Source organism: Lactuca serriola, chromosome 1 (assembly GCF_051521515.1).
Source record: "Lactuca serriola cultivar US96UC23 chromosome 1, Lser_US96UC23_V15, whole genome shotgun sequence".
Lineage (NCBI taxonomy): Eukaryota > Viridiplantae > Streptophyta > Magnoliopsida > Asterales > Asteraceae > Lactuca > Lactuca serriola.
The window spans coordinates 155893481-155965569 of NC_136408.1; the positions used below are offsets into that span (position 1 = coordinate 155893481).

The 72089-nt window shown below is 37.9% G+C and overlaps 1 protein-coding gene and 2 long non-coding RNA genes across 23 annotated transcripts; 2 read left to right on the forward strand and 1 right to left on the reverse strand.

Annotated features, from left to right (window-relative positions):
* The first annotated feature begins 10893 nt into the window (after positions 1 to 10893).
* On the forward strand, positions 10894 to 13748 carry LOC145100185 (uncharacterized). Of its 18 annotated transcripts, XR_013704905.1 has the most exons (9): positions 10894 to 11020; positions 11142 to 11288; positions 11348 to 11433; positions 11565 to 11701; positions 12226 to 12385; positions 12881 to 13116; positions 13198 to 13281; positions 13373 to 13584; positions 13676 to 13748. XR_013704905.1 is itself a non-coding variant. In XM_079037555.1 (6 exons), exons 2-5 carry the CDS (start codon positions 11335 to 11337, stop codon positions 13234 to 13236), a joined length of 390 nt encoding a protein of 129 aa, XP_078893681.1. In that variant the 5' UTR covers positions 10894 to 11020; positions 11142 to 11334; the 3' UTR covers positions 13237 to 13281; positions 13373 to 13548. The 18 variants fall into 18 exon arrangements, 1 of the variants encoding a protein (XP_078893681.1); XR_013704913.1 differs by having other exon boundaries at positions 11142 to 11527; positions 11595 to 11701; XR_013704895.1 differs by having other exon boundaries at positions 11142 to 11433.
* Positions 13749 to 19462: 5714 nt separating this feature from the next.
* LOC145100249 (uncharacterized) lies at positions 19463 to 21588 on the reverse strand. 3 transcript variants are annotated; one of them, XR_013704932.1, is made up of 4 exons: positions 20907 to 21587; positions 20379 to 20737; positions 20241 to 20299; positions 19463 to 19686 (listed from the first exon to the last, which is right to left on the reverse strand). It is a non-coding gene; the product is annotated as an uncharacterized LOC145100249 (long non-coding RNA). The 3 variants fall into 3 exon arrangements; XR_013704934.1 differs by having other exon boundaries at positions 19463 to 19644; positions 20241 to 20737; positions 20907 to 21588; XR_013704929.1 differs by having other exon boundaries at positions 20241 to 20737; positions 20907 to 21588.
* Positions 21589 to 27020: 5432 nt separating this feature from the next.
* Positions 27021 to 28682, forward strand: LOC145071697 (uncharacterized). 2 transcript variants are annotated; one of them, XR_013690715.1, is made up of 4 exons: positions 27021 to 27678; positions 27911 to 28102; positions 28187 to 28349; positions 28439 to 28682. It is a non-coding gene; the product is annotated as an uncharacterized LOC145071697 (long non-coding RNA). The 2 variants fall into 2 exon arrangements; XR_013690709.1 differs by having other exon boundaries at positions 27023 to 28102.
* Positions 28683 to 72089: the final 43407 nt, after the last annotated feature.

Here is a 72089-nt window from a genome sequence, read left to right on the forward strand (position 1 = left end):
TGTCCATATTAGATATGTTCATAGGGATGCCTGAAGTTCGAACCTACTCAGAAACTTATACGGTATGCGAAACTTTGGGTAGTATGACTACAATCTGCTCAGGAGTGGATACCTTCGGAGGATCACATAGATTAGTGGTTATGTCTACATTAGATGTTTTAACAGAGCCACTAGAATTTCCAATAAGCTCGAAATTCGACTTGATTGGAGAATTCCTCTTTGGTGATGGAACACCCATATCTGTATCTCAAATTGGCGATTCTGGAACAACATCTTCCGACGAATCTTCAACCACCTTCCTTTTCCTATTCTTAGAAATTTTCTTTGCCAAATCCTTCACAATTCTCTTTTTCGAAGCAGGAGACACATGAATTTGTACATCACGAATAGCAACTCCTTGTCAAAGGATCTGATGTTTGCTAGTGAACTTCGGCGAAAAACTACTAGACCTTTCTGGTGAATGAGGCGGTCTATGAGCCATTTTCTTCGGTCTTTTCAAAATCCCAGATTTCGAAGGTAATACTTCTATTTCAGGTTGAGAAGATTCTTCATGAACTGGCTTAGGAACAACCTTCGGAGGTGAAACCTTTATTAGGTATATATTTTGATGTATTATTAGGTTTGAGACTATTGTTGAGCTTCATACAAATCCAGCCCATTGTTCGTAGAGTTTTACTTTCACGTGGCCTAACATAAACTTTGCTGCAGGTTTGAGAAAAAATGTACCATTAGAAGGTTTCGCAAAGCTGAAGACCATCATATGGTCCCAATTCATTTAAACCGATCTAAAAGGTAAACAAAACAACTACCTTCGTTTCATTTAGATGTGGTTGTATATGATAGTGTATTTTTACAATTTTTTTCATATACCCTAGCTAAAAATTAAGATTACATGAATTGTAACACCGAAAATTCAAAGCAGAAATTTTTTTTTTTTGTATAAAACATAATATCATTAATATTCATAAAACACTCCTTTTTCTTGTTCTCATAAAACAACCATTGAACTGTTAACATATCAGCACAAAGTTCCCAAGATCAACATATAAAAAAACTCCAACGTGTGTGTACGGATCAAGCCGGCGCCTTCCCGCGGTCGTCACTAGTACCTGAAACAAATAACATCAACACTGTAAGCACGAAGCTTAGTGAGTTCCCCAAAATACCACATATAACACATATTAGCCACTCGAGGCTGTAACTCTTGTGGGTCCGTGCACCCACGCCCTGTGAACCCTCAGGTTCTAGCTCTGATAAACATGCACCACATAAAATCACATAGAAATCATGCAGTACTACACATAACATACAACATACAAATACTCTGTCACATAACTCTGGTTACCTACTCAAGGTAAAGTATAGTGAGAAAACTCACCTCGTGTGTCTCTGTAACTCGAAACCCTGAAATCACTAAACACTCGATCCGCCGAGCTGAAGTTCACCTATAGCACAACACATCCCTAATTAACACTCTCTCAACCTAGAGTTGATCACACTATAACAATTAATCTTGGTCAACGCTGGTCAACGGTCAACTTTGACCGGACTCGGCGAGTGCACTATGGCGACTCGGCGAGTCCGTGCGCATGCACCAACTTCCCTGAAATCCTTCCTCGACACGTCGAGTATTTCTCCCCCAACTCGGCGAGCTCCACCTGGCACGAGTTGTGGGGCCACCACGACTCGACTCGCCGAGTCCCAAGAGCAACTCGGCGAGTTCCATTTTGAACTCAGTCCCCTGACTCTCCCAGACTCACCGAGTCATTTCCCCAACTCGACAAGTCCACTCACTAAGCAGTTGACGGGCAACCTTCATCCGACTCGCCGAGTCTGTTCTTCGGACTCGGCGAGTCCATGCCATGCACGAACTCAAAACGACTTCTGAGGTCAGATCTGTCCCACAAATTCATAGATCTGGCCTCCCCAAGCATGATAATCACGTAAAGTTTGAATCTTGACGCACATACAACATCTACATGGTCCAAAATGGTGATTTAACCCCAAAAGTGGCATTCCAAGCTCAAGACTCCCAAAATGACTCATAAAGCTCCGAGGGTTAAGGTCTCTGGACCTCTTTGGGTCCAGATCCAAGACACAAACTCGAAAAGGGACCAACTACTCCACTCAATCAACCTCTAAAAGGGTTAGAAAACCCTAACACTAAGAATATCACCAAAAAGGGAAGAAGGTCCGAGAATAATACCTCAATACAGTCTCTATGAGCTCAAGGATCACGAAAATCGCACCTCCTTCAGCCTCCTCTTGCCTTGAACACTTCCTCCTTGCAACAACACCCACAAAAGGTCAAGATTAGCCTCTCCTTCCTCACAAACGCTCTAGATCTCTTTAGGGTCTCTCTCTGGGGTTGGGTGAGTGCAAAGTCGGCCATAAGGCCCTTTAAATAGGCCACAAGTCCGGAGACTTAGGGTTTCTCAACACAGCGCAGACTCGCCGAGTCCATGCCATGGACTCGCCGAGTCCAAGCGCGCAGCTTCGCTCCAACCCGCGTCCCTACTCGGCGAGTCTGAGCCCTGACTCGCCGAGTCCCTCTTATAAATGAACACAATTAAAATCATTTTATACCTGGTAAAAATCCGGATGTTACAACTCTCCCCCACTAGGATTGGACTTCGCCCTCGAAGTTCCGCTCTAAAACAGCTCCGGATGCTGCTCCCGCATCATATCCTCCGGTTCCCAGGTCATCTCTGATCCCTTCCGATGTTGCCACTGGACCAATACCAGAGGTACCTCCTTGTTCCTCAAAATCTTGATCTTCCGATCCCTAATAGCCACTGGTCTCTCCGCATAATTCAGGCTTGCATCGACCTGAATATCCTCAAGTGGATCCACTGCCGACTCATCGGCTATACATTTCCTCAACTGCGATACATGAAAAGTGTTGTGAATTTGCCCCAACTCTGCTGGCAACTCCAGCCGATAGGCTACCCGGCCTACCCTGTCAATCACACGAAACGGGCCTATAAACCGGGGCCCCAATTTGCCCCTCTTCCTGAATCGGATCACCCCTTTCCAAGGGGAGACCTTCAGGAGAACAAAGTCGCCGACTTGAAATTCCAACTCTGACCGGCGCCTATCCGCGTAACTCTTCTGTCGGCTCTGAGCGGTCAATAACCTCTGCCTGACCAACTGTATCTGCTCTGACGTCTGATTCACAATCTCTGTACTGCCCATTACTCTTTGCCCAACCTCTCCCCAGCATATGGGAGTCCGACACCTCCTACCATATAACAGCTCAAAGGGCGGCATACCAATGCTCGAATGATAGCTGTTATTGTAGGAAAACTCCGCTAGAGGCAAATACGAGTCCCAGCTACCCCCAAAATCCAATACACAAGCTCGAAGCATGTCCTCGAGTGTCTGTATAGTCCGCTCACTCTGGCCGTCAGTCTGGGGGTGGTACGCGGTACTAAAATGCAGCTTAGTACCCAATTCCTCATGAAATTTCTTCCAGAAACGGGAAGTGAACCGCACATCGCGGTCTGAAACAATCGAGACCGGCACCCCATGCCGAGATACAACCTCCCTCACATAAACTTCCGCTAATTTCTCCGCCGAAGAGCTCTCACTGATGGCAAGAAAGTGAGCGCTCTTTGTCAACCTATCCACAATCACCCAAATCGCATCCACTCCCCTGGCAGTCCTTGGCAATTTGGTGATAAAGTCCATAGTGATCTGTTCCCACTTCCACTCGGGAACCTCCAATGGCTGCAACTTGCCATGCGGTCTCTGGTGTTCGGCTTTTACCCTTCGACAGGTCAAACACCTCTCGACAAACCATGCTACATCCCTCTTCATACAGGGCCACCAATATTCCTTCCTTAGATCCAAATACATCTTCGTGGCCCCGGGGTGGATCGAAAATTTCGATCTATGAGCCTCCTCCATCAATGTAGCACGTGTACCGCCCACAAACGGTACCCAGATCCTGCCCTGATAAGTCATGAGACCTCGACTATCCGATACAAACTCAGAAACCAACCCAACAACCCTCTCTCTCTTCTGCATCTCCGGGCGCACGGCCTCGGCCTGAGCCCCACGAATGGCGTCCAGCACTGGAGTCATCACGGTCAATCTCAAACATACATCTCGCAGGGGAGTGCTCTCCGCCCTGCGGCTCAACGCGTCGGCTACCACATTAGCCTTGCCCGGGTGGTACAAGATCTCGCAATCATAGTCCTTGACCACATCTAACCATCTCCTCTGCCGCATATTCAGGTTGGGCTGATCCATCAAATACTTCAAACTCTTATGATCCGTGTAAATCGTGCAACGAACCCCATACAGGTAGTGTCGCCAAATCTTGAGTGCGAACACCACTGCCCCCAGCTCCAAATCATGAGTGGGGTACCTCGTCTCGTGAGGTTTCAACTGCCTCGATGCGTAAGCTATCACATGACCCTTCTGCATTAATACCGCCCCCAACCCTAGGATCGATGCATCACAGAATACCACAAAGCCTTCCATACCTTCCGGAAGGGCTAATACTGGGGCTTCACACAACCTTTGGCGAAGCGTCTCAAAGGAAGTCTGCTGCTCGGGACCCCATGCAAATGTCACGCCTTTCCGGGTCAACCTGGTGAGGGGAACCGCAATCTTGGAGAAATCCTTAATAAATCTCCGATAATACCCTGCCAATCCGAGAAAACTCCGTATCTCAGAAGGTGATCTCGGTACCTCCCACCTCATCACTGCGTCAACCTTGGCCGGGTCGACCAATATCCCCTTCTGGTTAACGAGGTGTCCCAGAAACTGGACCTCCCGTAACCAGAAATCGCACTTGGAGAACTTTGCGTAAAGCTTCTCCGCTCTCAAAACCCCAAGCACCTCCCTCAGATGCTCCTCGTGCTGCTCACTAGATCTCGAATATACCAGAATATCATCAATGAAAACAATCACCGACCGATCCAACATCGGCCGACATACCCTGTTCATGAGGTCCATGAACACCGCCGGGGCATTAGTGAGCCCGAAAGGCATCACCACAAACTCATAGTGCCCGTAACGTGTCCTGAATGCTGTCTTTTGGACGTCCTCTTCCCGCACCCTCACTTGATGATAGCCCGACCTCAAATCAATCTTGGAGAACCAAGATGCTCCCTGTAGCTGATCGAATAAATCGTCGATCCTCGGCAGCGGGTAACGGTTCTTGACCGTCAGCTTATTCAGCTCCCGGTAATCAATACACATGCGATGCGAGCCATCCTTCTTTTTCACAAACAAGATGGGTGCTCCCCACGGCGAGCTACTCGGCCGAATAAACCCTTTCCCCAGCAACTCCTGAAGTTACGAGGATAACTCCTGCATCTCTGGGGGCGCAAGGCGATACGGCACCTTAGCAATAGGTGCGGCCCCCGGAACCAAATCGATGCCAAACTCCACTTGCCTCGCGGGAGGCACTCCTGGTAACTCGTCGGGAAATACATCTGGAAACTCCCGCACCACCGGAACTTCATCCACAGAGCTCGGTCTCTCCGAAATCACTCGCGTATCCATCACATACGCTACATAACCCTTACAGCCCCGCTGCAAACACTGTCTCGCTCTAGCAGCCGAACAAAAGGCTGATCCAGAACGTGTACCCTCGCCGTACACTGAAAGAACTCCCCCACTAGGATCGCGTATAGTCACCAACTGTCGCTCGCAATCGATAACCGCACCGTATCGGCTCAACCAATCCATGCCCACTATAACACAAACATCACCCATCGCAATCGGAATCAGGTCGATCGGGAACTCGACCCCGAATATCTCCAATACACATCCCCGAAAAACCTCTGTAGCACAAATCACCCTGTCGGCGGCTATGGAAACTCGCAGAGGCCGACTCAATACTCCACGACTAACACTGATATGCTGACTAAAAGTCAGGGATACAAAAGATCGACTCGCACCCGAGTCAAATAACACTAAAGCAGGTACAGAATTCACCAGGAAGGTACCTAAGCATAGCACGATATAAGCATAATATCTCAACACCATAAATAAATAATGAAAAGGAACATACCAGCCACGACGTCGGGTGCAGCGCGGACCTCTTCCGCAGTCAACTGGAAGGCTCTCCCCCGAGCCCTCGGTGCCTCGACCTTCATGGGTCGACTCTCCGCAGCAGCAGCTCTGATGGCGGCGGGAGCAGTCCCCTGGGATGCCCCGCGCAACAGCGGACACTCCGCCTTCCGGTGTCCGGTCTGATTGCAGTGGAAGCACACTGCAAATCCCTTGGGGCAGTCCTTAGCCATGTGCCCCTCCTTGCCACATTTGTAGCAAGACCCTGCCCGACAGGCGCCATCGTGACCCTTGCCGCACTTTCCGCAAGTGCGGCTCCTCCGACTCTCGGTTCGGGGATCAGCGGGCTTGGCCCGCTTGGCTGCCGGCTGGAACTGTGCCGGTCGCCGATCCCTCCCCTGAGACTCTGCCTCCTCCCTGGCCTGGGTCTCAAGCTCAATCTCCCTCTTCCGGGCATTTGCCTGAAGCTCGGCAAATGTCCGGTACGAGGAGTTCGCAGCGAACTCCCGAATATCCCTCCTCAAAATGCTCAAGTAGCGGCTCATACGTGCCTGCTCAGTGGACACGTGCTCAGGGCAGAACATCGCCCTCTCGTGGAACATCCTCGTGATCGCTGTAACAGACTCAGTACCCTGCTTGAGGGTCAGAAACTCCTGTGCTAAACGCTCCCTCTCCACCTGGGGAACGTACTCATCCCGAAACATAGTGGTGAACCTCTCCCAGGTCACCGCAGAAAGCTCAGCAGGCGAATAATGCGCTGTCACAAACTTCCACCAGTCCTTCGCTCCCAAGCGAAGCTGGTTCAGCGCGAACCGTACCTTCAAATGCTCAGGAGACGAGCAAGTGAAGAAACACCCCTCAATATCAGATATCCACCTCATAGCTGCCACCGGATCCTGAGTACCATCAAACTCTGGTGGCTTTGTGTTGCTGAACTCACGGAACAGCAACGCATCCCCACCCTGCGACCTCGCAGCAGCAATCGCTGCGGTAGCCGCTGCAGCAGCAGCCTCAGAAAGAGCGGCATAACGCTCATCAAACGTCTCAATCAAGGTGGTCTTTATAGACCCAAACATCTCCGGTATCTCTGCCCTGATGGCCGCAGCCACCTCCTCCTGAATGATCCGGCGGATCTCCTCCTCACTAGTACCACTGCTCTCGGGCATCAAACGTGTCCTCACCATGATCTACCTCTGAAATACGACATACGATAAATTAGAATCCACACGAGTATGCTCATACTCGACAACTCTTTTCTCCTTGATTCTTGGCATTCCAAAGATTCTGACTTGGGCTGCACACTGCTCCGGTGCTTCCAGTAGTACGGGCCCAATACTACTGTCCGCACCGCACCAGAATACACTCCAAGTCCTTCTCTTTGGATCCCAGGGCTCAAGTACTCTATCATGCATAGACTACTCTCTAATAGATTTCTCATAAGTCCCTTGCTGCTACCTACTCACTCTCATGCATCTCATAGCAGCTCACCTCTCTCTAGGCTAAGGCATCACACATCAGGCCATTCTAGTCCTAATAGCAATACCTAGCCTACTCTAGCATGCGGATACATCATATCAATGTCAATATCACATAATATATACAAAGGTATTTTGGGAAATCACCGTTCGGGCGCTGACTGATCGTACACACATCTCTTGCTCTGCGTTTTTCAAAAATCTTTTACTTTTTGAAATTACATCTCAAATCCTCAGTTTGAGTTCAAATACGCCCGAAGGTGTACTCGAATCCCTCAAACCAAGGCTCTGATACCAATTTGTAACACCGAAAATTCAAAGCAGAAATTTTTTTTTTTTGTATAAAACATAATATCATTAATATTCATAAAACACTCCTTTTTCTTGTTCTCATAAAACAACCATTGAACTGTTAACATATCAGCACAAAGTTCCCAAGATCAACATATAAAAAAACTCCAACGTGTGTGTACGGATCAAGCCGGCGCCTTCCCGCGGTCGTCACTAGTACCTGAAACAAATAACATCAACACTGTAAGCACGAAGCTTAGTGAGTTCCCCAAAATACCACATATAACACATATTAGCCACTCGAGGCTGTAACTCTTGTGGGTCCGTGCACCCACGCCCTGTGAACCCTCAGGTTCTAGCTCTGATAAACATGCACCACATAAAATCACATAGAAATCATGCAGTACTACACATAACATACAACATACAAATACTCTGTCACATAACTCTGGTTACCTACTCAAGGTAAAGTATAGTGAGAAAACTCACCTCGTGTGTCTCTGTAACTCGAAACCCTGAAATCACTAAACACTCGATCCGCCGAGCTGAAGTTCACCTATAGCACAACACATCCCTAATTAACACTCTCTCAACCTAGAGTTGATCACACTATAACAATTAATCTTGGTCAACGCTGGTCAACGGTCAACTTTGACCGGACTCGGCGAGTGCACTATGGCGACTCGGCGAGTCCGTGCGCATGCACCAACTTCCCTGAAATCCTTCCTCGACACGTCGAGTATTTCTCCCCCAACTCGGCGAGCTCCACCTGGCACGAGTTGTGGGGCCACCACGACTCGACTCGCCGAGTCCCAAGAGCAACTCGGCGAGTTCCATTTTGAACTCAGTCCCCTGACTCTCCCAGACTCACCGAGTCATTTCCCCAACTCGACAAGTCCACTCACTAAGCAGTTGACGGGCAACCTTCATCCGACTCGCCGAGTCTGTTCTTCGGACTCGGCGAGTCCATGCCATGCACGAACTCAAAACGACTTCTGAGGTCAGATCTGTCCCACAAATTCATAGATCTGGCCTCCCCAAGCATGATAATCACGTAAAGTTTGAATCTTGACGCACATACAACATCTACATGGTCCAAAATGGTGATTTAACCCCAAAAGTGGCATTCCAAGCTCAAGACTCCCAAAATGACTCATAAAGCTCCGAGGGTTAAGGTCTCTGGACCTCTTTGGGTCCAGATCCAAGACACAAACTCGAAAAGGGACCAACTACTCCACTCAATCAACCTCTAAAAGGGTTAGAAAACCCTAACACTAAGAATATCACCAAAAAGGGAAGAAGGTCCGAGAATAATACCTCAATACAGTCTCTATGAGCTCAAGGATCACGAAAATCGCACCTCCTTCAGCCTCCTCTTGCCTTGAACACTTCCTCCTTGCAACAACACCCACAAAAGGTCAAGATTAGCCTCTCCTTCCTCACAAACGCTCTAGATCTCTTTAGGGTCTCTCTCTGGGGTTGGGTGAGTGCAAAGTCGGCCATAAGGCCCTTTAAATAGGCCACAAGTCCGGAGACTTAGGGTTTCTCAACACAGCGCAGACTCGCCGAGTCCATGCCATGGACTCGCCGAGTCCAAGCGCGCAGCTTCGCTCCAACCCGCGTCCCTACTCGGCGAGTCTGAGCCCTGACTCGCCGAGTCCCTCTTATAAATGAACACAATTAAAATCATTTTATACCTGGTAAAAATCCGGATGTTACATGAATGTTTGTTTCTAAATTCGTTTTTCTTTCTCAAAGACAAAGGAGAGTGCGGGGAACCAATAACTACTCAAAGCTAAAGAGGTAAAGGAGTGTCTGAAACCCATGAAAAGCAAAAAGGATTTCAACGAAAAACGGCCTCTATAGCCTAGGTGCTGAAAGATTTGACCATTGACATAATTCTTTGTTGTTGTGATCGGAAACAAGAATTATGTTTAATGAGGTTGTAGATATGTTGTGATAAATGGGTTAGATGATCAGATCTTCAAATATTATACTGATCATGGTAGGCAAGATATGCTTGGTAAGGTTATTTCTCCTACCAATTCATGTTGATGGCCCCTTCGGTTCTTCTGTAAGCTAGATTGGTTTGCTTATTTGTTTTTTCGGTTGTGTGAGTATTCATTTTCTTTATCTCGACTAATACCGGCATCGTGTCTGTGTTTATGTATGCTCCTTTTGTATCAATCACATGAGATAAAATCTATCAAAGTTGTTTGGAGGAAAATGATGATACGATAACTGAGATGGTATTTCGTGTGCATTCCGGACCATTCCGAAAACAAAAAAGGTTTTTTTTTTTTTTTTTCTTTTGGATATGGGCTTTTTAAATTAAATTAGAGGTTTTTATGCTAAATATGATAAGAGATTTTGAAAATATATTATTTCTTTACGGGATTGTTAATATGTTTTCCTTAATTTTGTTATTTGTTACCATTATTTTATTACTATCCAATATATAGAATATATAACTGTTAATATGCTTTTCTATGTTATTATTATTATTATTAATTTACTATTTGGGAAACAGTAGACCATTTTTTCGTCTACAGTTTCGTAATGTAAAATGAAAAAAAAAATCCTTATATACTAAAATCAAAACAGTAGGTAAATGGGCGAAACAGTAAGCCATTTTAACCACATACGATTTTGATGACTATTTTGTAATAAGGCCTAAATTTTGGCTAAAAGGTGATAAGTCATTAATGAATTTAGTTAGATTAGTAATTTCCCTTTTTTTAGTATGGATAAAGTTTGACGTATTAATGTTTTTTGAACCAAATATAAATTAAACCTAATAAATATAGTTAAAAGTAAGTTTATTAAAAGATAAAATGTATTACATTAAATTCTATTTTATCTCATTCATAAATTTTACTCATTAATATATATATATATATATATATATATATATATATATATATATATATATATATATATATAAAAAGTTGTGATAGATTTCAACTGAAATTCTATCCAACTATGGTCCCTCTAATTCTGTTACCAATTTTCTCTCCGTTTTAATTTAATTAAAGGGGTTTTTTGTAAAAATTTTCAACCGCTTTCAACGTGTCCAACGCTTGATCCTTTATTCGTATACTCGGATCTACGTGGCAATTAATGGATATTTCTCTTTCTTTCCTTAACTTCTTTCTCTTCCGTATCTCCTTCTTTTTTCTTTCTGCTCCCTGCTTTCTTTCATCCACATCCGTCTTTCTCTCTTTAAGGTAAATTTTCACATACGTTCATCTTATTTTTCTTTTTTTCTGGTATAATTGGTTTATAACTTCGGTCGTCTCATCCCTGCTACTCCAAACCACCATTGATTTATCCTCTTTACTTCAACAGGGAAACAACAACGTGGTCGGATCCTTGGTGGTATATCTACTTATCGACTTAGTTTAATCCCTCCGCTCCTTCTCGATGTTTCCTCCACCGCATCTCCCTATTTGCTCTACCTTCCACTGATTGTCGTCACGGGAGTAACTTCAGATGGTAGTGTTTTGTTTATTTCAATCGCGCTTCCCTCTACGTATTCACTATGTTTTCTGCAGATAATTTGGGGGTTTTTTTCTGGCAACAAGGGAATTTGCTTGATGGTTGTAAGAGGATTAATCTATTGCAGAGTACAAACACGCAGGTCGACTTCCACGTTCTGCAACCACCGCCATTTCTCACCCTCCCTTTATATAGTCGATCTAACCCACATACCTTATTTGATTTGAATCCATCAGGTATAAATTTATAATTTGATTTGATTTTTGGTTCCAGGTTTTATAGAGACTTCATGTAGCAATTCAGGTACTGCACAATTTGATGAGGATCAAGAAGTTGAAATCTTGGGATAAAGTACAAGCTGCACCCGATCGGTCCGTGGTCTGGGACAAGCTGAGATCAAGCTCATTTGAGTAAGCAATTCAAGTTTTATTTTTCAACTAATTAAAAAAAAAAACATTAGATTGTTACTTCTATCATAATTAATCAAATTCCATCAATGGAATTGGGAATTGAAGGATTTGGAACCTAAATGAATTAAATTATGTCATGCATTTGGTTGGGGGAAATGGAATGGAATTCATGTGTCTGTTTGTGTTTTTTTTTTTAGGTTTGATAGGTCATTTAGGTATTTTTATTAAGGAAGAAATACTAAGATCTAAGTGCGATAGGTTTTACGATGGAATTTTGAAACCCATTGGCCATGGAATTTTGTGAATTCCTATGGAATTTAATTTTGTACCTGATCACAACCAAACACAGGATTGGAATGGAATTGAATTTCAATTCAACTGTAACTTTGCTTTGCTATCTCTTCTAGGGATCTTAGTTTCACAATACAAGTTTAAAAGATGCAAAGTTCTTAAAAAGATGTCCTTTTGTTTATTAGGACAACACAAGTAATTATTGTTCATCTTTCTCTTTTACTATGTAACAGATATACAGCTTCAACAAATTTAGACAAGTGTCACTGCTGGGAGGTTAGATATGTCAAATGACACAATAAGGCATACAGTTTATCCATCTATTAGATCAATTGAGCCTGAAAATAACGTTAAGTCATTTTCTCAAAAAACACATGCTCATTACAGTAGCAGGTTTTAATTTTTACCACTTGCTTCTTTCCTAAATATCAAAAATCCATTTTTAAGTCTTTTTTAGTTCCATGATGTTAATTTGGCATATAATGATATTAGATTTGTTAAGCTGTATATTTTATACATTTAAATAATAACTAAATTATTTATGGGAACATTCACAACTCAAAGGCTTCATAGTGAATTTCTGGTTTCCATTTGTGAGGACTTTGAAGCCGTCAATTGATTGTGAAATAATTGTTTGATTGTTACAAGATTTATCTTTATTATTGTTCTTTTTAAATAATCATACTTTCAAAAACAAGCAATTACAGCAGCCTACTATCATTTTAGGACTTTTTGAAACTCCGGAATTTGGAAATCTAACATCCACATCATACTTTCTTTTGACTTAAACTTGATTTTGATAAGGATGCTGCTATTTATTTGGCTCAATCAAGATGTTTGAATTTGTTAATATAATTTGAATTATTGATTGACGATGATCGATTTCAGTAAGGAATAATGCCAATGGACAGGAAGTCAAAGTTTCTTGAATCAGAGTATGCATGAGATGGTGATTAACTTCTACATATGTTCTCAACTCAAGTGATGTATTTGTTCCAGCAATCTCAGGGTTATTTTTATGCACTGTTCGGGGCCGGATCCTTGGTGGTGTATCTACTCATTGACTTAGTTTAATCCCTCCACTTCTTTTTCAATGTTTCCTTCACCAATGGTTGATGCTTTCAGTTACCAATTTATTCTAATTTCTTTACTTTCATATTATGATTCACTTTGTTGTTTTTAAAATTTTTGGTTTCTTCTTCCAGGTTTCTCATTTCATGGAATTCAACAGAAGGGGAAAATAATACGATTTCTTTGTTTTCTCTTTCCTTCCTTTCCAATTTCTCATGGTATGGTTTTTTCTACTTTTCTTATACTTATTTTTTATTTGTATTTGATTTCTTCCTACCATCGCCTCCAAATGTTTTCACTCTTTTTCAGATGGTGTTTGTTGAAGCTGATCTGTTTGGGTTGGCGTATCGGGAATGTTTACCAACTGAAGTGGGGAGGAGGATTCGAAATTTAATAAATTGATTGTTTGGAGTTGTTTACCTCTGTATAAATTTAACTTTGGTGATATTTTGTATATATTTTATAAGGTATGCTATTTTTTTTCAGATTCCAAAGGAAACCGGGTAATAGATTAACGTGTTGTATGTGTTCTTCTTTTTCTGTGATCAATTTCCTTTCCTGCTCATAATCACTATCATAAATGTTGATTATGTTGATGGTGTGTTCATACAGGTTGTTACTGCGTATGATTGGAAAATATGATGTGCACAATTAAATATATATATATAGATTACAATGATTTTCAGATGGTGTTTGTTGAAGCCGATCTGTTTCGGCTGGCGTATCGGGGATTTTTACTCATTCAATCTTAATAGAGAAGGAATTTATAACCTGCTATTTGTAATTTGTTGTTGTTTTGAAGTTTTTGGAATTTCTTTTACATTATTAATGGAATATATTTCCTCTTTAGAGACGCACATCAAGTGCTCGACAAAATGTCTGATACAAACACCACTGCAAAATATGTGACTCCAAATAGGGGTTCGTTGTTGGAGCAATCATCTTATGTACAACCAAGTGGAAACCCTCGCGTCTGTTGTGAAGAAGTACTATTTATTTACTTACTTCCACCTATAATCTTCGATGTTGTATACAAGTGTTGGAGAGAGATTGAGATTGATGGCCCTCTTCCAGGCTTCAATTTTATTCCTAGCAAGCAACTTCACGACCTTCTTTCTTTTTGATAATTTTCGTTTCTCTTTGATGGTGTTGGATTTGATCTCAATTTTTCATCTTATTATTATGATTTCCTTTTGGATCATCTTGAAATTGATACTTGGATTTGATCTCAATTTTTCATCTTATTATTATGATTTCCTTTTGGATCATCTTGAAATTGATACTTGGATTTGATCTCAATTTTTCATCTTATTATTATGATTTCCTTTTGGATCATCTTGAAATTGATACTTGGATTTGATCTCAATTTTTCATCTTATTATTATGATTTCCTTTTGGATCATCTTGAAATTGATACTTGAAAGATGACAACCCACGTGGGTCTGCTGGTTGACTATACAATTCCAGAGATCTCATCACAAAAGTAACAAGAAAAAACTATTTTTTTCAAACTCCTATAGTCCTATTGAATGCTAAGGTTTTTTTTATAACAATTGCACACGTTCTTGCTAAATTGTGATGTTTCCTGCACTTTCCCATTATCCGAGATGTTTGGTCTGACTTATTTTTTATACATTACATAAATTTATATAAAATTCATTCAGGTTAATAGGAAACTTAAATGTTTAAATGACTCACTCTAACACACACTACATATTTTTTTTTATAAAGGCTCATAAAAATATGGTTGGATGGGAACAATCCTTGTAATTAAGGTTTCCCCTGTATCAGCAGAACAATTGGAGAGTTGTTCCATTACACAGATAAACCTGAAACTTTTTATGTGCTTAACCAAAGTCAACAACTTGACATGTTAAATAGAATAATTAGTTTTTACTGTTTTGGTCTAATAATTAGTGACCGAATAAATTGTGGTGTTTATGTATTTACACCCGAAATCTTTACTGCAATTCAAGGTGTTTTTGCACAACGAAAAGACAAAGATTAGTTAAAACTTATAAAAAACTACAATATAAATTATTATGTTTTTAAACTTATAAAAAACTACAATATAAATTATTATGTTTTTTTACATGAATTCTGTTGTTTTATTGCCTTGCAGCTAATCTGAGACGTCAATCCAGCTTTGACGCCGTACAGTCAGCAACAAGGTACTTCTTTTTTAATTTTTTAATATTTTTTTATTGTTTTTCATTTTTTTTAATTAATGACACAATTAAGTAATTTTATAGAGGAGAAGTTTGGTTTCAAACCCCAGTTCAAACAGGAGTAAATTATGCTATAGCATGACCAACTTTAGCTTCATAATAAACCAACCGAATTGATATTTCTCTTTTGTTTGGAACCCACATCCTGTTCGTACAAATCCATTGAACCAATGTTCGAATTTGAACAAATAAAAAGTCTCATGTGGATTAGGGTTTATTAAAAGGTTAGGAGGGTTTCAACCTTTTGATTTATTTATTTTTTTAAACAGGGGAACATTGGATCCATTGAAGAAACAGGTATATGATGCACTGTTTCTTCATTGTTTTCTTCAACTGAAATACTTTTTTTTTTTTTTCAGATTTGTATTATTTTATGGTAAATTTTCCAGATTACTTCTCAAAAGTGTTGGTATAGCTCAAAGGGTTCTTATAAATCCTAGCCAAAGTACCGAAATGATATATTGGAGATGGGTATCATCATCCAAAACTATATAAACACATTTCAGATTAATATTTATAATTGTATCTTTTTACATCTGATGTGTTCTCTAATATATTTTACTTTTGTTAATTTATATCTGTTACTACTAGATGTTGCTCTCCAAATTACGAAATTACCCTTGCTTGGTTAAGCTCGCTTGTTACGAAATGAGATGATGAGTGGTCATGGTTATTGGTAAATGGAATAATAATAGATTGTTTCTCTTTACTGGCTTTCATTGTTTTTTTAAAATGGATTACTTTGCTTTCATTGTTTTGTACCCTCATGTTAGTACCGAGGGCCATATTGTTTAAATGAGTGTCCATAATACATTTTCTCTTCAATTCTTAAACTACCCACTGGAATTTGGATTGTAGATTGCATTCTACTTTCATTTAAAACTACCTGGATATTAGATTGTATTTTCATTGTTTTTGAAAATCTATTCAAATATAGCATTGTACTTCTTTTGGTAGCATGATCTATCATTACATTTCTGTTCATCCGATTGATGGAAAATTACACAGAATAGCAACATCTTTAATTCGGATACCAATTTATGCAATGTACTTCATTATTTGTCTCACAAAACGAACACATTCCGCCCCGCGCAACGCACGGGTAACCCCTCTAGTTATAAGTAAAGTTTCTTAAAATTATACTTGTTTTGTGCAAACAAATGGAGCCCTATGCACCAGAAAGGAAAACATATTTTTATTTTTGGCTTTAATCAGTCAATATTCTCCCCTTTTTGAGGATAATATAGATGCCTTGTCCTAACTTTCCTTCGGGGGCCTTCTAAATGGATTATAGATCTGATAATAATATTAGCAATTTTTTAATCTACCCTAATAAATAAGAATAATTTTGACACATGTCATTCTCTCATTCAATTGACCACATGTCATTTTTTTATAATTTTGAGATATATTTATTTTCCACTTGTTATTTATTTTATTTTTCATTTTAGTATTTAGTATATCATTAATTTAATTTCCATAAATTAAATCTACCATAATGACTATTAACTTCAAATTTGAAATTTGAAATTTTAATTTCAATTTCAATTTCAAATATGGTTACAGTTTAAACATTTATTTTGACATATTGTTACAATTAACACGTTTAGTATACAAGTATGACAACTAAACACATAATTTTAATTTATTAGTTTTTCACGTGTTTTTTTCTCATAATTTTCACTTATTTTATATTTCAAATTCAAAAAAAAAACTTATCGTTCCTATTTAAAATTTTGTTTTAATCAATCCGTATAATATACGGGTCTCACAACTAGTTTGTTATAATACAATTTCAAAACAAAGAATAATTAAAGACCATTAAGAAGTATATCATTTAACAAATAGTTGGGTATTTCTGCACATATGGTACATCCATTTCCTTCATCTATACAGTAAACAATTACAATAATATCCCAAAATATAACACATTTTTCTCTTTCATAATTGGTCAAAATCCATGATCAGTGAAAAACGTAGACTTCCCCCAACGTCATCAAATTGGGGTCAAATAAAGAGTCGTAATCTCAACCCTTTTGACCATTTTATGGTAACTGCAAGGGCTGATGCCTATTTTTTTTTTGACTTCATTTATGTTTCATGCACTTTCAACTTTCAAATTCATAGGCGTTAAACTAATCTACCAATAGTGTTTAGTATCACGGAATCATGAAAGGAATGAAATGGTTTATTCTATGAAATGAATGGAATTGACCAATCCTGATGGAATGTGTGTCCCTCCATTTTGTTTAGTTGTGGAAAATCAAACCATAACTACTATATACTTACTCATTAGAGTTTAAAATTTTAATTTTTTTTTCATCACACAGTATATATATAATATCAGTAAAATTAATGATAATCCATCCATTATTGAAAGTATATTGTTTGTACTAAAAATAACTTACAATGTTGTAATAAGAAATGAAATTAGGATGCTATAATAAATAAATAAATTCAAAGTGTATTGTTAAACTTTCAAAAACAAAAATGAAATTATTTAGTATTGAACCATATGCAGTCATACTTTGTATTGTGATAACTAATTCTTTTGTAATGTTTTGATAAAGCTTTTAAATTCTTCCTAAGGTTGTTATATACGAATGCCTTTTTTGTTTATGGTGTTGTCGTTTACACAATGGGGCTCTATTTCTCCTTTCATAGGTGATATGTCAATAATTTTTTTATATTTATGATTTTTTAGAAAAATTTCCCCGTATTTTTAAATCAGTTTCTATTATTTTGTCAGAAGGTTGTAGTAGGGAACTACCAACATCGCAAGAAAGAAACATGATGAAGTTTCAAGTGCTTCACACCCACTACAAGAAAAATGACTTACAGTCACACCAAAAAAATGTGACCATATGCGTATAGTGACATTTTATTTTTTTACTAAAAGTGTGACGGAAGGTGACGCCATCGTATAGGTGTTATGGTCACTTTAAAATGTAGTGTCCGTATGATATGAAAAAGTGTGGCCGTATTATAAATGTGTGGCTATTAGGAAGAGAATTTTGTTGCTAAAATCAATCATTTTATCCAATATTGTGGTGTTAAACTTTTGGTAGACACATTTATTTTGTAACTGTAGTGACTATATATCACCAACTTGCGACATGCATGTTGTTTCAGTGTGACGTTTTACTAATAAATAGTCACACAATTTAAAGTTTATTAAGACTATTGGGTATCTTTTGCAGACATGTAATTACGGTGAACATGACCATATTCGCTAAATGGTCACATGTACTTAATTTCATATGTGGCGATTTGCTAATAATTAGTCACAAAAAGAAGCAATTTTGGTGACTATTGCATATCATATAGAGACACAATTAAGTGAAACATGATCATAAGTATTATAAAGACACACATTTTGTTAAAATTACGGATTTAATATTAGTTTACGACCATATTTGTTTTATTTTTCATGACCGATGTTATCATTTAGACATATAAAATGTTGTAACTATGACTATTTTATATTATTTCGACATAGAGAATCAATTACAAAATAATTGTAACTGATTTATAGACACAAAGTTGTTGCAAGTGTGACCAATATTCCAATTATTACCATAAAAATTGGTTATTAGTATAAACTATTTTATCATTTAGACACGAAAACGTTGTTGAATGTGACTATTGTTGCCATTAGTGTTCTGTCAAGACACATAATATAGATAAACATGACTACTATCTTCCATATGGTCATATTATTTGCATATTTATAAGTGGTTATTTTATTTTCTGACAAAAAAAATATTATCTAAGCATGACCATACATGAATTTTTTAGTCACATTGTTATTGAATTTAGTGAAATGTGATATTTATTTGTCACATCACTTTTTTTACGTTGTTATTATTTAATTCATCGTCACAAAAACTTTATATTTCGATATTATTAATAAATGAAATCCAAACCCACACAATAAATTCGTAATTAAAATACCCAAAAATAAAAAATTATACTAGTTGCAAGTATTAAAATATGGTAAATAGAGCAAAAACATCATAAACCAAAACTTGGATTATAATCATATGAAGAGAAGTATTACATTGATAGAGTATATAATAATAGATATTATAAACCATTATGAACATTAAAATAAGCTTTATAAAGATATGGATGGCAATGATAAACATAATCTCAGATTTAATTTGCTCAGTGAAAATAAAGATGTTTCTTAACGATGGATTCAAATTCTTACTTGCACCTCCAACCAAAATTATTTTGCTCATAAATAATCAACAAACTACATCATCAGATTTAATCTTCTTATTGCTAGATGCATCATAATCGTTCCAGTTTCTAATCAATCTTCTTGTCATAGTCATTCCTGCACTTGCACTTACAACAGACGAAACACGTGTTCTTGGTGATCATACAAGCCTTGTAATAAAAAAATAGTAATCAAACACGAGAATTAACAAGATTCACAAGTGAAAACAAATACAAATTTTTTTTGAGCATATACATGACTTTTTCCTATGTCATTTCTTCTTGTAATCAGAAGCAAAATACCAAGTTTAGACAAACCCTAAAAACTCCAAACACTTGAACAAACATTATATTATTTTTCCAACTATCACAGATAATCATAATCAACAAAGCTTTAATAATTGTATGATCACAGGACATCATTATTTTAATCCTCAATGCTCAAAAAATTAAGAATCACAATCAAATTTTGGTTATTACCCTAAGTTGATTGCTTAGAATTACTAGTAATAACTTTAAAAGCAAATCCAAACAGCCCTAAATTGATAAGTTTAGGGAAAAACATGAGAGCAACATTTTTTAGATAAAATCTAAAAACATGTATGCCAATTTAGAATTTTGGTTGAAAGCAAATTTGATGTGCAAAAACCACATATATAGAATAAATAAATGCCATAGCTTTACTTATAATAGAAAAACATGTATAGAAGAAGAAAACTACTTACAAAGAGGCCGATGAGGAGTGGTGGTCTCAAAGAAACGCATCTAATTCCAAATGTAGAAACTGCAAAAAAAAATCATCAAAATTAATGATATAGGACAGAAATCAAGAGTTTGAAGGATAGAAAATATAAGGTACTTGCAATGATAAGCCTTCCACGAGTAGATGACAACTGCAACTCATATTCTGATCTATTACCAAAAGGGCATTTATGTCTTTTTGCATAGTAATGAAGTAATATAAAGTAATGAGTACTGACCTTGACTTGCTTAATGAAAGAAACAACATTCAACATTCCACTTCTTGATAATCAGACCAAATTAAAGAGTTATAAGAAGAGATTTAGGGATTTAAAACATAATAGGAAGATATAAATCATAATTAGAAGAGATATATCTCTGCATCTACAGTATTGACACTTCCCTTATGCATGATTTAGATCTTTAGCAAGCTCATATGTAATCAATACCAATCGAATGTAGTGATTGCATGTAATCAAACCTGAAAACAAAAAGAAATTCCTCAACATTTTTATATCCCCTTCTTAATTACAATTGAGAACAAATTTGTGGAAAGACTTATCAAAAACGTCATAGAAGATCAACTCCTAACTTATCAACAAGAGTATCACCTAATCAGCAATCTCAAATAAAACATGTTTAGGGCTTACCTTTACACTCGATTATAGGCTTCTAAGCTCTTGTATCGTTGAGATGAAGACCCAAAAAAACCGAGAAAACACCAATGGGGATATGGGGCTATTTCGTGAGAAACTCACCGAAAAATGTTCTCATAGGAGACGGAAGGAGCCTAATGGCATCGATCCTGGAATTCTTAATTCCATCTAAACTCGATTCGTGATCCGACTTGGCACCTTCTCCAGATCGACGGTTTTATATTGTTTTCTCCACAAAATCGTCAGTACCTTGATTATGAAGAGAAGTTGTTCATACTATTTTCAAGCAGCCAATAGAGGATGAAGAAGGGTTAGGGGAAACACGATCGACGATATGGGCTAAGGCGCGATGTGGAGGAGCCAGGGTGGAGGGACGGATAGGTAACGATGACCCCATGAGAGAAAAACGAAAGAACGAACCCTAGTGGTTTAGATTATGTTGGGGGTAATGGGAATTTGGAAACCTGAGCGGGATGTGAGTTGGTTTTCAATATTCAGGATTGACATCTTCGATTGTCGATAGCAGACGTTTAGATCGATGGTGCAATGGAGAACGCGATTGGAATTTCCGATATCCCTCATGGCCTAAGTGTTTCAACATTGAAGATAATAGATATTAGGTTTAAAGAGGAGGGAATTACTAAATCTAAAAATTTTCACGTAGAGGGGATCTGAAACTTTTGGAATGGAAGAATGAGGGAATAAACCAAAAATGAAATTTTAATATTTCTATAAAAATTGCAAATAAATGATTTTTTCTTTTTTATTTTTTCTATTTTTTTTAGAAAGATAACTTTCTTATCTAGGGTTTCCGGACCGGTTTTAATTTTTTCATAAAATTACAAATAATTTTTTTTCATTGATAATATTATCTATTGTTTTTATTATTTAAAAAATAATATCTATGTTTTTATTTCTATCATGAAATTAAAATCTAATATATATAATTATTTTGTTATAAGTTTTTTATCCATATGTATGTGTGTAAGTGTAAACGAGTCTGGTTGAGGTCAAGCCATATCCATAAGTCATAAGCCCTAATTTATAATTCCGAGACATAAGCCCTAAATCCTAAGCATAAGCCATAAGCCCTACTCTATAAGCCTTAATCCTTAAGCTCTAAGTCATAAGCCATAAGCCATAAGCCATAAGGACTAAGGACTAAGCTAACTATAAGTCATAAGCTCTACACCTTAAGCTTTAAGCAATATGAGTTTATCCATAAGCTATAATCGCTATTTTGTAAGCCTTAAACCATAACCCATAAGGATTATGGTATGTGGTTTAAGAATTATGGCTTATGACTTAAGATTTATGCTTTATAGTTTATTGCTTAAGTATTGTATCTTTTGGATTATAGCTTGAGATGTATGGATTATGGCTTATGATATAAGTCATAATCTATAAGCCATATGTCATAAACTTTAAGCCCTAATCCATAAACTATAAGCCATAAGCCTTAACTCCTAAGCTATAAGCTGTCAAACATATATCATAAGATATTTTCATACAAAATAGGCCTGAAGCCCCAAGTCATATGGCATAAGCCATAATCCTTAAGCCTTAAGCCCTTCGCCCTTACTCACAATCCATACACCTAAGATGTCACACCCCGAAAACCGAAGGCGGAAACATTTCCGGGGTTGACTCCACGTTGAGTATCAAATCCAATGCACATAGTAAGTAAAGTAAAACAACCATTACATTACATATAGAAAAGTTTACATTTGTTTCAAAAGTAAGTTGTACAGTTGTGATACATAGTATATATAAACAAAACGAGACAAGTCTTCTGTGCACACCGTCTTCGAACAATAGGATCTTCACCTGAGAATACAAGCGGTTTGAAAATCAGCATAACGCTGGTGAGTTCATAAGCGATTTTGTTTTGTGAAAAATGTACAAGTTTCCTTTTCGTTTTCTGAAAATGTTACACACACCAAGAAAATCCCATATTTTATTAAAAGGTTGGTTATTGATTCCCAAAACGTAATGTAAAGTTGTACACTGAAAACATGTTTACTCTTATGAAATGTAAGTTATCTGGTTTGTTACACTTTTCTGGTTATGTACAAATGTTCCTAGGAAAATCCCATATTTTCCTGAATGTTGGTTACCAAATGTGAAAGATGTATTCTGAAAACCTGGTTATCTTATGAAATGTATTAGTTTTAACATGTATATAAAACTAATATTTACTAAGTAAGTTGATTACTTTATTCATTATTACTATAAAGTAAATTTCTGTTATCCTAATTGCGAGTTCCATAACCATACAATAGACTAGATATGGCAATAAGTAGTCCACATCACCTTATGACTTTCGTCACCCTTGAACCATTTCGGTTCGGCTGTAGCTAGCAGCCAGGTGTGGGGTAGTCATCCCCGTATAGATCTATACACTCAAGTCACGCTCCCTATCTAAGAGATTCTGGTTACGGGGGCGGTCCTCCACTCGCGTATCTCTGTGGAGTGTTTGCCGAGGACGTGTCTCCAATTATATAGGACTAACAAATTTACTAGTAATAATACGATAATCCTCCACTCGCGTATCTCTGTGGAGTGTTACCGAGGACAAAACAGTGTATAAAGTTTTACGTTCAAAGGTTCTAAAGTTATGCTTTTTAACTGATAAAAAAAATATGGAAACCATTTGTGAAATAATAAACATAACAGCTTATAACTAATTTCAAAAATAATTTATATGATTACCGTGCAAGTTTCAAACGGTTATTGGTTGTGATTATAAGTATTAAAAGCATATAAGTTTTGAAACATACACATGTAAAACAAGTGTTAAGTACAAGTAATCCCTTGTACTTTGCTTGTATTCCCCCCTGAAAACATTGAAAAACCATTGAAAAAGGGTAGGGGTATGAACTCACCAGACGAGAAGACGCAACTGTTTCGGACACTAAACGTTGGTTCGGGGATTGATTACACGCGAGGTTCCTATGTAATATGAAATAATATCCAAATGTATCTAATTAGATTTAAAATACTAATTAGATGGAATATTACACTCCAATGAGCTAAAACACTTCAGAACGAGTGTTTGGAGTGACCCGGGTGACATCTACGGACGTGTAATGATGCGTGGGACTTGGGAATTGAGTTTACTCTTCAAGAGTAAACTCCTTAGGGAGTTTTCGGCCACATACAACATACATACATGAGTTCACGGCCGTGAACTCATGTTTGGGTATTTTGGAGTGCTAAATGGCTTGATTACTCATGGGAAATGATGGAATGGATTTTTCTAAAGCCTAGGAACGGATTGAAATTGCATGAATATCATTTATCGGAGTTCACGGCAGTAAACATGGAGTTTACGGCCATAAACTCCCTCCATGCTCAAAACTTAATTCATTTGGTGAGGCTAGGACAATCACATGTGATTCCAACTATTTTTCCAAGCCTTGGTATGAGTTTTGGGCATCATTTGACACATTTTATGAGTTTATGGCCCTGGAACTATTTCTTGGGAAGCTTTGGCCATAAACTCCTAAATGAAGGGTGTTTTCATGTTTAAGGTCCCCAAACTATTTTTAGATGATTCTAGGATTTATTCCAAGGCTATTAGTGTAGTTATATGGCTTTTAAACATGTTTAAATGAGTTTACTCCCCATGAATGAGGAGTTTACGGCCCAAGCATGATCCTTGGCCGTAAACTCTTATTTGCTCCTCAAAATTCATGTTTAGGGTGTTATAAGTCCGGATTTGTAAGCCATAAGGTCATATCTAAGTCCCAATGTTGGTTTGGAGGGGTTAAATTGCTCAAAAACCCATGTTTTTAGCTGTTTACGGCCCAAGCATGCTCCTTGGCCATAAACACATGTTCCAGGTCCAAATTGATAGATTAAACACGAATTTGAAGGCCTAAGAGGTTAAACAACAAGTTTGGGATGTTACCTCAAAGATTTGGAGCCTTAATTCAATGTTTTGGACCTTGAATCTTTGGTTGAGGAGAGAGGTTAGAGAGAAAGTAGTGAGATGAAGCAAAAGCTTCAAATGGAAGTTTAGAGCACTTTAAATAGTGTTCGGGATTTGGACACGGTGGAATTCTACCCGATACCGGCGTTAGACGGGGCTTTTGGTCGCACCCGACCAAGTTGCCGTAACCCGATATGGCTGATTCTATAAATGTACCGATTACTAATACAGGGTGTTAGAATGAGTTTTAAATGCACTAGGACACCCATTAAGTCATTTTAAATAATCTATAATTTAATTACTTAATTAAATGGCTAAATCGAAAACGAATTTGAAAACAACGATTGGTTAACTGAAATGGATTACGAAAAGGGTTACAAGTAATGATACGAAATTTTGGGTTGTTACATAAGACCTAAGCATAAGCCTAAGTCCTGACCCTTGAGCCATAAGCCATAAGTCATAAGCCACCTATCTATACCTACAAACCCACACATACACCCTACCCTATTACAAATCCATATATCCACCCACCCTACCTAAACCCAACTTTACATACATGTATACACCCACACACACCCATACACAATCTTCCCATGTTTGCCAAAGCATGCCCACCTACACCTATACCCAATACCTACCTCATACAATCCACCTTCACCTTCACCTACAAACCCACACCAACACCACTCCACATAAAATTTAATATTAATAATCTGTATGTTCAAATAAAAATATCAATATATTAATATGACAGGCTTTGACTGATATTAACTAAAACCAAATAGCCTGACCAATTGTCTTTATTCGTAATCGGTTAATGACTTTCATCTGATTAATCAATCACTAAGGGTAATGTGGGATGTAGGTATGGGTGTGTGTATGTGTGTATGTGTATGGATTGGATTGTAGGGGTGGTGTTGGGTAGGATGTGTGGTATGTAGATGTGAGCTAAAGCCCTAAACCCTAACTACTAAGCCATAAGCCTATAACCTAGACATGTATCACAAGCCACAAGCCTCAAGCCTGAATGAATAAGCCTTAAGCCTAAATCCATAATCACTAATATATAAATAATAAGTCATAACTCATAATCCATGATGCATAAAGCATATGTAAACCTAAAGCTATAAGCCCTAATTTTAAGCCATTAGCCCTAATTTTTAAGCATAAGTCATAAGCTCTCAGTCATAAGTCATAAGTCATGATCCATAAGCCATAATTAGAATAATTCATATGCACTAAGCCTAAGGCCCTTTGCTTTATGCCCTAAACATAAGTCATAAGCCCTCAATCATAAGTCATGATCCATAAGCCATAATTGGCCTAATTCATATGCATTAAGCCTTAGGCCCTATGCTTTATATCCTAAGCCCTAAGCCGTAAGACCTAAGCCCTCATCCATAAGACTTGAGACTTAAGTAATTAATCATCAACCATAAGAATTAAATCTAAAGGTTAGGGCTTAGAGCTTAATGCTTAGGCTAACGAGAGTAGCCACCACCAACCCATTAGAAAAGTGCTGCCAGCTCAACGCCACATAAACTCCACTACAAGCTTACTACCAAACCACTAGCCTTTTGAAATGGTCACCACTCCAAATTATTTATTTATTTTTTTTATATGAAATTAAATAAAAAAAAAATTTAAACATAAACCTTACCATATCACATGCAAAGAAAATGGTCAGAAAAGCATAACCAATCACATGCGTCGTCTTCATCCGTCTCCATAACCACTCCACAACCAAGCCACTGGACACTGGGGAAGTGTTCACACATGACTTGGTTGTCCACCTTAGTTTTGATGCGTCTTTTTGGAACCCATTCTAGATAGCCTTGATGCTTAGTGCTTAGGACATAAGGTCCACGACTTATAACTTAGAGCTTAAGGCTTATGACTTATGGATTGGGGTTTTTAGTTTACATTTTTCAAAACCCTACCACACAGTAGACTAAAACAACATAAGTAAAAAAGTAAGAATTTTGATAGTTTTTCTCGACATTGGAGTTCAAACAAAGCATAGGAAAATCGTATATATTTTTTCTATTTTATATAATCAATATTAATTTATATATTTTTTAAATTCTATTATTAATCTAACTTTTTTTAAGTATATATTTCGTTGATACAAATTTTCACCAAAAAATTAAGATTCCCACACTTATTTTTCATTTCCCTCTTCTTTCTTTATCAAACTTTGCACTCTCCTTATCCTAATCGTGTTACCTCACCGGTGACAGACTCCCTAACCTTCATTGGCGAATGACGTCTACCCCCACGAAACCCCTTACGTTAACATCCCTTGTGGGTTGTCGCCACACAATCGACCTACACTGTCGCACATCTCAAACATCGTCGTCCTCGATACCAATTGAGAGTCCATCTCCAATTTCAAGCAATCGTTTCCACTTGACCTTATCCCAAAGACGCAAAACGATCTCACGACTCTCATTGTTCTTTTGATTTCCTTCTCTATTGTTTCCACTTGCTCATTGAGTCCGAGAGTCTGAGACGTAGAACAGGTTTGACAGTATCAAGCCCTTCGACTACACCTTGTCGCCTCCGCCTGAAGCACCTTCGCTTCCAGGTCCTCTTGGCGCTTGCTCATCTCGTTGTTCTGAGCTTAGTTATGCAGATCCGACAGTATATTGCCATCACTTAGTTGTGTAAATTCACAATTTCACAGATTTACAGCTTCACAAATTCATGGTTTCACAATTTTAATGAAATTCGTTTTCATTGATGGATAGTTCTGATCAAATTTGTTTTTATTGATTGAAAATTTTAAATGGTTAGCATCACAGATTCATAAAGATTCTTGTTCACACGGTATTGGACTTGTCTCATCTGTTTCCCCTCCTCCAGATGACCCCTCGACTATCATAAATTCTGCTTAATATTGTTAAATTTTTTTTCCTAATATTGTTAAAAAACTGCAATATTAAAGCTATTAGCCAATGAAGAGTTTATATAATCGATAGGGTTTGAAATTTGATTATTTATATGTTTGTTTGTGTGTTGACTAGTGGTTCCTTGATAACTCGAGATATTCATAGTGCAGATGGGGAGTGGAGAATAATTCTGCTGAGATACTTCAATCCTATTGGAGCTCACGAGAGTGGGAAACTTGGTGAAGATCCCATTAGGATCCAAAATAATCTGATGCCTTACACACAAAAACTAAGTAGTTGTTAGAAGATTACAAGAGTTGAATGTTTATGGTCATGATTACCGTACAAAAGATGGCAGTGTAGTATGTATCTATCTATTCTTGTTATAGCAACATACGACTTCCATTCAATTGATTTTTCTTATAATTTTTTATTTATCTTTGCAGATCCGGATTACATCCATGTGATGGATTTGGCTGATGGTCATGTTGCAACACTTAAAAAGCTAGAGGAATTGTGTTATATATTTTATGGTGGTGGTTTGTAGGGCAAAATATGTGATAAAATGATTGTTTTCGTACTGAATGTCATGGTATTCTTATATGTACGGTATGTGTTTCTTAATGTCATGAATTACATTTGTAGCGATTATATTTTTCCTTCTTTTAGCATATAATGATCTTTATTTTTGTTTGTAGAAGGGAAAGGCCAAACCTTGATCCTAGCGTTACGTGGAGAATAAGAAAATGACAAAAATGACGATTTACATTCCTTAATATCTTTTTACCAGATTATACCTTCAAATTTTTCTGGTGTAATATTGTTATAACACAAAGTTAATTTTTTCAGTTTTTTACTATAATGGTGGATGACATGTTATAACATAAACTGTATATTATAGCAATGTACTTTCGTTATGCAATGTTAGACAAAGTTGTATTCTTTTCATTTATTTATCACACTTTTCTGTTAAAGAAAGTTGTATTCTTTTCATTTTTAATGATGTATGATCTGGTGCAATTAAAAAATAGATGACAAAAGGGCAATTTGGTCCTTTCTTATATAGTTATTTGTTTTGTTTTTATTTGTTTTTATTTTTTTTTTTGGTTTTTTCATAAATTGTTTCTGACTTTACAAAACTGCCATTCAATTTTTTTCATTAATTTATACAACCCTTTAATTGCAAAAAAAAAGCAATGTACTTTTGTAAAATGCCATGATTGAACTTTTTGTTCGTTTTTTATTCTGCCAAATGATATCAAAGATAGATATGGTCAAATTTAAGAGTCTTCCAAATACAATAGTACAACAAGAATGAACATTACATAATTATAGTAACATATTCAATGAACGACCCCTAATTATACCGTTAAGACATTATTGTTCTTTTATAACTATATTTACATATAGACACATATAATAGCTGTAATGGTAACTAAATTCCACCTACACACACTATTTGCTTCTTTTTAAAGCTAATTCATAATATTTTGACATACATAATAAATGATACATGACCATAAGTAACATATTCAATGAACGATCCCTAATTATACCGATAAGACATTATTGTTTTTTTATAACTATATTTACATATAGACACATAATATTTGTAATCGTAACTAAATGTTACCTACACACACAATATTTGTTTATTTTTAAAGCCAATTCATAATATTTTGACACACATAATAAAAGGTTCATGACCATAAGTAACCAATAGTAACTTGTTTTATTTTCTTGCATTAACTAAGTACAACTAGTATAGAACCGTGTTATGGACACACAAATATTTAGTGTGACCATATGTATCACCTTTTAGCTACTTTGTCTGTTATGTGGCTAAAAAGACACCAGTTTATAGACACACAAAGAACTAACTCATGTGACGATACTTTTATCTACCGTCTCTCATAAAAAAAGTATGACAATCTTAATCGATACCTGTGGCTGATTGTGACCTATGGCCTTAGTGTTCGAGTGTGACTAATATTTTTCACATTTGGTATAATTAAGTGTGGTTAAAGTTTCGATTATCTATATAATGGTCACATAAACTAATTTAAATGTATCCAAAAACAATCTCTAACTTTTTTTTAGTGACTTTTGGCCACACTTTTAATAAAAAATGTCACAGGCCATTTTTCGAAAAGTGTGACCGTAGGTCATTTTTGTACTAGTGACCTCAAAGTAAAGGTGAAGATGGCAATTGATGTAAAAGTGATATTTAGTTTTATAAAGGGTAAATTTGTCATTTTTTGTTCTATTATTCTGCCAGCTATATTTATAAGGAAAAAATTGTTGGAAGGAATTATACTACTTTAATGTAATCAGTTCAATATAACTCAATAAAATCTTCCTGTTTCGTCCATTTCATCGGCGTTTCCATCCCCGCAAAGCGGGGATTCTTCCCTAGTTATACATTTTTTTTAGTTATAGTCACAAAATACACGTATAGATCATTTTTGTTAAAACTCTACATAAAATGATTATTAAAGGAGTATATTGTTTTGATTTTAAAAGACTATCAATTTGTAAATTATGGAGTGCTGTTATGATATTTTAAGAAAAATCTTATGAATACGTATATATTAAAATTTCATGTTATGAAGTATAAAATATAACAAATATTTAAAATAAGAAATGTTTTATCATCTTAACGGGTAAAATAAATAGTAATTTAAATATTTAATATTTTCATATTATGAAATATTAAATTTAATGTTTGTTATATTTTGTAGTTTCTGTTATAAACTATTGAGTTTATATATATATATATATATATATATATATATATATATATATATATATATATATATATATATATATATATAATGATCGTTAAAAGTTGTGGTTTTCACTTGTGTTGAAAACTGCAACCGTTATGCTGCCCAAATTTCTTTGGGAAACTTTTATTACTTATTATTCAAAGTTAACTAACCTTTATAACTAAAAGTCTCCAACATCGAAAAACTAAAGAATTGTGAACAAGAGTACGAGATCTTTATGTGAGTTTACTTTTCATCAAACTAAGAACACAAACTTAGTAAAGACCTCTGTAATAACCGTTAATCCTTAAAGAGAGGGAGAATGTTGTGTATATATTTATATGGGTTGACACCCCCGTGAGCAGTTGATAGCTACAACCTTCGTATGACGAGACAAAACAGATGATAACTTTGTATTTTATCCCATTTTTGTTTTAACGTTGATTAAGCGTCATCAGAACTATTTTATATTTAACAGATGCGGATACAAATCATATAGCTCAGTTAGTAAACTCTACATAACCCCGAAATCCATTACCAAAATACTAATATAAATTAAAATTATGTGTATTGGTGATATTGTTGTAGTAATAGTATTTATTTACATAAGATAAATATTTAGTAATTAACTTCTTAAATGTAAATCTTTACTTATGCATTATAAATGAAATTGACTTCAAAGATTATAACAATTCAAGAAAACAAGTTCATCTAATCTATATTTATTTAGAATTATAAAGATGAATAACTCTTTGTTTATCGCTCTTGTATTTATAAAAATTGCATTTTTATAAAACTTTCGGCGTCAAAACCTTTGAAACTCACCAACATATTTTGCTGGCTTATTTTTAAAATATGTATATTCTCAGGTAACCATGAAGCCGAAGATATACCATCGGTGCTATGAAAACTATATTTCATTCCTTATAAATAATCGTGACATGTTTTTCTTATCGTTAATGTTTAAAGTATTGTAATGTTTCCGTTTGCAAATTAAAAGTCTGTAATATATTAACTATCATACATTAAATGTTCAACATACATGGTTGACTGTGATCTAATTTTTAACGTTGTGACTCCGACATTTTCCGCCATTCTTCGGAGTGTGATAGATTGGTATCAGAGCTAATAACTATAAAGAACTTAGTATTTTCTTACGAAAATACAACTATAGTTTATGGATTATTCTTATAAGATTAAGTAGACCTTTATCCTACAAATATAAAAATGTCACAAAGCATCAATTAATAAAAAATATTAATTTATATATATTTATAAGATCTATGAAAATTAAATTTGAAATTTTAAAGAAAATACTTAACAACTTAAAACCCAAGAATTTAGGTCAATTACCCAAATAGGTTTTATAATACATAGGCTTTATCACAACTAGACCTAGGTTGCGTACCTAAGTTTTATTATGATCGGGCCTTATGAATTATTTAACTTAAATGAGGTAATTGATAGACTAAGAGGTAATTGATAGACTAAAAGCTTGGTGAATTAAGAAATTAAATTTTACAAATATTAATATGGTAATTATTTTTTAATATAATTATTCTTTAATTATTAAAAATTATTTCTCTAATTAGATGGATGGATTATGGCGAATCATCAATCCCCCGGCCCACGCCCACCAATATTTGCATATTTGTAGGGACCCACACTTTCCGGATTTCCCAACTGTTCAAGACCAAATTCCAATAGTTGAAGATGTACCGATCTCAGATAGGGAAAATGATATGGAAGAAGAGCCGAAGGAAGGTCCGAAAGAGGAGAATCAAGAAATGGATATTGTTAGTGACGAAGTGACGAATGATATGTCCCCTAATCGTTCACCTGTCAAAATGTTTGACGCCGCCTCAAACACACTGCAAGAATATCCATTCCTGACCCCAAGGACTAAATAACCAATTCTCTTACTCAGGTAGCAAAGTCAATACTTGGGTGGAATAATGGCATCAAGCATAAGCCAAAAAGAAGGGACAAAACTTGGGGATTGCACCTCCAACTTCCTCCGGCATTGATGCACTAGCGAAAAATGACTCACCTGAGTGGAAAAATGTGACAGTTAAGTGATGAGGCAAGGACCAATCGTGGCGAGATGACACAAAAGTGAACTAGAATGTCTAAGATCGAAGAAAATTGGGAAGTTGACCAACTCACAACTGAACCTCCACTGGCACATGGACTACTATCAGGGTCGATTGATGCATCTAGATGTGAGGGTTAAAGCAACAGAAATTCAAAATAAGATAGATCTCTCATTGGCCCATAGACTGGAAGAGAGCAACCGACTTTTGGAGGAAAAAGTTGAGCAACTATTTCAAGCCAGGGACTCATCTGGAGGGTCGCAGTAAGCAAAGTGATGTATTACGATTGTAGCGGAAGGGTGATAAAGTAGACAAGAGTTATGTAGTCTTGTCAAATTTAGGTAGAATTTCAAAAATCATAAATGATTTAGGATTATCTAAACTTAATTATGAACTTTAGGACGTTGTAAGAAATATGTATGGTGTTTTTATTAAAATTTCAACGGTAATGAGTGATGTAACATAATTTATGTATGAAATATTGATGAAGGTATTAACATATTATGTTTTCATAATTAAACCATGCTGTATTCGGTTAAAAGTACTTCATGGACTTATAAACCATTATTCTTTTATTGTTCTTTTTGTCAAAACAATCGTCTAAATAATAGTGCTATAAATGACTAACATAATGGCATAAACTTCCCGTCTTCTACTAACCATAGTGGGAATTAGAAAATGCCGCCAAGGAAGAGTCCCTTCTTATATCCTAAGGGAACCAAAAATTCTATGCCAAAAACTACCGGTGAATCCGAGAAAATATATCAAGTAGAAATTCCAGCGATTGAAATCTCAAAACCAGAGGAACCAATATCAACCCACCCGAGGAGGTGTAACGCCCGATTATCAGGTAAATTTCCTAAAATATAAAGTGTTTATTGATTTTATGAATGGCCTAGTACGTTGGGCGTAGCATGGCGAACCTTGGACATGGGTCTTTCCCCCTAGTATGTTGGGAGTACCTAAGCCAGAGGCAAACCCTAAATTTTAGGGTTTGGACCCTATTTAAGCACCATATGCCCAAAGGTTTCTCTCATTACCAGCCTCAATTGTCCCCAAAGCATTATCTCAAAACCCTAATCCCTTTTTAGAGAAATTTGAGCCTTGTGTGGGTTTTGGTGTGTGTTTTGTTGCATCTTGAAGAATAAGAGCCTATTATAGAAGGACTAGTTTGCTAGGAGCTTGAAGATCCAAAACTCTCTTCACCTTTGCAAGCTTCTAGAGGTATAAAGCTTCAAACTTTATGACTCCATAGCTTAGATCTATTGTTGGGATTGTGTTTGGTATGTTTTGGTCCCATGGTTTGGTTCTTTTGAGTAGAAGTTACTCCAGAACTTGTATTGGTCATTTCTTGGTATTTCTGCAATTGTTGAGTCATAAAAATGGCGTCTTTATAGGTTAAGCTCAACCATGCATGATTTGATGGTCTTAATATGAAGTTAGAGTGTTATAAATGCATGTTGGGTCATTTTGAGCCATGCAAAGGCATCAAGTTGATAACTTTATCGTTTAATACATTTCCCTTGAGCAAGATCTTTGTTTTAGACATCTAGAATTAAGCATTAAATGCTTAATATGAGTTTTTCCATTATGAGGAGTACGCGAGGCGTATAATGGCGTACGCTCAGCGTAGCATGTTTGAATCCCGATTTTCCCTTATACTGTAAAAGCTTGTACGCGAGGCATAGTCACCAGAACCCTTCTTGGGCCATTTGTTGGGCATTAGGTATTTTGGGCTTAGGCCATGGCTTATCCGGCCTAGGGTAAGAAGGGTAAAAGGATCTTTTACCCTTTACGAGAGGGTTGTGATTGGACTTTAGTTGTGGCTATTACCATGATCATTTATTAGAGTTTGTTTGAATGTGTTCAGTTGAGGAGGCATCATAGCAACATCCTGTTGATGTGTGTTTGTACATCATTTAATTGTGGTGAGTCTGTTGGAATAGTGTCTAAGGCTGCAACTATATTAGGCAAGTATTTGACCCGATTGTGCATGGTCCTTTTGGGTTGCCTTCACCATAACAACTTGATAGGATGATTTATTAAGAGAGAATAAATATTATTAATATATTATGAGAATAATATAAAGAATAATAATATTGTTATTTGATTAATATAAGTCATAAATTAATTAGAATTAATTTGGTGACTTAAAGAGATTAATTAAATAAGAGGGTATAAACTGTCAACTGTTTGATACTTAAACTTTAGACTGTAAATCCTTAATAGATGAGGATTGGACGAATTCTAGAGCTAAGGATAGCTCAAAATCGTCCAAGGCTATCTATGGTAAGGATATGGATTGCTTGAAGAGAAGATTATCCAACTAGGGTTTAAGTTGTAACCCTTAAGGAGTCTACAAGTATAAATAGACCCTATGGCCAAGGGAAATCGGCATCTCATCTCAAGTAGAGAACCCCTGGCCGAATTTCCTCCCCTCTCCTCTCTCCAAAATCATCTTCTATGTTATTTGGTGTTCGTAAGCCATTAGAGGAGTGACAATTGTGACTCTAGAGCTCCAAGACAACAAGATCAAACAAGAGATTCAAAGGTATGCTTCTAGATCTGATTTTGTATTGTTCTTATACCTAATTAGTCATTAGAAGTCTTGGATTCAAAGCATGTTTAATTAGAAAGCCTAGATCCAAGCATTAGGGTTTTGCATGCGCACATAGGAAAGTTCTTATGGCTAAAACCCATCAGTGGTATCAGAGACTAGCTTGGTTTCTATTAAATTGTTGCTTGTTTGTTTGAAACTTAACTACAAAATTCGATTTTTGTGTTTCTGAGTCATGGACTCGGCGAGTTGGCCTGACTCGACGAGTCCCTTGGTGCACTCGGCAAGTCCAAGCGTCAGGAAAGGCCAGATTCGGGATTTCTTCATGATTATCTTATGGAAACTTACCTTAATCATATTAGATCAACCCTAATCCGATTTTTTGATATATATGACTATAATCTTGATCTAATTAAAGATATTTATCAACTAATAAAATATTTAATTTCCTTATATGATAATTAATTAATTATTTTGATTAATTTGGTAATTATCTTGCATGAAATCTTGATTAAATCAAATATAGATAATTAGGAAATTAATTGTTAATTAAAATTATTTGTTATTTTATCCTCCATGTTTTAAATGTTTAAAACTTGTCCTCAAGTTTTGAAATTTATGTTTTGTGATTAACAGTTTTAATTTAGACAATTTAAATTTCAAACCCTAGATTTTAAAAAGGTTTAAAATACAACCCTATACTAATATAATATTACAAGAATAATATATATATATATATATATATATATATATATATATAGATATATAGATATAGATATAGATATATATGTATAACTAAATGCTAGTCTTACCGTTAGTAGGCCTCATTCACGAAGCCGATCTATAAGGTGGGTATAAGGTTGCGGCCTATAAAATGACGCTTAATGGGTGTACACTCACACCCACCGCTTGCTTGATCGGTGGAGGGTCGTTAGACGAACGGGTAGGATAGGGCAACCTCATCCTCTCATTAAAAGTATGTGACAACCCGATATTTCAACTCTTTGTAATGACCTAAAAAGTCAAGTATTGTAACCACTTTTGAGTTAATAAAATTAACATTGATAATAAAATGTCCAAAAAGTTTCTATTTAAATTCCTTCTATGTTTAATGTCATTAAACCGTGATCGTACGTAAAAAGAACGCCCAAATCCGACTTCGTATATTGAAGTTATTATTTTTCCAAGTTCGGCTTAGCAACAGACAGCTAAAAACTCGAATCGGAGATCGAGCGACTTTTGGCCGGAATGACCTAAACGAGAATCAAAGGTCTCGACAATGGTAATTCAGCGGTAAAAAGTCTGGCAAAAACCGACGTCAGATAAAGACGTTATGAATTTTTAGAGAAATTCCTTAAACACGACACTTTAAAAATAAATAATAAAAATATTTTCGAAATTTGTCGATGGAGTCTAAACGAAAGTTGTAGAGCGTAGTCTCACCTACGCGTGGATATAAAGACCATCAAAAACGGAATTCATATGAAGAAGATATGAATTTTAGAAGTTTATTAATTAAATTAAATATAAATTTAATTATAAACTCTTGGTATTATCCGAAGGGAGTCAGCAGATAGGGCCGAAGTACGCCCTGCGTACCCTCGTACGCCCCGCGTACTCAAGGCCTAGGCCTCGGATCGTCCACGTCCCGGTCTATGCGAAGCTAGCTTGTCCCATCCGAAGTCCGAGGCAGTCGAGGACTCGGTCATGCATGACGTACGCGTACGCCCCGCGTACCGAGGCGGTTCCAGCCCCTATAAAAGGGATGCGAGGGTTCCGAAGAAGGGGCTCCATTTCTCTCCTTTCTTTTGCGTTCTTGCCTCGTTTTCCATGCCCGTTCTAACCCGAAGCCCCGGTCATTTTACTCAAGTCCCGAAGGTCGTTTTTACTTCCGAGATTCCCGAAAATCCTGAGAAAAATCCGTTTCCCGAGACGAAATTCTGCCCGGTTTCCATCTCGCTTTCTTCAAACTTTCAAGTGAGTTCATACCCCTTTATTAACCTTTTAATTGTTCTATAAATGCTTTTATATGCTTTCAAGGGGGGGAATACAAGTAAAACACACGAGTATCATCGTGTGTTATATAAAGAATTCTTATATGCTTTTATTTAACCAAATCATATGTGATTTATAAACTTTATAGGGAACTCTCGTATATAAAATACGTTACAATAGCATTCTATCTTTTGAAATATAAATTGTTATAATGCATGTATAAACTAAACATTTTCTTAGATTATATGTATACTTGTCTATCTTAGGCTCTACAAAAATCTATACTTTCATAACAAGTGATTCCTTTTCTAGATATTCTAAACAAACGAGACACACTTTTAGAAAACTATAATAGGTATACTTTTATGAGGATATTGCTAACTTTTACATACTAGAAACATGATTTTCAAGAAGTCACTTTCATATACAAGAACAAACAAACATTTTAACACGTAAATCTGTTTTTATACCATGGTTTGTGAGACATTAACTTCACGTACGTTCGAGTACACATTTCAAGTCCTGTATTATATACCAGAATCCCTTGGAGGGGGAGCATGGTGTTTGTGTATAGATCTATACGGGCTTGACAACCCGCGCCTTGACTGTTAGCTACAGTCCACCATTTGGGGTGACAAATGTCATAACATTCCAACGCCTGAAGAACGTTGTGTATAGGCATTCCGAGTCAATAGTATGGTTATAAAACTCACATGGGTTATTAAAAATGCATTGATTTACGAGGTTTTCAAACATATTGGTTATTTTACAGTTACATACATTTTTAGAAACAAACATTAGTCTTGAGAGAAGGTTACTTTTATACTAGTAGAAAATATAGGATTTTCTAGAAACAAACAAAAAGGACAAAACATTTCATTTCTTACAAACATTGTAATTTAATACTTATGAAACTCACCAGCTTAAATTCTGATCTACTCTTTCAAAATTACTTGTATGTCCCAGGGATTCAGTAATTTCAGGTATCAATATGCTTTTGAAGAAGGGATGCTGCGACGCCAGTTTAATCTCATATTTTGACATCATATTGTAATTGGTTTTGAACATGTAACTTTTGAAAAATGTAAACTTTCAATTGTATATATGATGGTTGTATTGCCTTCTTTACTATGTATTCATTTGTTACGTTACCACATGAAGTCATCCGCCCCCGAACGTTTCCGCCGTTCAGGTTTGGGGGTGTGACAGATTGGTATCAGAGCAATGTTTATAATGAACTAAGTATATCGAACCACATAAGATATACAAACTATAAATGCTTAAGGGACTAATACTCTCTGAGAAAACATTATTCTTTTTACGCTTAAGCAGCGTTACGTTTAACTTAAATTGTTAGTTCATTTAAGTACAAATACATGCATACAACAAATTATTTTCATAATATCTAACTATACAACAAGTATTTAGACAAGTTGACACTACGATTAAGACTCGATATATATAATCAGATTTGGGACAAATATAGCGTGATCAACTATATTTGCCCGAGATTGGACCAACGTATATCGAGGAATGCTCGTAGTAAGCAACAAGTCAAACTTACCAAAACATCACAAGAATCAAACACAAGAATTTAAATACTATAGGAGTATTTGCTACATAAACTAGTTTAACTTACATGTCTAATCTTGCATGTTTCAATGTTATTCAAATTCTTATAACCCTATTTCTCGTACAGTCAAATGGCTGGATTTCACCACCCTGGCAACCCCTACTTTCCCAAACAAGGCAACGGAGGATGGGTCGAAGATGATCCCGAAGAAGACGAGGAACCCATAGAAGTGGATGATGACTCCGGTACCGACTCAGAGCCGGAAGTGATCAACCCACCACCCGTACAACCTCCCGTCTTCGTAAGGAACTTTCAAAGACCGAATCCCGTCTGGGGAAGTCACCTCCACCATTGGAGCCAACAACAAAACCTACGCCCTCCCTACGGCATGTGCCGGGACTTCTATGATGTCCGCGGCAGAGGTTCGGCTGATCGGGCACTCCCAGTAATGGTGGGCAAGCTTGCCAATCAGTCCTATCAATCCGGAGTTCAAGCTAGCCGGCTTCGGGATGTCAACGTGGAAGTACAGGTTCACACTTCCGACATCCGTAGGCTGGATAGGATGCAAGACAATGCTCAACTCCAAACCGAGGCATTCCAAGAGCAAATGATTGCAGCCCTCGTCGAATTGAGGGAACAACAAGCCGCTTTTGATAGGCGTCTGATGGAGTCAAAGCAATCGGCTGCGGAGTCAAGCTCCAAGCGCAACCTACGTCGCAAGTAGTGCTTGCAAAAATCTCAAATTTTGTTATAAGTTAGGACCTCGGCTAAAAGTCTTTAAATTTCTCAAACTTTGTAACCGGAGACCCTTATAGGGGTCAAATTTTCGTGATCATTGTATCAACTATTATATTAATATAAGTGGCACTATTATTACTACGTTGAGTATTTCATTAAATCCTTGAAAAGTCATCGAGAAACCAAATGCTTGATTCATATTTTCAGTCTTACAAATAACTTCCATTCTTCTATTTTAAGACTCATACTATCATCTGTTGTCGAACTATAGCAAATTTGGTTCATTAGACACATTCAGTTTTTATACTAAGTAATTCTTATCATTATCTTTTCAACCTTTAGTTGAAGGATGCCTCCGCGTAGGAACCCAAGGTGAAACAACGGTAGGGAAGCACCTATACCACCACCACCTCCACCACCTCAATTTGATGCTGTCATGTTCCAAGCAGTAGTCACCGCAGCGGTAGCAGCTGCCATGTCACAGATCAATAACTCGAGTACTACTGGCTTGGGAACTGGCACACACCTATCCAACCATGGCGAGAGTCATGGGCAACCCCGAGAATGCACCTATAAGGACTTTACTAATGCCAAACCGCGGATGTTTTATGGAACTGGTGGTGTGATAGCCCTGAGGCAGTGGATTGAAAGGACGGAGTCAGTCTTTGAAATCTGCTCTTGTCCCGAGCACAGCAAGGTCAAGTTTGCAACTTTCACCCTAATTGATAGAGCTTTAACTTGGTGGAATGGCCACGTTAAGGTACTTACCCTGATAGTGGCAAACTCCATAAGCTGGGAGAGCTTAAAAGTCATGCTGATGAGAGAATACTGTCCACGAGGAGAGATTCAAAAACTCGAGTACGAACTCTGGACTCTTGGAATGGTTGGTAATGACATCGCGACTTATACCAACAGGTTCTGCGATCTGGCAATCCTTTGCCCAGATATGACTACTCCTGAGAGCAAGAAAATAGAAAGATACATTTGGGGACTATCGCCCCAAATTAGGTCAAGCGTGTTAGCTTCAAAACCTGACACTTTTGAAAGTGCCAAGGAACTGGCACAATCTCTTGTTGATTATGGAGGTCATTAGAACTCAACGGTTGTTACACCAGAACCACAAAAGGGAAACAACAACAACAACAACAACAACAATAACAAGAAGAGGGTATGGAATAAAGGGAAGGGTGGGTCTTCCCAAGAATCCGCCAAGAAACAACTGGTTTCAGTGAATGCTGCCACTGTAACTACTACAGTCCCTACACATCCCTACCCAACAAAGACTTATGGGGGTAATCTTCCAAAGTGCACCAAATGCACTTACCACCATCATGGAACTTATTGGGAAATGCAGTGCTCCAACTGCAACAGAAAGGGGCACACTGTCCGTTTCTGCAAGGATCCCGCAAAGCCGATCACTCAAGTCCCTAGCGCGGGTATAGGCCAAACTTGCTACGGTTGTGGCGAGGTGGGCCACTACAAGAGGAACTGCCCAAAGGCAGCAAATACCGGCGGGGTGGGACGAGTTTTGGCGATAGGCCACGATGAAGCTGTAGCTGATCCGACTGTAGTTGCTGGTACGTTCCTTCTAGATAGTTCATATGCATGCATATTATTCGATAGTGGAGCGGAGAGAAGCTTCGTGAGTCAAAACTTTATTCACTTACTTAAACCTAAACCTAGCAAGTTAGAAAAATCATTCACTGTGGAGATGGCCAATGGAAAAACCGAAAACACTAACTGCATATACATGGACTGTATGTTAACTTTAGACGGCCATTCTTTCCCAATCAATCTCATGCCGGTCCAAATTAAAAGTTTCGACGTCATAGTCGGCATGGATTGGTTGAGTCTTCTTTGCGCCGACATCGTGTGCTTTGAGAAAGCAGTTGGTCTTAATCTCCCTAACAACGAAACATTAGTGATTTACGGTGACAAATCCAGTACAAACCTTTGCATCATTTCATGCATCCAAGCTCGAAAGTGTTTACGGAAGGATTGTCGAGCATTCCTAGCGCACATCATCGATACAAGTCAGAAACTGAAGGACATCAAGAACATTCCAGAAGTACGCGAATTTCCCGATATCTTTCCAGAAGAACTACCGGGATTACCACCACAACGCCAAGTCGAGTTCAGAATTGACTTAGTTCCAGGGGCTACCCCATAGCGAAATCGCCTTATCATCTAGCACCAGAAGAGATGCAAGAACTTTCCAGTCAACTTAATGAACTCCTTCAAAAAGGATTCATAAGACCAAGTTTCTCACCTTGGGGAGCACCGGTCTTGTGCGTAAAGAAGAAAGACGGATCGTTCCGTATGTGCATTGACTACAGAGAACTGAACAAACTTACTGTCAAAAACCGTTATCCTCTACCCCGTATTGACGACCTATTTGATCAACTTCAGGGAGCAAACTACTTCTCAAAGATAGATCTACGATCCGGATATCACCAATTACGAGTACTAGAGGGGGATATTCCCAAGACAGCTTTCCGAACTCGTTATGGACACTACGAATTTGTAGTGATGCCGTTTGGATTAACCAACGCACCAGCAGTATTTATGGATCTAATGAATAGGGTGTGCCGTCCTTACTTGGATCAGTTCGTCATCGTCTTTATTGATGATATACTTATCTACTCCCGAAGTAAGGAAGAGCATAGTCAGCACCTACGAAAAGTCATAGAAACACTGCAATCGGAGAAACTCTATGCGAAGTTCTCTAAATGCGAATTTTGGATTCGAAGAGTCGAATTTTTGGGCCACGTTGTTAGCGAAAAAGGGATACACATGGACCCCTCCAAAATTAAGGCCATTGAGAACTGGTCGGCACCAAAGACACCTACAGAGATTCGTCAGTTTCTAGGTCTCGCTGGCTACTATCGCAGATTCATAAATAACTTCTCTAGCATTGCGAAACCTCTTACTACATTAACTCAGAAAGGCGTGGCCTTTGACTGGGAAGCAAAACAAGAGAAGGCGTTCCAAGCGCTGAAACAGGCCTTGTGCACCGCACCGATACTATACCTCCCCGAAGGGATAGAAGGTTTCATAGTGTATTGCGATGCATCAAACCAAGGACTTGGTTGTGTTCTTATGCAGAGAGGGAAGGTTATTGCTTATGCCTCCCGACAGCTTAAGACACACGAAGTGAACTATACGACCCACGATCTTGAGTTAGGAGCAGTGGTATTTGCTCTGAAGATCTGGAGACACTACTTATACAGAACAAAGAGTACTATTTTCACCAATCAACGAGAGCCTCAACTTTGTGGAAGAACCGGTAGAAATCATGGACCGAGAGGTCAAACAAACAAAACAAAGTCGCATACCCATCGTGAAGGTTCTCTGGAATGCCAAGCGGGGACCTGAATTCACATGGGAACGCGAAGATCAGATGAAACAAAAGTACCCTCATCTTTTTCTCTGATCCACTAGTATCTTTACTACTTTAAATTTCGGGACGAAATTCCCTCTAACGGGGGGATGATGTGACAACCCGATATTTCAACTCTTTGTAATGACCTAAAAAGTCAAGTATTGTAACCACTTTTGAGTTAATAAAATTAACTTTGATAATAAAATGTCCAAAAAGTTTCTATTCAAATTCCTTCTATGTTTAATGTCATTAAATCGTGATCGTACGTAAAAAGAACGCCCAAATCCGACTTCGTATATTGAAGTTATTATTTTTCCAAGTTCGGCTTAGCAACAGATAGCTAAAAACTCGACTCGGAGATCGAGCGACTTTTGGACGGAATGACCTAAACGAGAATCGAAGGTCTCGACAATGGTAATTCAGCGGTAAAAAGTCTGGCAAAAACCGACGTCAGATAAAGAAGTTATGAATTTTTAGAGAAATTCCTTAAACACGACACTTTAAAAATAAATAGTAAAAATATTTTCGAAATTTGCCGACGGAGTCTAAACGAAAGTTGTAGAGCGTAGTCTCACCTACGCGTGGATATAAAGACCATCAAAAACGGAATTCGTATGAAGAAGATATGAATTTTAGAAGTTTATTAATTAAATTAAATATAAATTTAATTATAAACTCTTGGTATTATCTGAAGGGAGTCAGCAGATAGGGCCGAAGTACGCCCTGCGTACCCTCATACGCCCCGCGTACTCAAGGCCTAGGCCTCGGATCGTCCACGTCCCGGTCTATGCGAAGCTAGCTTGTCCCATCCGAAGTCCGAGGCAGTCAAGGACTCGGTTATGCATGACGTACGCGTACGCCCCGCATATCCTCGTACGCCCTGCGTACCGAGGCGGTTCCAGCCCCTATAAAAGGGATGCGAAGGATCCGAAGAAGGGGCTCCATTTCTCTCCTTTCTTTTGCGTTCGTGCCTCGTTTTCCGTGCCCGTTCTAACCCGAAGCCCCGGTCATTTTGCTCAAGTCCCGAAGGTCGTTTTTAATCCCGAGATTCCCGAAAATCCCGAGAAAAATCCGTTTCCCGAGACGAAATTCTGCCCGGTTTCCATCTCGCTTTCTTCAAACTTTCAAGTGAGTTCATACCCCTTAATTAACCTTTTAATTGTTCTATAAATGCTTTTATATGCTTTCAAGGGGGGGGGGGGAATACAAGTAAAACACACGAGTATCATCGTGTGTTATATAAAGAATTCTTATATGCTTTTATTTAACCAAATCATATGTGATTTATAAACTCTATAGGGAACTCTCGTATATAAAATACGTTACAATAGCATTCTATCTTTTGAAATATAAATTGTTGTAACGCATGTATAAACTAAACATTTTCTTAGATTATATGTATACTTGTCTATCTTAGGCTCTACAAAAATCTATACTTTCATAACAAGTGATTCCTTTTCTAGATATTCTAAACACACGAGACACACTTTTAGAAAACTATAATAGGTATAGTTTTATGAGGATATTGCTAACTTTTACATACTAGAAACACGATTTTCAAGAAGTCACTTTCATATACAAGAACAAACGAACATTTTAACACGTAAATCTGTTTTTATACCACGGTTTGTGAGACATTAAATTCACGTACGTTCGAGTACACATTTCAAGTCCTGCATTATATACCAGAATCCCTTGGAGGGGGAGCATGGTGTTTGTGTATAGATCTATACGGGCTTGACAACCCGCGCCTTGACTGTTAGCTACAGTCCACCATTTGGGGTGACAAACGTCATAACATTCCAACGTCTGAAGAACGTTGTGTATAGGCATCCCGAGTCAATAGTATGGTTATAAAAATCACATGTGTTATTAAAAATGCATTGATTTACGAGGTTTTCAAACATATTGGTTATTTTACACTTACATACATTTTTAGAAACAAACATTAGTCTTGAGAGAAGGCTACTTTTATACTAGTAGAAAATATAGGATTTTCTAGAAACAAACAAACAAGGACAAAACATTTCAATTCTTACAAACATTGTCATTTAATACTTATGAAACTCACCAGCTTAAATGCTGATCTACTCTTTCAAAATTACTTGTATGTCCCAGGGATTCAGTAATTTCAGGTATCAATATGCTTTTGAAGAAGGGATGCTACGGCACCAGTTTAATCTCATATTTTGACATCATATTGTAATTGGTTTTGAACATGTAACTTTTGACAAATGTAAACTTTCAATTATATATATGATGGTTGTATTGCCTTCTTTACTATGTATTCATTTGTTACGTTACCACATGAAGTCATCCGCCCCCAAACATTTCCGTCGTTCAGGTTTGGGGGTGTGACAAAGTATAATATGAAAAACAAAGTAACTACACATTATTTTTCCCAATCTTAGTTACTTTAGGAAAAGTGAATTGATGCAATCCCATGAAATTACACTTTGCACCCTTGCTTAGAAGTTAGTGGAGCGTGTGTGGTTTACCGGCACACTAATTGGTTCTAAGCAAAGGTGGCAAAGGGTGATTGCGTGTGTGGTTTATCGGTACATCAAATAGGTGATCGTTACAATGAAGGCACCATGTGAATTTGCATGGTAATTCACACCCGCTTTGTGATCCTCGGTATCCCAGTCACAAACAAGAGGGGCATATCGAGATTTAAACATGCCATTGAATAGTTTCAATGAATCTCATCCGAACCTAGGAATTCTCAATATATTTAGGACTTATAGTTAGGTTTTTATGGTGGAGAATTAGTGAATCGTCATTCATTTACCTTCAATTTATTTGCATGTTAGATTACGGCATCCCTTTTCTAATATGTAAATATTGTTGTTGGATCCTAGCCCTAATTTTTCTTATTGGGTGATAATTAGGGATTCATATTCTAATCTATCTTTGTCTTTTCTATTTGTAGATGTCGAACGCAAACAACGATGCTGCTAGTTCTTTCACATTGATGAGCCTTTGCCAAAAGGTCACCTTCGATGGGACGAACTTTAGCGAATGGATAAGATACATTCGCACCATTGCTCGCTATGAGGATAAGGAGTATGTCCTCGATGAGAAGCTCGGGAAAATCAACTCTGAAATCGCTACTCCGGCTGAAATGACCGCTTTTGAAACTCATGAGCGCGATGTAACGAAGGTACATTGCATCATGATAGCCACCATGAACTCCAAATTCCAAAAGTCCTATGAGGACATGTACCCGTACGAGATGCATCAAGACTTATTGGAGAGATACCACCAGAACGCGAGACAAGAACGTTATGAGCTTTTCACTAACATGATTTCCGCTAAGATGGGTCATGGAGAGTCTCTTACCGTGCACCTACAAAAGATGCAAAGGTATGTCGACCGCCTTCGCAAGTTAAATGTTGACTTTGGGGAAGACTTGGCGATCGACATGGTGCTTCACTCTTTGCCTCCGAGCTACAATCAATTTAGGATGACCTACCACATGAACAAAGAGGAGGTCACCCTAATCAAAATCCAAGGTCTCTTGAGGGTCGCTGAGAGCAACTTCAAAGACAAGTCTGTTGCACCAACTCCCAATCCACCCGCTGCTCCTGTCTTGGCTATTGGTCAAGGAAAGGGTAAGAAGAGGAAGGCTCCATCTAAGAGCTACCACAAGGGAAAGTCCCGAGATGGTTCCTCTTCTAGTGGGACCAAATTTGATCCTGCTAAGCCCAACCCTAACCCAAAGGAGGCAGAGTGCCACCATTGCTGCAAAATAGGGCATTGGAAGAGAAGTTGCCCTAAATACCTGCAAGCCATCAGGGAAGGAAAGATGAAGCCGTCTTTTGCAGGTATATACACAATTAAATCTAATGATTCATCTCATGCTATTTCTTGGGTCCTAGATACCGGGTGTGGTTACCACATTTGTTCTGAATTGCAGGGACTAAGAAGAAATAGGGATGTGGAGCATGGAAGAATAAATCTAATCATGGGGAACAGAAGATCGTCGCCTGTGACCAAGATTGGAGTGTATTCTTTAGTGCTTAGTAATGGTTTATGTTTAGATTTAAATAATTGTTGCTACTCTCCAGAAATGGCAAGAAACATCATTTCGTTTCATGGTTTGTTTAGACAAGGTTTTAGATTTTCTTTTAATAATGAGAATGGTTCTATTTTGGCTTATCTAAATGGTGTCTTTTATTTTGAAGCTATACCACGTAATGGAATTTATGAAACTGTTATGATTGTTGATAACTTAGGAAATGATGTTTTAAACATAGATTCTTCCACTAGTATGGATAAAGCATCCTTGTGGCATTGTCGTCTTGGACATGTCAACAAGAAACGCATAGCCCAACTCCAAAAAGGATGGAGTGTTGGAGTCATTCGACCTTAGGGAAGATGACACGTGCGAGTCTTGTTTACTTGGAAAGATGACTAAATCACCCTTCACGAGTACTTGTGAAAGGGGTGAGGGTCTATTGGACCTAATACATACCGATGTATGTGGACCGTTTAGATCAACCACGAAGGATGGGAACTGCTTCTACGTGACTTTTGCCGATGACTATAGTAGATATGGGTATATCTATTTAATCAAGCAAAAGTTAGATACCTTTGAAAAGTTCAAAGAGTTCAAGAATGAAGTGGAGAATCAATTGGGCAGGAAAATCAAGATGCTTCGATCCGATCGAGGAGGAGAGTACCTAAGTCTTGAATTCCACGATTATCTCAAGGAGTGTGGAATAGTTTCACAATTGACGCCTCCTAGGACACCACAGTTGAATGGTGTGGCAGAAAGGCGTAATTGAACCTTATTGGATATGGTTCGCTCTATGATGAGTCGTGCTTCACTACCTATCTCTTTTTGGGGGTATGCCTTAGAGACTGCCGCCCATATCCTTAACCGAGTCCCTACTAAGAAGGTTGCCAAAACACCTCACGAGATGTGGACAGGGAAAGCTCCCTCGTTGGCACATATCAAGGTTTGGGGTTGCGAGGCTTTCGTAAGACGAGATACTCATGACAAGCTCGAACCTCGAAGTGAGCGATGTATTTTCAATTGCTACCCGCAAAAATCCTTTGGATATCTCATCTATAGACCGAAGGAAAATGTTGTCTTTGTTGCGAGGAGAGGAGTTTTCCGAGAGCGAGAACTCATAGGCCAAGGAGACAGTGGGAGGCAAATCGAGCTTGAAGAGATTCAAGAATCGATAGATGAAGGAACCTCTACCGCTGGCACTCAACCCGAGGGGGAAACTCCGGTTGAACCAATTGACGAGTCCTTACCTCTTAGACGTTCCGATAGAGTTAGAGTTCAACCCCAGTTTTATGGTTTTCATATTACTACCGAAGGGGACACGTATATTAGTGATGGTACACTAATAAATCTTGATGAACCTAATAGCTATAAGGAAGCCATGGCAGGCCCGGAGTCTGCGAAATGGAAAGAGGCAATGGATAGCGAGATCCAATCCATGTATGATAACCAAGTTTGGAATTTGGTTGATAATGTGCCCGGACGTAAGACCGTTGGGTGCAAATGGATCTTCAAGAAGAAGACCGACGCGGATGGAAACGTATACACATATAAAGCGCGATTGGTTGCGAAGGGCTTTACTCAAACTCCCGGAGTTGACTATGAAGAGACCTTCTCACCAGTTGCGAAGATAAAATCTATTAGAGTGATGCTAGCGATAGCTGCATTTCATGATTATGAGATTTGGCAAATGGATGTCAAGACCGCTTTCCTTAACGGAAAGTTGGCTGAGGATGTTTACATGGCTCAGCCAGAGGGGTTTGTGGATCCGAAGCGTCCGAATAGAGTGTGTAAGTTTGAGAAGTCCATTTATGGACTTAAGTAAGCGTCTCGCAGATGGAATCTTTGCTTCGATGAGAATGTCAAAGAGTTTGGATTTGTACGAAGCGAAGATGAATCATGTGTATATGTCAAAGCCAGTGGGAGTATAGTTAGCTTCCTCGTTCTATATGTCGATGACATATTACTCATAGGAAACGACATCCCGACTTTGCAGGAAGTTAAGTCCTGGCTCGGGAAGTGCTTCGCTATGAAGGACCTCGGAGAGGCTTCTTACATTTTGGTAATAAGGATAGTAACAGAAAGAAGTAAGAGACTAATAGGACTTAGTCAGAACACTTATTTAGAGAAGGTACTAAAACGTTTTAGTATGGATAACTCAAAGAAGGGAGAATTACCGATACAAAGTAATGCCAAGATGAGTAAGACTCAAAGTCCGAGTACCGAAGCTGAAATAGCAGAAATGAGCCGAGTACCATACGCTTCCGCAGTTGGCTCAATTATGTACGCTATGACTTGTACTCGCCCTGATGTAGCCTTTGCTTTGAGCATGGCTAGAAGATATCAAGGGAATCCTGGCAGAGCCCATTGGATTGCGGTAAAGAATATCCTTATGTACCTTCGGAGGATGAAGGAATGGTTCTTAGTCCTCGGAGGGAGTGATGACTTGAAGGTGCGAGGGTATAGTGACGCCAGCTTTCAGACCGACAGGGACAACTACCGTTCGCAGTCGGACTGGGTCATTACCCTGAATGGAGGAGCAGTGACATGGAAGAGTTCCAAGCAGGAAACCGTAGCTGATTCAACGTGCGAATCAGAGTACATTGCAGCGAGCGAAGCGTCGAAGGAGGCATTATGGCTGAAGAACTTCATCGGTGATCTTGGAGTTGTACCTGCCATAAAGGAGCCCATGGAGATTTTCTGTGATAATGAAGGAGCGGTTGCCTTGACCAGGGAACCGAGAGATCATGGTAGATCACGACATATCAACAGAAAATATCATTTTATTAGACATCGTGTAGAAGAAGGACAACTCGTAGTGAAGAGGATATCATCAGAAAATAACCCAGCAGATCCGCTTACGAAGGGACTGAGTAGGGTTAAGCACTTGCAGCATGCTAGGAGTATTGGGCTGAAGGATGATATTAGCATAGATTAGATAGATAGTATTAGAAACGTGTAATAGATAAATATAATTAACATTTGATGATTAAATCAAGGAGTTTTATTTATGAGTAATGTTACTGTCTTATGTTAATTGTTTAACTATTGTTTCTCTTTGCATGTTTTGACTTCCAGAATAATTGAGTTTATTAGGAATAATCGAATTATTCAAATTGTCCACAATCTTTCATATGTTGGAAGTAGATATGAATGAAGATTGTCATGAATTGCTATGTAGATTGTCTAAATGGTGTTAGACATAGCAAAGGGTTGGTGGAACGTTCATGAGTGCTTATGAACTAGTTTTGAGCATTCGAACAAACCCGCGCTTGCTGGAATCACCTTATGGAATATGATATAAAAGAGTGATCGCAAGACGATAATATCATATAGTCTTAAAACCTAGATATATGGTTTGTTATTTGTTAATTGATTGTACACTGATAATGCGAAAACGCATCAGTAACTCGGTGTTATAAAACACATTGTTGTGTATAGTTGGTTAATGAATAAGTAAATGCATATAAGTCGAAGTTTATCTGTAACTTTTATCCAAGAAGGTAAAAGTGATATCTCGGCCGCTCGATGATTTGATTTGACTTATGTGTCGGGCCCGGTCAGAACTGAATTGATGTGTTCGATTAAGTTCTATGTCAAATAAATCAGAGATCGAGAAACCTAAATGCTTGACTAATCATTCCATAGAATTGTCAGCATGATATCTAACAGAGGACTGTACGATCCCTTATCTAAAGGACAAGATTGATTAGATCAGATTTTGACAGTGTCTTTGAGAGCTACGATTGCAAATCGAATTGTACTTGTGCATATAGTTACTAGACTTATCCAAGTGGGAGACTGTTTGAATAGTGTCTAAGGCTGCAACTATATTAGGCAAGTATTTGACCCGATTGTTCATGGTCCTTTTTGGTTGCCTTCACCATAGCAACTTGATAGGATGATTTATTAAGAGAGAATAAATATTATTAATATATTATGAGAATAATATAAAGAATAATAATATTGTTATTTGATTAATATAAGTCATAAATTAATTAGAATTAATTTGGTGACTTAAAGAGATTAATTAAATAAGAGGGTATAAACTGTCAATTGTTTGATAGTTAAACTTTAGACTGTAAATCCTTAATAGATGAGGATTGGACGAATTCTAGAGCTAAGGATAGCTCAAAATCGTCCAAGGCTATCTATGGTAAGGATATGGATTGCTTGAAGAGAAGATTATCCAACTAGGGTTTAAGTTGTAACCCTTAAGGAGTCTACAAGTATAAATAGACCCTATGGCCAAGGGAAATCGGCATCTCATCTCAAGTAGAGAACCCCTGGCCGAATTTCCTCCCATCTCGTCTCTCCAAAATCATCCTCTTTGCTATTTGGTGTTTGTAAGCCATTAGAGGAGTGACAATTGTGACTCTAGAGCTCCAAGACAACAAGATCAAACAAGAGATTCAAAGGTATCCTTCTAGATCTAATTTTGTATTGTTCTTATACCTAATTAGTCATTAGAAGTCTTGGATTCAAAGCATGTTTAATTAGAAAGCCTAGATCCAAGCATTAGGGTTTTGCATGCGCACATAGGAAAGTTCTTATGGCTAAAACCCATCAGAGTCTTCTCATAATGTTTTGGCAAGTCGAATGCACCAATTTTGACCCATTAATTATTGTTATTTTAATGCTACCTGTTTGTGTGACTCTTCAATGTATTGTATGTATTTGCATGTATATCAGCAGGGGCTCGATGCCAGGCGGCGCCTGATAAGAGTCTTGGGTGGGGCCCATCGCATGTTATTGACATATCTATAGTGAGCAGGGCCTAATGATAGACGAGGCCCGTTGTATGTATGGTATGTGGTATTTTGGGGAGAACTTACTATACTTTATGCTTACTGTTTAAGTTTTCTTTCGAGTGCATCTGGTTCGAAGGTGAAGCGTAACATCTTGATTTTGAGGTATGTTCAATTTCACCCTTGGTTTTTGAATGATTTTCAAAGATAGTCCCTAACGGTATTTTAGTAATTATCTGGAGAGGCTTACGTACGCTGGGCGTACGTGGCCAAGGTGCAAACCCTAAATATTAGGTTTGGACCCTATTTAAGCATCATTATAGCCCCCATACCCCTCCTTAACTCCAACCTCCATTCCTCTTTGACCTCATTTCGAAACCCTAAAGTGTGTGAGTGAATTTTGAAGCTTGGAGTGTCGTTTTCGTGCCATTTTGCTACTCTTGGTGGTCAAGAAAGAGCTTTGAAGTTTTAGTGTTTCACTCAAGGTCTTGGATCCAACATCTACAATCCCATGTGCAACTTCTAGAGGTATAAAGTTCCAACCTTGATGAGTATTTCATTTAGATCCAGTTTTAGCTTAAAGTTGGCACCTTTTTCCCCAAATCTTGATCCTTGTGAGTATGGAATACTCCAAGACATTTTAATTGTCCTTTCAAATGTTATAGGGTGTGTTAAGTCATAAAAATATGATCTTGGACATTATTTTCTTCCCATGCATGATATAGGTTGTCGTAATGGTTCAAGAAGCTAGGGTTTTTGATGTTATGGTCTTATTATCCATGAAAAACCATAAAGTTGGAAACTTTATTGTTAAGAACACCTTTTAGGTTCTAGATCTGTATTTTAGATGAAAATGCTTAAGGATTAAGCACTTGATAGGTTGAGATGGTGACAACCACGTGTATTCAGCATATCAAAGGGTATGTTATATGAAGGTGGTTAGCCTTTCGTGGTTTGATCAAGCACTTAGTAGGCCCCGTGTGCGTGTCAAGCACTTACTCGGATGACTCGGTTGACTTTGACCTGGATTTTGACCAAGGTTTACCTAGGGGTATTTTGGGTATTTTGATCTATATTCTGAGTTTTGGTCGCTATATTTTTAAAGGTAATTGGTAGAGTAGATTTCGAAGCAACATTGTATTTCCGTTTTTTCATCTATTTGCGAGGTGAGTTTTCTCATTGTATCCATGGGTCGAAGGCACCAATGTTGGCCCATTATTCGGTTATATAAAATGATAGTTGCTATGTCATGTGTACTTGTTTGTATGATCGGGTTAAAATACACCCCAGGGAGGGGCCCACTATGGTATGTTGGGTTGAAATATACCCCAGAACGGGGTCCACTATGGCATGTTCGCATTGAAATATACCCCATGGCGGGGTGCGTATTTTTTTTTTCGGGTTGAAGTATACCACATGGAGTGACCTATATTTGTATGTTTGGTATATGGTACTTTGGGAACTCACTAAGCTTTGTGATTGCAGTTTATGTTTATGGTTTCAGGTACTCCCGATTCGAAAAGGAATGGACCAACGTGATGGCACAGCATCATCCCCTCATGATTTCCACGACTTGATTAATTGTACTATGATGTTTTGAATATTATAATTTGGTGTTGGATTTTGAAACAACTAATGAATGATTTGATAGATTTCAAATGAAATTATTTATTACTCTTGTTGCATGTTACAAGTTGGTATCAGAGCCTTGGTTTGAGGGATCCGGGTACCCTTTCGGTTGTGTTAGAACTCAAACTGAGGAAATGATAAATTTTTTAAATAAAAATGAAATTGAACTTCTAAAAAGAATTTTACTAAGAAAAAGGGGTGTGATGCATGAAATCAGTTGAGCTAAAGTAAGTGCTTCCTAAGATTACCCATACCTATGTATTATGAGTAGTATGCTTGATATCAGAATTGCATGCTAGATTAGGGTTAAGGGCACCTTCAGGAATCATATGATAGAATTACCTCATTTCTGCGATGCCATATAGCCTAGGAGGACTGGATGTTATGTATTACTTTGAATTGATATCGGCTCAGTTTACTACTAAGTGTATGCTTTCAAAGTTGTATACGATTAGGATTATATAGCCCTAGAATGATGGATTTGGCCTCATTTTATGTTCCTTGTTTGGTTGTGGACTTAGGGTAGAATCATCATTTGATAGTCTCTGTGATACTATTTTGTGTATAACTTGCATGCATAAGCTAACCAACATTATTGATTAAGGTTCTTAGTATTGCGATCCATGGGAGTTGAGACTTCCTAGGAGAGCTTAGGATATGTATGATGTTTAACATAGGTTTGGTATATGGTTTTAATGTGGTGAATTAGAGGAATCAGGAATGCTCTTGAGGAAGCTATATGTAGGTGTGAAATGTAGTATTAGGCCCGTACTAATGGAAGCACATGATTTATACCTGAGATAAGGGTAGAACTTAAAGCTCTAAAGAGGCCTGTATAGTGAGGATTTCCTCGATTCATATATTGATTATTTATACTTTTGTGTTTCTGTTTGAGTATGGTGATGACTACTCGAGGAGGTTCCGATTCAAGTTCAGGTTCTGGCATAGGCACAAAACCAATTGATGAGAGGTTCTGCGAGTTCATTGCGTCTGAGGTTACTCGCGGTATATTAGATGCTAATCTTGTGATGTTTGGTACCATCAAGGAGGGGATTATAGAGCTGATGGATAAGAGGATCATGTCCTTTCAAGCTAAGACTGTTGCGGGTCAGATTGGAGCCCGAACTCCCTCATTTTGGGAATTTAAGGCATGTGGAGCTCCTGAGTGCTTTGGGGCTAAGGACCCCATTGCTAGCCGAGGATGGATCGCTAACATGGAGAATGATCAGCAGACAAGTTTTTTCCCTGAGGGGAAAATGTGGGATTTGCATCCAGCCTGTCGAGGGACCGAGCACGAGACTGTTGGGAAGAGGTTAGTCGAGCTGTGGGTTTAGTGATAGTGACAGTCATGACCTGAGCGGATTTTGTTTCGAGGTTCCGGAGGCAGATTGCACCAACTATTGAGGTACATCAATTGGACAAGGAGTTCCGGGACCTTCGCCTGAGACAGTAACGAAGATTATCGCCAAATTCAGGGAGAGGGATTTGTTGGTCGCACAATGCGCTGTGGATGAGCAGATGGAGAAGAAAAGGTATCATGAGATGCTAAGAGATGATATTAGAGAGTTTGTGGGCTTCTCGGGGTGCAAGACCCTGAATGATATGATGGAGAAGGCCCGTGAGTAGGAGATTGAGATGGAACTTAAGACGAAGCACAAGTCAGAGTAGGTGTAGAAAATAGGGGGCCAGGAAAAGAGGCCCAAGACCTCTGACTCCCACACCAGAGACCTGTAGGTTCGAGGTTGTTGCGGAAACTGCGACATGCTGCATAGTGGGGCTTGTCGATGTCACACCCCAAAACCGGAACAACGGAATCGTTCAGGCGTGGAGGACGTCATGTTTAGTATCACGATATATGTATATGGTAAGCAAGTAATGAACAACCATTTCATTTCGAAAAAAAGTGTTTACAATGTGTGTGTTCACAAAACATAGAATTCATATACAAATAACAAAACACGACTTGAAGCTATAATGCTCCATCTTCTAAATCCCCAGCACGAGCACCTGCCTAATAGTCTCCTAAGAATACAAGTTATTTGAAAGAATTGATCAACAAGTAAGCTGGTGATTTCAAAAGATTTTAGTGATGTGAATAAGTTGTAAAGTGCTGTTGAAAATGTAGTTGTAACATGTAGTTGTAAAATGTTGTAAGTGGTAAGTTCTGTTTTGAAAAGTTCGCCTGTTCCTCTAGAAAATCCTATATTTCCTACTTTGATGGAAGTTTAAGTAAAAATGAAACTACAACCGTTTCTATGGGTACTAAGTGGGTACAAGTTATATAAGACTCAGAGTAAACAAACAATCGATTGTGCGCAGCTGCCCTAAGCTCACAACCAAACGAGGAACAGAAATTAAGGCGGATAGCACACATCCCATTGTTTATTAGATCATCGTTATATATAACCCTGATGTATTCACTTGTTACTCATGGAGTTAATTGTAATGGTTGCTTTATATCTATGAAAAGTTCTTTAAGAAAACCTATTTTTCTTATAGTAAAAGGGTGACCACTACTTTTATAATAGCTTAGTTTATACTGCTATATATAATCTAATATCAGATAGAAAGTTAATTGAGCGAATCTGCCCTAAGACCACAACCAAACGAGGAACAGGAAGTAAGGCGGAAAGCACCCATCCAACTACCTATTGGGTATTAGTTTTATATATAAGCATGGTGTATAAACTAAGGTATTATAGAGTTACTCACCTAAGGTCCTTTAAATTGTACTGGTTTAATAAAATGGATTAAACCCTTTACTGGGAAGTTTCTAGTTTTGTATACCAAAAGTACTGATTTTGGAAAGTATATTTTTGTACTAGAAAAACTGTGCTTTGACTCTGAGTCCTATAACCTAACCCATACCTGGTACCCTTATGATGACTTAATGTATACTAAGCATACATATATATAGAATCGGATAGAAAATAGATTGGGTGAATTCGTTCCAAGCCCACAACCAAACAAGGAACAGGAAATGAAGCGGAGAGCACTCATCCTATTACCTGTCGGACTCTATTGGTATATATATATATATATATATATATATATATATATATATATATATCCTGTGATGTATACATTAAGGAATCATAAGACTAGCATTATGGTCATTTCATTTAAACATAGCCTTCTACCAAGGCATCTTCTGTTATGTGCTAGACTCGACTGCTCCGTTTGTCGTTTGTTTATAACTATCTTGACTCGAAAATAGTTTGAGTTTGACTTTCAAGTGGTACTGTCACTTTATGAAAGTAATGGGAAATGTAAGTACACAATTGTTGTTTATAATGACATGCGGATGTACTAATAACCTAAAAACATATTTGTTTTATTACGGTTATAATGTGAAGGCTAGAACCCCTACTAAATGCTCTACCTATCAAGAGATTAAGGGAACCAAACGCGACCTCTGCAAATTCTTGCAAGCCGTGTAATTCACATTAAAGTTATATGATCATGTATACCCAATATAACTGTCACCTTGTGTTTAAAAAATGAGTTAGTGATTCATTGGTATAATTAGATCCTGTATGTGTTCTCATGCTATAGCAACCTAACTTGTTTGTTTTGTACTGTATATTGTACGTTCTATTTGTTTCTCGTAATTGTGTTTTCTCTCTGTATGGTATTGTTTGTTTCTCTGCACTGTGTGTTTGACTCATGTAAGAACTGACTCTTTGTGTGCTTCATTGTACTAGAAGTAATGAATAGCATTCTCCTAAACTATACCTATTATAGTTTACTAATGTTCTACTTGGACTGTTACTGAAAAGACTCGTTTATCTACTAAGTTATGTTTGTACTTTAAAAACGGAGTTTTGTATAACTATAAAGTAACATAACTTTAAAAGAGTTTTTGAAATGTTTTGAAAACTTATAAATGACATAAGTAACATTTTGAAAGATGTTTATAGCAACCATTTACACAATTATCATTGTGTTCAACTTGTATTCCCCCCCCCCCCTTTAAACAGTTAAAAACAGTTAAAAGATTCATTACAGGGTATGAACTCACCTGATGTGGGTGATTTAAACGGGTATGTGTGTAAGGATGAGAAGTTCCATGAATGAAGTCCCGAGACACAATAGGTCCTAAATGACATATAAGGACACATATTGACACGAACATAGTGTTTATAAACAACTATATGAAAGGAAACACCTTTCGGGACAAGGAAACACTTTGACCAAGTGTTGGAATCACATGTGATTCAACAAAGGAAAGTGAAATGGCACTAACATGTGTTTATGGCCATGGGTTACGACCGTGAAATCATGGTCAAACATGGATAAGAGTGAGTTTGAAGGCTAGGGATGCTTTAGGGACTTTTATTCTATACTTGCCTGAGAAAGACCCACCCATATGAGGCCCTTGATGAGTTTACGGCCAAGCATGGAGCTTACGGCCGTAATCTCATAGACTTTATGAAATGTGGGTGGTTTAAGGTCATACAATCATCATGGAAGAGTTCTGGGTCACTTGCCATGCATCTAGGAGGGTTTATGGCCCAAATGGCCACCTTAAAGGGGTTTACGACCTTAGGAGATGGCCTGGCCATAAACTCCATTTGATCTTGTGTTCTTCATGTTTTCTAGTCTATAAGTATGGATACTAACTAGATATGAAGTATAAGGAAGAGTACGTACGATCTAGAAGCTTGAAATGGTCGGTTTTGGCCAAGAACACTATTGTGTATTCTTGGTGTTCTTGAAGATCTAAGAAAACATGATTTCCATGGATGAATCATGAGGATGAAGCTAGTTAAGAAGGATTAACAACAAACTAGAGAAAGAACACTTACATAAATGAATATCAAGGAAGAAAGTTGGATGATACTTCAGAGGATTTGAAGGAAAATCGGCCAAGGAATGAAATAATGACTAGAAATGGCCAAGTCTCACCTATATATATTTGAGTTGATGGCCACATGATTTTACGGTCGTATACTCATGGTCTTTTGGCCATGAACTCATTTAAATGAGGTTTAGGTTTGCTTTGCTACATTGTGGTTCTAGCAGGTACTTTCTGACACTTAATCCTTAAGTGTATTAGGCTCAAAACTCCTTAGGATGACCTTTAACCGGGCTAGAACTCAGTACTAATGAGTTTGACACTCATTTGAGTTGATTGACTGGGCTTTAAAATCAAAAAAAAAAAAATTTGGGTTGTCACAGTCGAACAGTGGGTTATGGATGTTTCAGTTGTGGTCAACCTGGCCACATGAGTAGGGACTGAGCTAAGGGTGCTTTGATTTGCTTCCATTGCAATTAGATCGGCCATAAAAAGGCCGATTGTCTGAGACTGTCAGGAGGAGCAGTGGCAGTGCTTGCGTGATAGTTTTGTTTTTATTACTTCTTTTCATAGTTTATTTTTAGTTAAAACCATCTCATTTTAGTTAATCTTCATGCATATTTTCTTTTTTTATTATTTTTCTCCTTTGTCGGGTGCTTTCCAGTCTTTTGAGCATATTTGCAGGATTTTTCAAAGACTAATTGTTATTGGAGATATGGAAGGAGTGCGGGACCTTCGATGGCTTGCGGTTTGCTTGTGGACTTGAAGTGGTGTGATTGAGCTTGGTGTTAGCAAAAACAAGAAATCATGTTGGACTTAATGTTTAAGCGAGAATGATGGCGAGGCGATGCGGACTCGAGCTACAAAATATTGAAGGAGCATTGGATCAATCATAAGAAGGCTTTGGAATGGCACAAATGGGCTCTAAAGAGTTATGCATGTGGGATGAAGTGTGAATGAGAAGATTGGGCTAGATTGTATTTTAAATGGCCCAAGTCCCACATTCAACGTGACCCATGCGGTCAGCGTGGACCCATACACGGTCCGCGTGAATTGTGATGAAATGAACCCGAGTTTTGACTTGTTGACCCTATTTGTGGAAGGTTGTGGGTGGCTTTTGGCACCTTTTTGAATCAGGAAACCAGCTCCTTTTTGCTGGAGATTGGAGGTATTGTGGATATCATCACTTGAAGAACACATACAATTCTCTCTCTCAAGAAGGCTTTGAAAGATTTGAAGATTTTTGGAATATTAGTGTAATTTCTTTCCATCTTGCAACTAGAACAATGTTTGGTACCACTAAACTATCTGGTATTTCTCTTATTTTTCCCATGCTTGGCTAGATTTTCATTTGGTTGACTTGGATGTAATTGCTTGAATGTTTTGGATATTTTGAAGAATTCCATGAACTTGTGTTGAATATCTATGATTATATTTTCTATGAAAACTTCCTTCATGTTTATATATCTCTAGTTATGAATATTGATATGTGAATGTCATTTTTGTTGGTTAAATTATTGGATAAGTAATGGGTCTTCAATTTTACAAGAAACAATTAGTTTAAATGTTTGTTTTCATTTCATTTAGACTAAGAAAATATTTTCTCCATAGTGGTAATGAAAGCAATAGATTACTCTTTGGATTTGGTGACTCTTAAAACCTAATGCTAATTGATTTTCACAAAATTACATGCTCCATTAGTTTTGTGACTTTGATTTAGGAAATGTACTATGAGCTTCTCTAGTCATTTTAATACAAAAGAAGAGTTGAGGCAAGTTATGCTTATAAATTGCTATAGCCAAGTTAGATTATAAACACAAGTATTGCACCTTGGTATTCTCATGATTATTTAACCAAATATTCAAGTAATGAAAGTCCAAAGTCAACCATCTTTCTCTTATTGATTTTACATCAAAATCCTGCTTTTGTTAAATTGTCCATTTAAATCATAGTTTAATTCTAGTTTGTTTCAAGTATTTCAAAACACCAAAACCCCCATTTTTAATTTATTGTCATATTCCAAGTATTTTTACAAAGAGATTTTTCATAGAGATATTAAATTGAACTAACTCTGTGGATTCGATCTCTTTACCGCTATACACTATTTTAGTGTAAAAGATTTAGGGTTATTAATTTTGTTGGCCTCGACAACCACCATTGCGCCAGCTACCTTGAGGATTACTGGTGGCCTCCTAGGCAAGGTGGAGGCACCTGTAGTGAAGAGCAGGGCATTTCAGCGGACCATTGATGAGGCCAGTGCAACACCGGATGTGTTTATGGGTATGTGACTCATTTCTACCTTTTATTGCTTTCCTTCTTTATGATTATGTTTATATTTATTCTTGTATAGGGACCTTTTTGGTCAATGGTATGACTGCTCATGTTTTGTTTGATTCAAGTGCTACCTGATCCTGTGTTCTCTTGCATCGAGCAAGAAGTTTTGTGATGCTCCCGGGACTCTGGATTTTCAACTGGAGGATGATATTTCGAATAACCGTACCATGAGTGCTTCGAGGGTTCATCGCGGGTGTATCATGAATCTGTTTAGTGAGAGATACTCTATTGATTTGGTGTCGATTCCTTTGAGAGGATCGAAGGTTATCATCATGATGGATTGGTTGGGCCGCAATGGGCCCATGATTGAATGCGAGTGACAACTAGTGAGAGTTCGAACCCCAAGTGGGGGAGAACTGGTTATTCCTGACGAGGGCAATTCACATGGGCCGACTTTCTGTTCTCCCACGAGGGCCAGGAGATATCTTCAGCAGGGTTGTTCTGGGTTCCGGACTTATGTTGTAGACACTCGAGTTCAGGGAACGGCAGAGTTGAGTGGGGTGCCCATGGTTCAGGATTTCCGTGATATATTTCCTAAGGATTTTCTAGGAGTGCGTCCTGAGAGGCAGGTTAAGTTTTGGATTGATCTGGTTCCTGGTGCAGCTCCGATAGCCATGGAATCTTATCACTTGGCACCACCAGAGATGCAAGATTTTTCTATGCAGCTTCAGGAGCTGCTAGACAAGGGATTTATTCAACCGAGTAGCTCTCCTTGGGGAGCACTGATCCTATTTATGAAGAAGAAAGATGGTTCACACAAGATGTGCATTGACTACCGGGAGTTGAATAAGTTAACGGTTGAGAACCGGTACCCACTAATGAGGACTGATGATTTATATGATCAGCTTCAGGGTGCATATTGGTTTTCCAAGATTGATTTACGATCATGTTACCTCCAGATGAGGGTTAGATATGATGATGCGTAGAAGATAGCCTTCAGGACTCGCAATGGTCATTATGAGTTCATGGTGATTCCTTTCTGGGTCACCAATGCACCAGCAACATTCATGGATCTCATGAACCAGGTTTGCAGTCTAATGTTAAATCGATCAGTGATAGTATTTAAAGATCATATTCTGTTCTACTCAAAGACCAAGGAGCAACTTGAGGAGAATTTGTGCGAGGTGATGGAGACCCTTAGAAGGGAGAGGCTTTATGCCAAATTCTCCAAATGTGAGTTCTAGTTTCGAGAGGTGTAGTTCTTGGAGCACCAGAAGGGTATAATTGTCGACTCAGCCAAGATCGAGGCTATGATGTGATGGGAGGTTTTGAGGACCCATCTAAGACTCTGAGCTTCCTAGGCCTTGTAGGGTATTATCAAATATTTATCTAGGACTTCTCTAACATTGTAGTACCTTTGATCTGCTTGACGAAGAAAAATGTGGTTTTTTGGTTGGGCCTGATCCTCAGTTGGCTTTTGAGACTCTGGGGCAGAGATTGTGCAAGTCCCTGATTCTTGCGCTTCTCGAGGGTTTGGATGATTTTGTGGCTTATTGTGATGCATCTATTTTGGGGTTGGGAGTTGTCCTTATGAAGAGGGGTCGTGTGATTTCTTACACTTCAAGGCAGATGAAGCCTCAAGAGGCGAATTAACCTACGCATGATTTGGAGTTGGGAGTTGTGGCTTTTGCTCTCAAGATTTGGAGGCACTATCTATAGGGGTTAGGTGTACTCTTTACACTGACAAAAAGAGTTTGAGGTACTTGATGGCTCAACTGAATTTGAATATGCGGCAACGGAGATGGTTGGATGTGGTGAAGGATTATGATTGCGAGATCTTGTACCACCTCGGGAAGGCCAATGCGGTGGCCAATTGTTTGAGGTATAAGGTCATGAGTTCTCCTATCAGGGATATTTGTTTGAGGATGGTTGTTACTTCTCCTTTGTTGGATTTAATCAAAAAGGCTCAGGTGGAGGGATTGAAAAAGGAGAATTAGAAGGTTGAGCTAATCAAAGGGCAGATTCCCTTATTTTTCACAGACAGTAGGGGTTGTTGACTCATTGTGCTAGAGTATGGGTTTCGACAACTGGTGGAGTGAGGCAGATAGTTTTGAAGAAAGCACATAAGTCAAAGTTTTCAATCCATCCGGGGGCCACAAAGATGTATAGGGATATGAAGTTGAATTATTGGTGGCCCTATATGGAAAGGGAAATAGGTTGGTTTGTTGAGTGGTGCCTGACTTGCGGGAATATTAAGGCCGAACATCCGAGACCCCATGACAATATGCAACCATTACCTATTCTCATGTGGAAGTGGGAAGAGATTACTATGGATTTCATCACAGAGCTGCCAAGGACGGAATGTGGAGTTAATTTTATCTTGGTCATTGTTGATAGATTGACCAAGAGTGCACATTTCATACCGATTGCTGAGAGTATATCTGCTGGGAAGTTAGATGACATCTACATTCGGGAGGTGGTAGATCGACACAGGGTGCCAGTTTCGGTGATTTCGGACCGGGATGTCCATTTCACCTCTAAGTTTTAGAGGAAGTTTCATGAGAAGTTGGGTACTTTGCTACATTTTAGTACATCATACCACCCCCATACTGATGGCCAGAGCGATTGGACGATTCAGACGCTTGAAGATATGCTTCGGGCCTGTGTATTAAATTTTGGAGGGAGTTGGGATACTTACCTTCCACTAGCTGAGTTCTCCTACAACAAGAATTATCATGCCAGTATTGACCAACCATCTTTTGAGATGTTATATGGAAGGAGGTGCACGACCTCGGTTTGCAAGGGGGAGGTAGGGCACCGGGTCATGGGGAGTACTAAGGTGGTACTCAAGACCACTAAATTGATTCATTAGTTGCACGACAAGTTGTGAGTCACACAAAGCTGGCAGAAGAGTTATACAGATCGACGACGTTCAGACCTCGAGTTCCTGGTGGGAGATTTGTTGCTTCTGAAGGTGTCAACTTCGAAAGGTGTCATCCGGTTTCGGAAGCGGGGCAAGTTGGGCCCCAGATTCGTTGGTTCCTTCAACATTTCCGCTCGGGTGGGCATGGTTGCATACTGGCTGCATTTTCTTAATGAGCTCTGCCAGAGTCACAAACCTTCCATGTGTCTCATCTTCAGAAGTATGTGACCAATGAGTCTGTGGTTGTTCCTTTGGATGATACTTACGTGGATAAATGCCTGAATTTATGGAGAGACCAGTGGAGATCTTGGATAGGAAGACCAATGCCCTACGCAACAAAGAAGTGTCTCTCGTCAAGCTCCAGTGGCAGGATCAGAGGGATTCCGAATGGACGTGGGATACTGAGGCGGAGATGCGTGAGCACTAGCCTGATTTATTCGTGGTGGCAGACTTCGACGACGAAGTCCTGTTTAAGTGGGGGAGAGTTGAAACATCTTGATTTCAAGGTATTTTCAATTTGACCCTTGGTTTTTGAATGATTTTAAAAACTAATCCCTAATGGCAATTTTGTAATTATTTGGACAGGCTTGTGTACGTTGGGCGTACATGTCGTACGTTGGGCGTATGTGGCCAGGGTGCAAACCCTAAATTTTAGGGTTTGGACCCAGTTTAAGCATCATTATAGCCCCATACCCCTCCTTAACTCTAGTCTCTATTCCTTATTGACCTCATTTCAAAACCCTAAAGTGTTTGAGTGCATCTTGAATCCTGTAGTGTCTTTTTGGTGCCATTATGTTACTATTGATGTTGAAGGAAGAGCTTTGAAGTTGATGTGTTTCACTTAAGGCCTTGGATCCAGCACCTACACTCGCTTGTGTGCCTTCTGGAGGTATAAAGATCGAACCTTGATGAGTATTTCATTTAGATCTAGTTTTAGCTTAATGTTGGCATCTATTTGTCCTAAATCGTGATCCTTGTGAGTATGGAATACTCCAAGATGTTTGAGTTGTCCTTTTAGATGTTTTAGGGTGTTTTAAGTCATAAAAATATGATCTTGGACATTATTTTCTTCCCATGCATGATATAGGTTCTCTTAATGGGTCAAGAAGCTAGGGCGTTTGATGTTAAGGTCTTATTAGCCATGCAAAACCATAAAGTTGGAAACTATATGGTTAAGAATACCTTTTTGTGTCTAGATCTGGATTTTGGATGAAAGAGCATAAGGATTAAGAACTTAATAGGTTGAGATGGTGACATCCACGTATGCTGGGCATACAAAAGGGTACGATACGCGTATGTGTCAGCCTTTTATGGCTTATTCAAACATTCAGTATACCCCGTGTACATGTTGACTACGCCCAAAATACTCACCGAGTTGACCCGATTGACTCGGTTGACTTTGACCTGGATTTTGGCCAAGGTTAACCTTGGGGTATTTTGATCTATATTCTGAGTTTTGGTCGCTGTATTTACAAAGGTGACCGGTAGAGTTGATTTTGTAACAACATGCTATTTCTGGTTTCTCATCTATCTGTGAGGTAAGTTTTCTCACTATATCATGTGTCGAAGGCACCAATGCCAGTCCATTATTCATTTATATAGAATGCTAGCTGTCATGTGATCTATACTTGTTTGTATGGCGGGTTGAATTACACCCTGGATCCTTAGCAACCATCAAGATCCCATTTTTATAACTTAAAATCCTTAGAAATAGCAAGATATGACAATCGCAAGTTTAGGAGTAGCTTTGACTCACAATAACTAAAACCATGGGACCAAAATCATGAAAAACTCTAAGCTAACCTAGATCTAAACCAAGGAATCATAAAGTTTCAAGCTTTACAGCTTTAGAGGATTTCAAATGAAATGGAATTTCTGGATCTTCAAGCTCCAAGCTCACCAATGCGTATTTAGTGGATTCATTCTTAACAACCACAAAAAAAAAAAAAAAAACTCACTCAAAATGCTCAAGGTCTTCACAAAGTAGATAGGGTTTCGAAATGAAAAATCAGAGGGAAGTGGAGGCTGAATATGAAGAGACCTCAAGGGACTTACGTTGCTTAAATAGGGTCTCAACCCTAAAATTTAGGGTTTTGAGATCAACCTGAGTACGCCATACGTACACATCATGTACGCCCAACGTACTACATGAAGTCTATGTTCCACTTTAATGACTTATTCCCGATGTCCACTTCATGTATGCCCAACGTAAGGACCATAACTGCAAAGATTAAATATTTTGAGCCATGAATGGAAATACCTTGGAAAACGGATGTTACACAATATTAAGTCTTTTAAGGTAGGGAGGATGTAGTAAGACCTTTGAAAATGATTCAACATCCATAAAACCATCTAGCATTAGATAAACAGAAGATTGTGGAAGAAGAAAAGACGATGACGACGACGACGATGATGATGATGATGATGATCATAATGATGATAATGATGGAATTGTAGTACTCGTCAGATCCTCTTCCATGTCAACATCCAATTTCGTATGAGGAAGTTTTAACTAAAAGAAGATAAGATCAAAAAATGGCCACATGGACACGATGTGTCCCTCTTCCATGCGTTAGCGTAGACGTGTCACACACAGGGACATGTGACAACAGATGAATGATGCATGGCATAAAAATTAACACCTTGCATGGACACAACGCTCCCCCTTTTAAGCGTACGACGGCCAAAATTTGGTGGCTATAAATAGCAGCCTCAAGGTCCTTATTTCGCACACATTTTTTTTCTAAAATCTATCTATCTATCTCTCTCTCTCTCTCTCTCTCCCCCTATTTCACCTTGAGATCTTATTCTGTTATGATTTGATTTCTTATTCTTAATTATCAATAGTGAAGAAGCACTGGAAGGAACCAACAAGAAAAGGATTAAGTGTTGAGGTTATGCTTGTTTTCTGATTCATTTGTTAATCAAATTAGTTGTACTTTCAATTAAGTATAACTTGATATAAGCTATACCCATTTTCATTTTTATAAAATTATAAACGAGATTAATGAAGGATCTAGGTATTAGATTCCATATTCATTAATCAGAAATAGTGTTATAGGTTAATGTGTGCTTGGCGTGCCAACTCTCTAGTTGAATTGCACTTAGTTGTTCAAGTAATTGATCATTTGAGTTACACTAACTCATTTATTAAGTTAGCTTTTCTTGTTTATGTGTAATATCTTATTGGATACCCCCTTCGGTGGAGTGGAGTAGGTTAAAGGAATGGACTAACTAAGGATATCCTTTACAAAATCAGTTGTGGGAAGACGATCATGATGCTAGTGTGATCAATCTTCATATATAGGTATAGGTTAGAGGGATGGAGTAAGTGATAATATGCTTCACAAAATTAGTTGGGGGAAGATGATCATGCCGCTAGTGTGATCAATCTTTATATATAGATATAGGTGAAAGGTATGAACTAATGTAGGGTATCCTTCAAGGAATCATTTAGAGGTAATGCAATCATGACAAATGGTGTGATTAGTCTTGCTTTGACCATGACACATATATGTGATTAATCCTTATTAGTGTGTCCAATATATATTAGGATTCATATGTTATGTGAACCTATTTGGAGGTTTCTGATTAATATAATGAGTGATTGTTGTGTTGACTCACTAAGTATTTTCTCTTACCCCTTATTAATATTTTTTTCAAGACTATTAGAGAAGACCCCAAATTGATAGCAACAACATTCACATTACAAATTTGAAACTATTGAAAATTCAAAGTCTTTGGCTATTTATTCTCAATGTCAATGCTTTATGTAAAACTAGAAGGAATGATTTTTATAAGTGATATTTTATTATCAGATTCTAATTGGGAAAAAATAGATCTTTTTTCTTTTTGGAAACATAGTGTTACAATCTTGGTTGAATCCATGATCCAATGGTATTAAGGATATTATGATAGTGTTAAATCATATGTAGTAAAGTTATTAAAGCATGTAAGTCATTGAAATGGTTTCAAATGAAGCTTGGTAGGGTTTAGAGATCATATGAGCAAAGTACAATGCCTAAAGAAGTAAACCGTCACATTTTTTGTAGCATTTCTAGGCCATTTAACATAAGCTCGGGTTGACCTATATGACACCTGGCGGGCCAAATGAAGGCCTAGGCAGGCTTGGGAGCGTAGTCTTGTCACTAAAATTGTTTTGCTCATTACTTTTGAAAAAAAATGTGAGTAATTACAAAGTACATGTACTTATGAAAATAAATGATGTCTATATGATATGAAGAATTACTAAGTGTTTTTGCAAACTTGCTTGCTATATGGAATATAATATTTATCTATGTCTATATACATGAACTTATATATTCTAAACTATGTTTTGAAGACTTAATGACTACTATGAGTTTAGAATTATCTTTCTCATTACTATGTGCACATATATGTATTCATGCTAAGATAGGAATGAGATGAGTTTATCTAACCTTAATGTCCATGGAGAATGATGATAATGATGATGTATGACCAAAATTTTCAAATGGCATAGTGAAGGTACTCTAGACGCTTCCTCACTTGCAAGTAAGGGTAGCTACCTTGTATATGGATATGTAAGTGGGCACATATCCTAGTTATTGACTGTGGGGTTCCACTATAATATTTAGTTAGGACATGCTACATTATTCGGATAATCTCTCAAAATTACGTTGTAAGACACATCTTACTTTATAAATAGATGATGTGTCTAGTTGGATATATGAGTTTGACTTGGAGAATGATGATAGGAGTTTTTCCAACCTAAACGTCCATGGAAAATGATGATAATGTTGATGTATGACCAAAAGTGTCAAATGACTTAGTGATGGTATTCTAGGAGCTTTGTCACTTATATGTAAGGCTAACTACCTTGTATATGGATATGTGAGTGGGAATATATCCTAGTTATGACTACGGGGTTATACTATAATGTTTAGGTAGGACGTGACACATCATTTGTATACTTTCTTAAAATGACGTTATGAGACACTTCTCACTTCATAACTTGATGATGTGTGAGTTTGGAAATATGAGATTTACTTGGGAAAGGGTTAGAAGTATATTACATTCCATCTAATCTTTTATGACTATAATAACTAGCACTATAAACGAACTGAACGTGCAATAGACTGTTCATGAACCGTTCGGCGAGAAGTTCATTTATGTTCGTTTATTTAATAAATGAACAAACATGAAAAAAAAATTCTTATTCGTTTGGTTAAACGAATGAACATGAAATATAGTCTTGTTCGTTCAATTATTTTCGTGCACGTTTGTGTATGTTGTTCGTTTTTTGTTTATGTTCTTTCATTTAAGTTCTTTTTATGTTTATATATATTAAATTGTGTTGGATTACATTACTATATTATATGTTTGTGTATGTTCATATTTGTTCAATTATTTTTGTTTATATCTATTCCTTTATGTTCGTTTAGCATGTTTATTAACATGAACAAGAAAACTCTTCCGTGTTTGTTCGTTTATTCGACTAGATTAAACAAACGAATATGAACAACCCTCGTTTGTGTTTGTTCGGCTCATTTACAACCCTTTAATTACTAATTACGATATTTTCATTACGACTCTAATGATGATATTGTGATTATGATATTAATGATGACATTTGATTATGACTGTAGTGATGATACTTTGATTATAACTTAATGACGGGTAATGACTTATGATTTGCTTTAAATGACTTGTGGTTTACCAATGATAAATGAATTATGATTTTTCAATGAGTAAATATTATTCTAATTTGTGTATGAGTGAAAACTTACAGACATATGATTTCATGATTAAAGACTTATGATTTTAAGGCTAAAGACTTAATGGTTTGGAAAGATAATATTTTCATGTGTCAACAAATTTTTTCAAATGATTTTTGGGTTTTATTAGTCATTGGATTGTGCAAACTCCTTTAATATTAAAGGTGTGAAATACCGGTATTACTCACCAGCATTCACAATGACTAGCCTTATGTTTTGAAATGTATTCATGTGATAATATCAAATGAAGACTTAGAATATGACTTGGAATTTTATAAGGCCAAAGTATTGTGTGGTTACTTGAACTATTCTTTTGATATTATGATTGTTTAACCGCCTCTAAGTACTTAAATTTGTCAATCTTTTGTAAACAATGACTATGAGACCTTATTTCTCTAACATCCCATTTTTCAAGTAGCTTCAAATTCATCCCTCGGATTTTAATTATGTCACTTTTGGCCCTTGGTTTGGAAGGAAGTGGCAAGAAAGGACCAAGCATGCAAAGGTGGCAACTGGGTGAGTACGTCGAGCGTAAGCTGGGGTACGCCCAGCGTAGAAGGTTAAATGGTCGTGGGTGTTGGAGATGTGCGTCCAACGTACGCTCAGTGGCACTAAACCCTAGTTTTAGGGTCAATCACTATATAAAGAACATGAGGTCTTGAACCCTAGCCCCTTATCAGCCTCCCCAACCTTAGAAAAACCCTAGAATGTCTCATCCCTTCATTCTTTTGTGATATTGATCTTGAGAGGCCATCTTGGTGTTTTTAAGCTTGGAAGAGGAAAGAAGAAGTTGGCAAGGAAGGACTTGGGAAGTTTGAGCTCATAGATCAGGAATGGCATCATCATTTGAGATTCTTTGGAGGTATAAAGTTCATAACTTTCCTCAAGAATGATTAGATCTAGAGTAGTGTGGTTTTGAAGTCATTTTGGTCCCAAGTATAGAACTTTGTGGTTCAAATCCTATTTCTGGATTTAGAGTTGCCACTCTCAGTTCAAAATGAGTCCCTAATGCAGAAAGTTGCCATCTTGAATGCCTTATTGGATTCATGCATGAGTTAAGATCATTTCTTTGAGAATGGAATGCTATTTTGGAGTTTGGGCTTATTAGGGTCATGCAAAGTGACTCTATGGATTAAGACGGTGAAAAGGACTTGGATCTGTGATTGTAGCTTCTGGATTAGAGTATTAAGCACTTAATGCGAAAGTGACTTAACAGGGGAGTACGTTGAGCGTACATGTAGGTATGCCCAGTATACGCACCATTTTGCTTGTACGCGTAGCGTACATAGGAGTACGCCCAACATACTCCTCAAATATAGGACTTGCGAGGTTTGGGCCTCGGTTTGGGTCATGTAGGGTATTTTGGTTCATTGGGCCTTAGTGGGCCATCAGAAGTCAGATAGTGTGTGCCAAGAAGATGTTTGGGCTTAAGGTAAGGCCTATTAGAGGGATTGGGCCCAATTTAGCAAATTGGGCCATTCGTGGGCCACTGGTGGGCTTGGAAAGCCTACCTAGTGTTGCGTTTTGTCTTGGTTGGCCATTAGTTTTGGATCATACTGGGCCAAGGGTAGAATGATCATTTTACCCCATGCATGGATTAAGGATTATGGTACGGGACACAGTTACTAACTAGGTATATTGATCGGTATTGATAGCTCAGGAAGTGGACAAGGCAGCAGCTAAGGATTTCATTCGGGAAGCGTCTGCATTCGAGGTGAGTTATCCTCACTATATCAATAGGGTCTAAGGCAACAAGGTCGGCCCTTTATCAGATTTGTATCCGGGTATTTGCTTGAAATGTTTATTGATTTGCCAGATCTGCATCCTGGTAGTTAGGATGATATTATGTTTAGTGACCTGATTTAGGTCGGTATCCTGGTATATAGGATGATGCTATGTTAGTGACCGGTTAGGTCTATATCCTAGTTATAGGATGGCTGCTTTGTTAGTGATTCGTTAGATCGGTATGATTATCTATTATATACATGCTAGCATATGATAGTTATGTGCACATGATTGTTTGATTGGTATTGGCACTGGGTTGAGGTGGGTCCTGCTTCGTGCTGTAGGCCAACATACCCGAGGCGGACCGGAAAAATGTAGGCCCAGGAGGGCACATAGTCAGGCTGAAGGTCCGACGAGCGGTCCGGATAGGCTGAAGGCCCCAAGAGGGCGGTCAAGACGTGCCAAGGCTCAGAGAGTGGGCCAGATAGACTGAAGGCCCGGTACGGGCGGTCCAATCATACTGTAGACTCAGAGAGTGGACCAGGTGGACTGAAGGCCCGGTGCGGGTGGACCAATCACACCGTAGACTCGAGATGCATGCTGTTCTGTGTTTGTTATATGATATGTTTATGGTTGTATGAGGTTGGTATTTTGGGAGTAACTCACTAAGCCTTCGAGCTTACATTTATCGATTATTGTTTTAGGTACAACAGATGACCGCAAGAAGGCGAAGGCGTGACCATACACTTTCTCATAATTTGATTTGGATTTCTGGGATACTCTGATATGAAACTATTTTGAAAACAAATTTGTAATAACTATTGGTATTCGAAATGTTTTTAAAAGTTTAAATTTGGCATGATTTTTATGGATGTTATAATTTCCGACTTTTTGCAACTTATGATTTAAAAATGATTTTCTAAATATTTAAATATTAATTAGAAAAAAGGACGTTACATCAAACTTCCCACACCATTTTAAATAAGATAATTAAAGAAAATAAAGAACAATAATTAAACCTTTCATTAACTAAAAAAAGTGCTAGACGAAGAGAGAAACAAAATATAAGAGTGAAATCAATACTAATTATGAAAATAGATAAAAACATGTGGTGGGGGATTCGATTGTTTACACAAAGCAAAGTCGAGAAAAGGAGATGCATGCGAGTGGTACCACACCACCACGGGGTGGTATTCCCCTCGGTACCATACTTTGTGCAACACTTTTTTCGAATTCCCCAGATCAACATGAAACCCTCACTGATCAACATGAAACCCTCGCTGAAAACTTTTTTAGAGATTATGTTTAAGAATAAACCTCAAAATTTTACACTTTTTAAGATAGTTTTTTGAGTCAATTATAGCAACCACTT

What these genes read in the sequence shown, in the direction of transcription:
- LOC145100185 (XM_079037555.1), top strand. Translation starts at nt 11,335, where the DNA reads ATGTTTTCTGCAGATAATTTGGGGGTTTTTTTCTGGCAACAAGGGAAT. An exon ending in CTGAGATCAAGCTCATTTGA is followed by an intron (nt 11,702 to 12,225) that starts GTAAGCAATTCA and finishes ACTATGTAACAG; the next exon opens with ATATACAGCTTCAACAAATT. An exon ending in ACAAGTGTCACTGCTGGGAG is followed by an intron (nt 12,269 to 13,197) that starts GTTAGATATGTC and finishes TTCTTCTTCCAG; the next exon opens with GTTTCTCATTTCATGGAATT.